This window comes from Centroberyx affinis, unplaced genomic scaffold (assembly GCF_046629955.1).
Source record: "Centroberyx affinis isolate AG114_WGS23_722 - 3 ecotype Tasmania unplaced genomic scaffold, CSIRO-AGI_Caff_v1 ptg004122l_1, whole genome shotgun sequence".
In the NCBI taxonomy this organism is placed as follows: domain Eukaryota; kingdom Metazoa; phylum Chordata; class Actinopteri; order Beryciformes; family Berycidae; genus Centroberyx; species Centroberyx affinis.
Window position 1 is genome coordinate 1 of NW_027281896.1, and position 62,500 is coordinate 62,500.

Below are 62,500 nucleotides of genomic sequence, written 5' to 3' on the forward strand. Positions count from 1 at the left end.
TATATATATATATATATATATATATATATATATATATATATATATATATATAATATATATATATATTATATATATATATATATATATATATAATATATATATATATATATATATATATATATATATATATATATATATATATATATATATATATATATAATATATATATATATATATATATATATATATATATATATATATATATATATATATATATATATATATATATATATATATATATATATATATATATATATATATATATATATATATATATATATATATATATTATTGATGATGTATATGGACTGATTCTGTGGCTGCTGGCTCCAACTCTGCTACGTAGTTTAAGAGGAATGTTAAGGAATAAGATACATTTGGAGTAAGGATTTTATCAAAATGTCACACTTAAATTTGCATATTTAAAAGTGTTACTAGTACTTCTACCAATACCAGGCTTAAACTGTATTGTTACACCTTAAATGAAACATTATTTTTGTTGTTTGCCTGATAGTCCTTGTCATTAGCAACATAATTGGGCCAGATGGGAAAAGCTGTCATTGACATAATCACACAGCATACAAAAACAACCTCAAAACAAGTTTTTTTTTTAAAATACAATTTTACTCTATATTATCTTCATACAACTGCCTTTATTTTGTTTTTAAATAGGATTTTCACTGTTGAGGGAAGTTAAAACTCAAAAGGCAGACTTCTCTCAGCATCGTACACATACTGGCAGTTAAAGTGAAAAATAAAAAATAAAAATAAAGGGAAGTTCAATATACAACATGTGTTAAAAAAAAAAGAACAATAACATGTCAAGCTCTATATTCCGGCATTCATTCATCAGCTCACTAGAAAATGATACATAACAGAGGGAAGAAAAATAATACTGGAGCCCTTTAGGCATTCTCAATCACAATGCTCCACTGACATTCTTTGTTTTGATTTTGGATTTGCTCAGCACCTATAAAATCTAATTCAAAATTCAACCTCAAAAGAGTTATTTTGATCCCTGGATAGCTCTCAGCCCAAAAAAAAAAAAAAATTCAAGAGAAGAATCCTGGATTTGCCCCTTGGACTTTTAGCTAAGAAGCATTTCAGGCGGCAGGAGAACTAACTTCTGAGACGCTCCGTTATTGTCCCGGATTAGTGTTGGTATCTGTGTTTTTGGGAAACCAAGACCTTGGATCAACTGAAATGGTGCAGGTAACCTCAATGAGTATAAGGTAGTGTTTGTTTTCTGTCTTCTACAAAGCATTGTACAGTCACATTATTTACATATTCAGTATATTACAGCGCACTCTTTTTACTCTCAGTAGCTTGTATGGTGCGATCGGTGCAGTGCTCTCTTTCTCTCTCCTTGGCTGGAGAGGGCCCCTTCCTGTCTCCCTGTGCTTCTGTGACTAACGTATCGACATCTGACGATTGGCATACGGCAGGTTATTTCCCAGGTATTTAACTGCGAGTTGGTGATTCTGAGGGAAAGGAGGGGCCTCAGTGGGAGTCAGTGAGTAAAGGTTATTTCATTATTTCATTTGGACACAGGGGTGTGATCGAGCCGAAAAACCGTGATTCTGCTCAAAAAAGGTGTAACACTCCAAAACGCTCGGATAGAAATGCATAGTGTTGAACTGCAACGAGTACAATGTATCTTCAGGAGAAGAGTTGGCTCTGTTTTTATGTGACAATACCATCCGCAGCGTTGTAAAATGTTTCACCCTCACTGAACACACCCCTGGCTGGAGGGAAGCTGTAGAGAAGGTTTGGTTGGTTGTTCTTTGTAGGCACATGGTTGATTTTTAAGGTTGCAGGTAGACACGGAGTGCATCGGAAGAAAAACAAGAAAATGGCTTTACATCACAGTCCATTTCTATCTGCAACAATGTGCAAGGTTTCCTACAGAACGCAGCTATGTGCCTAATACTGAATATCGCCCTTGCTACCACACCTCCCTGCTTTGGTAAAGGGGGGATTCAGCTTGTTAGGGGCAAGGTAAGTCTGGTTTAGTCTTTATGCACCTAACACTTGTGAAGATCTGGGCACCTATTCACACATATTCTGAGTAGGAGAGCTGATCTAGGATTATTGATCTGGTCCCCTTTTTTTTCGGTCTTATTGACTGTGAACAAAAACTGATTCTAGATTAGCACTTCTATTTGAAGCTTTGTGAATGTGGGCCTTAGGTGAACTGGATGTAAGCAATATGGCCACAGTTTCATTTAGCCAAGTTGTTGCAGCTAGTGTCACACTGCCTACAAAGGTCCAGTCAGATCTGCATTTGTGCACAGGATGCCAGGCTTAGCAGGCTGACCCAAGACCAACAATTTGACACTGACCTGGATAAGGCCCTGCGTGTTCTTGTGGGCTTAAAAGGCTATGATACATCGGCAATTTTTGAGGCAATGTTTTGCAGCATTTATTCCCATATCTTCTTACTGGAGCTTTGAGGTTCTAGCCTAGTACTGGGGATTTTGCTCACTGGGTAACTAACTAACTAACTAACTAACTAACTAACTGAGTCACAATACTGAAAATACTGTGAAAATCCCTGCAAATGCCTCTAGGTGGCAGCGTCATCACGGCAAAAGGACAAGGTGAAGGGTACAGCTGGACCAGGAGTCCAGGTCTTGTTTTTTTACATTCCAATCTAATACATTATATTTCCCCATTGGTCAAGGCTTGTTTTATGCAACATTTCCAAAGTCATCTACATTGCCTCAATGAACTGCATATGCATCAGGTTTGACAGACCGATGGCAATGGTCACTGGAGAGAGTCCAGCAGGGGGCAGGAGTGTGAGCGGATGTCGTTGTGTTTGTGGATGGCCTGGTCCAAGTCCAGAGACTGTCCGTTAACACTGACCTCCATACAGCCGCTGTAGGGTGCTGACACCAGAGTGGACACCAGGGGAACATCTGAGGGCAAAGATGACACGTGATCCAGCAGAGAACATGACAAACAGACTCTAGGTGTGTGGGCAGAAATGTAAATACCAGTGTTTCCCCCAAATGTTTATGGAGGAGCTGAATTCCCATGCGCCACCACTAACATCAGAAAAAATTAATGGCAATTTTCATTAAGGCAGCAACTAGCAATTTTGGGGAAAAGCATAAAAGTTTATTAACTTTTCTTTTCCAGTGGTCACTACAGCAGTGATCACTATAGATCACTACAGTGGCTGGCTGGCTCCCCCCTTCTGTCAGAACAGCCAAATCACTGCCCATCTTTCAGCGGAGACTAAAGATACATCTCTTCAGGTTACACCTGGACCCCTTTTGAACTAACCTATCTTTTTACCCTTCTTCTATATTTAAAAAAAAAGAATTCTACGAATGCTACTTATTCCTATTAAAAGGCTTAGCTGATGAAGACTGTGATGCACAGTTGGCTTCACTACTGCTGACAAAATGTACTTATTGTAAGTCGCTTTGGAGAAAAGCATCTGCTAAATGACGTAATGTAATGTAATGTAAAATGGAGCAGTGAGTTGAAAAACAAATATAAATGGTGACAATTTTGTATAAATCATTTCCCCCCCATCATTTGAATCAGGAAGAGAATGTACTGATCAAAGGGATGATTTGTAGACACACAGGCAGAGATTTAAGTGTGCTGTGGCTGAGAGAGCTTTCCTGGAGGTGCACTGCACTAATTATAGGAAGGATAACTTCAATCACCACATGAAGACCGAACATCATGAGGCTTGTGTTGGCTTGGCAATTTTACAATCTACAAGTATGTACTATTTGATTTAAGTGTCCCTGTACACCCTCTGGACCAGGCCATTCATTCATTCATTCATTCATTCATTCATTCACTAACTCAGAGTTAGCTGCACCCTAGTGGCCGTTAGGAGGCATGGCAATGTCTACAGACACACTGAACCAGGATCATTTACTCGCCTCCTCTCTGCAATACTGCTTAACTGTGTAGGCTGCTTCACATCTATGACACTGTGTCCATGTTCTTAATTGAGATGGGATAAGTGCAAATAGCAGGCAACAATTTGTGTGTGTGTGTATGTGTGTTAAATGATTACACTTCTGATATATTCAGTAGGAATTTCTTATTTTAGATGTGCCAATCCAGGACGCATTTGATCCGGCCATCCCCAATAAGTATGAGGCCATTACTGTGGCTTTAGATGCCTCTACTAGCTTATTAAATTGCAAAGCTCCTTGGTTGTGACTATTCATTATTCGCACTGCTACCACCACTAACGCCTCTCCTGGGGGGAAACCCTGTATACTTCGTGAATAAATGCATGTGCACTCACCGGGGAGGCCTCCTATGAAGGTGCTGGATTGCAACTGGAGGTCAACAGGATCTTGGTTGTCTTCACTACGTCCAGGTTGGCCATCCACCAGCAACAGGGTCTGGTTGCCTGCGATTACCACCTGGATCACATGACTCTCACCATCACACAGGGGGGCTGGAGAGCTGGCGATGATGACATCACCCACTGACACCAGAATAAACTGAAGACACAGAAGTTCAGTTCAGCACACAAACAAGCTGCATCAATCTTTTTTCTAACAACCACATATCATTCTCAAACTGGGCTCATCTGTCTTCTAACAAACTTGAACCACTCTTACACACAAACACAGGTTGATTGTGCTGTTGTAGTGTGCACAGAAACACATATAATGTACTCACATCTCGCCACTCATCAGTACCGGGGTGATAGTCAGCCAGAGCGATGGAGAGAGGGACGCTGTCCTGGTGAACGAGTGCAAACAGCACTCCAACAGCAGAAGTGGGACGCAGGGTCATCTGGACACTCAGGTTCTGGGACTCTGTGACATAAGGAGGACAGGAAAGAGTGGAGAGGATGAGAGGTCATGCACTTTATGGTAAAACAAAATTGAACCAAACTGTTGACAGAAATGTAGGCGATGACAGACTCAGATTCATCCAAATAAATAAACTGACCGATTACCTCTGTAACATTAACACTGCAGTTATGCAAGCCCCAGAAATGCTATCCATAACACACATACAGTATATATACACACACATATAGTATACATACACACACACTAGGACTGGGCGATATACTGAAAATTTACTAAAACCGACACTGGCACTCTCACCTACCAAATACATACATGTCGGCATGTTTGGTAAAAACATTAGTCAAGCAGCCAACGTTGCACAAACAGTTTTATTAGTGTTGCTTAAGTTAAAGTGAGTGTCGCGCTTCAAAGTAGCATAGCTAGTGTATGATCGGCTGCGCCTAGCCAGAGATGGACAGAATAAGACCGGAAGTAAAGTGGTTTTACCTTCAAAATAAAAGCATACTTTTTATATTTATGATGCTAAAGATGAATGTAGTGTTTCTGCACTGGGGTTAGAAAAACACATTACCGTTTCATTTATTATTTATGTATTTATTGTTATCGTGGTAAATGTGACAGTATATAGAGATATGAATCTCGTATCGCCCAGCCATAACACACACACACACACACACACACACACACACACCATAGCTGATGTTGAAGAGAGCGAAGCCTGAGCCAGGATAGTACGCCCCAGGGTCCTCGGCGCTGAAACACTGCATGTTGTCATTGGAGCGGATGGTTTCCTGTATGGAAGTATCTTCACCCGTCAACCAGCGCCACTCCTTCATACAGCCGTCCAGACGTGGGTTCACCTGCACAACAACCACCACAACACTGAAGAAAAACATACAGAACATCCCCCTTCCACACATATTCAAGAAAAAACAAATGCACAAATCCACCCACACACATACACACCTGATTGACGAGGCCGTCCTCTTTGAAAGGAACTCCTCCCACAGTTAGGTTGAGCTCGTGCATGCCCTTCTTCAGCGTGAACAGATCTCCATTTACTGCAATCTTCATCACTGCCTCCCTGTCGATCTTAATCACTAGGCTCCGCCCCTGCTCCTCCACCGAGATCTGGGAAGAAGACAAGACAGGATGTCTGAGAAGACGCTTTCAATCAAGATAACTGTGCTGTGAAGAGGCATTTCTGTAGATAATGTAGACAGTGTATTAGCGTATCGATCCCTAACAGAAACCGCCAACCTTTCTCCACTGGCCATCGTTGACAAGCGGTCCGCTGCTGGTGACCCTGCTGACGGTGCCGTACTTCAGTTGCAGCTCCAGCTTCCCATGGTGCATTGCCAGCACAATCCAGGAGCTGTTTAGGTGACCTCCAGCAAAGAAGATCACCCCCTCAGGATCATAGGTGCGGAAGTCAAACTCGGCTGAAAACCTAGAAGAGGAAGAAGTGGAGAGCAGTGGTGGTGGTGGAGGGGAGTATGTGTGTGTGTGTGTGTTTGAATTAGTCCGTGAGTGTGGGAAGAGTAAATGAGAATACATGTGAGAGAAAAGAGCGGGAGAGAAACAGGAAATTCCTTGTAGTGACCAAAAGAATTTTATCTAACATCAACTTGGCACTAAAACCAACTGGCTTGTATTTTCAAAAGCTGGTGCAGAAAGCTTCCTTACCTCATCTCTACTACAAAGAAGAATTATTTTTAGAATTCTTCTTTGTGAGTGCAACTTCATAAAGTGACTATGTATGGTAGAAAATGCTTTTCCCTTACAGACATCTAACCAATTCATTCTCAGGATTGGATTCACACTTTTAGGGACTCTTCAATCAGTTGTATTAGACTCCATTACACCACATTATACTCCATTAAACACAGAAACATGAGCAAGGATTTCAAACAGGAGTTGGCTGAAGCCGAGTTTTCTTACCCAGTCTGAATCCTCCTGCGGAAACGCAGCCTCACCACTGGCACACCGCTGAACATACGGCCCAGGTAGAGCGAGCGAGAGTTCCTCTTCAGGGACAGCGACATACAGGGAGTTACAGGCTGGAGGAAAACACACAGAGGAAAAACATGGAGATAATGCATGCTGCAACTTCATGAGAACCATGTTAGTATACAACAAACAACTTGACTGATTAAAAATGATTTATACAACAGTTAGTTTCGGTCGTGTAATTTGATTAGACAGGAGGCATTCTATGAGTGCTGATATACAGTATAACAGCACTGGGACGTTTTACTATGTATCACTCTGCTTTACAGGTGTTCTATTATAAACAGTTTATGTGTTGCTTGGCAACACTTGGTAGTGGAATCCTGAGGGACGAATAAAAGACAAAAATCATAACCTATTGTCTCAGATTACCATTACTTGATGAATAGCTTTGTTTATAGAACTGTTATATAAAAGCAATATCACACTCAATGTTGTGCTGTTATAGTGTATATCAGCACTACCTCTTGTGCGATATTGCTTAATTAAAAGGTCACAAATAGTGTTTATCTTTCACTTTTTACAGCAAAGACGGTAGCTGAACAAAGAAGCAGCTGGTTAATATTTGCTACAATGAATGTATTTCACCTTACAGCTCCTGAGGTCCTGGCCCAGCTTCATGCCCTGACGACCATCACAGAAGCAACGGAAACTCCCCGGTGTGTTCATACACTCCTCTGCACACACACCCTCCTCACACTCATCCACATCTGATAATTGACAGTGCACAGGGAATAAATTAATGGAGAAGGAATGATGACAAGGAGAGTAAAAAAGGGTTACAGAGAAACAGAAAGTTCATGAAATGAACATTCCCATCAGCTAAGGAATTTGTCAAAACATGAACTCAGAGATCTCAAAACATCAGCACCACAAGAATGCAAGAAAAAAAATCAGATGTCATTCCTATCAACAAATCAGGGAATGCAAACAACACTTGAGTTAAGTAGCCTTTGACGTTAGCTGGGTGGTATCGCCCCTCTCCATATAACCTTAAAAGGCTATAACTAGGTTGGCTATAATAAATGTTAATTCTTGGAAGAGGGAGAGCGAGGTTATGAATAGTTTAGTTTCCACTACAGAGCCAAACAGGGCACACCAGTGATTAATGACTATATCATTTAAGTCTGTGACTCTTTTTCCTTCTTGTGGCCAACAGATACGATGTTATCTGATCTTATCAAATACCAGGATAGTGCTGTTGATTAAATGTTATAAATAAATTCCATTGGCCTATCATTGACAAGGCTTTCCTACCTACTGTATAAAAGTGTCTGTTGAGCACTAGTACTACGCATCTTTAGAGGAAAACATATGGGAACAAACTTGTTTGACAAATAAAAGATCAGGTTTACATCTTGAGTTCCTAATTAAGTTTCTGGAGGTTCAAGGCCACTTGAGAGTTTGGCAGGGCCAACGCTGTGCAGATGGCCATCATGGTGTTTTCAAATCAGACCGCATGTTTAATGTGTAAATCAAAGCATGATTTGCTGTGCTTAGAGCTGTCTCTGGCAAGCAACATACACTGCTCTAAATTGTAAACCTATGTCACCGCTTCTGTGTTTGTGAATAGTGACGGCATTTTACCTTTTATCTAACATCACAGGAAACATTTCTCAACGGGGGCCTCGAGTGTACAATGATCTAAACTAAACAGCCAGAGTAAATGCCATGTCCGAATCCTGCAATTTTGTTGTTATTGGCCCATATCTGTTGTGACCGGGAAAAGTACTTCAAAACTCCCTCCGGCAATACCATTATGTACCAAACAAGAGTGGAGCACAGGGTCAGTCGCAGTATATTACCCCTGAGGTTAGCTGTTTACGGATAGAGCCTGATACTTGTGGAAGTTGACCTGTTACCTACTTTCAGAGAATTTCTTCAAATTTCTCTAGCATTCCATTCCTGACTCTGCAACACAGCTGCATCAAGTCCTGCTGAGGCTGAAGCTGCTCCTCAGTCCCTTCCCATGAAACTGTGTGTGTGTATTTGTGGGTGTGTGTGTGTGTGTGTGTCTATGTGCTTACCAATGCAGCTCTTGGTTTCGTTGTCGTAGACATAGCCAGTCTCACACAGACAATCATAGGTCCCCTCCTTGTTCACACACCGTGCAGTTCCACACACACTTGGGTCCTCACACTCATTCACATCTGAAACACACAAAACATGCTCAGCTAGACAGATCAAAGTGGTGGAATTTCAACACTGCCGCTGCTTGTAATGATCAGGAAAAATACAGAGAAAACTTTTATGTACGAAACAGAATAGAAACTATGGGTAGCCTATGACGCCATGTATTTCTCAACAGAACAGGACCATACTTAAAACAATGTCAGCAATAGACACCAGCACCTAAACCGGATAAATTTCATGACACAGTCATGAACCACCAATGTTTGTATTTGATACTGTTGGAGCAATACAGAAAATCCTGCTGTGGGATTCCTTTAGTACCTCAATATTTCACATGAGGTAAAAGAGAACCATGCACTTCCATGTTTTTTTTGGGCCTTGAAGTCTTTGATTACAATTTCACACAAATTCGTTTCAACAATTTTCAATGCCTCAATAATGATGGTCTGTTTTCATAGTTGATTTTCACTCCAGGTTCAACTGTGGTTCATAAATTCAAAGATGGGGTCAATTTTCTGATGCAAAGCCAGCTGGTGTTAACTGGTTTTGTCAAATGACTGTTCTTCTTTGCAGCTAGTGACTTGACTCTTCCGTTAGACATTTGCAAGCCATAAACAAAGTGCCTGCCATGTATGACACACAGTGCATGTAAGCATTTGGCTTGTTGCTTACCCTCACATATGTGGCGTGCTACCAACGTGTAGCCTTGGTGACAGGAACAGCGGTAACTGCCCATGGTGTTGTTGCACTCATGGTCACACCCTCCATTCCTCTTGCTACACTCGTTGACATCTGCAAATGAACGTAGGAAGAAATATCATCATGGGCTGTGTACAGTATTACGTTGTTCAGCTTGTGTTAAGGCTTCAGTTCCTAGAAATTCAGGATTAGCTTATGTTTAAATGTACCAACTGTATGAATTTTGAATAGGGGTACACAATGGAAAATGGCAGTTTGATACAGTTTGAAAACTGTAAACGCCCTTGTATGCAATGACTGTATGTTGGTGCGGCTGTGTGTTGCAGCTATGTGTTTAGGGGGAGTGCGGTTGTCAAGTGGAAAAGGCCCGATCTCAGGCCCAGTCAGACTGACTCTGTTTTGGTTTCCTCTCACAGTAAGGTGGCAGGATGAGTCACAGTGGAAACGTGTGGACGGCTGCGGCACAAGGCAGAGAAGCACGTTTCTCTCGCTCTCACAGTGTGTGTTTGTATATACAGTATGTGTGTTTTCCAGTTCCAGTTTATGAATTTATGTTTTTTCATTTCCCTTCTTCGAGTGGAATGCCTCACCAGATCCATTTCAAAAGTGGTGCACCCCTCCTCCCCTTTATCTATATACAGCAACTAGCTATGACCTCTAAAGAGACACATGGATTCCCGCTCTGGACTCTGTGACCGTGGTTCCCGTACATCTAGTCCATATTGACCTGATACATCACTCCATCATCAATAACAACCGCAGCAGCAGCATAATGCTTGCTAATTAAGTGGGCATGTAAACAATCAGTGTTGCAACTGGAAGATGAATAATGGGTTTTGTGAGGTGAAACTAATTTCAGTGTTATTAAGATATCATAAATTGATAAGAAACAATGAAGCTATATGACAAATATATGATGACCAATGATGGAAAGCTATGTTATTCATCAGCAGGAAGGAACAGGCAATGTCTGGCAAGGTCACAGTGACGAGGGAGACACCTGTCCACATGATGTGCTGACAAGAGAAACGCTAGATATGACACAGAGTGACGCTGCAAAAATTCAACCTCTACTGAGCTCCAACACACAGCGTCCAACTGTATCTCTCGCTCTCCCGTGAGGCGAGAGGGTTTCCATAGTGATGACGGTACCTTTCTCACACCTGGCTCCTGTCCAGCCTGTGAAACAGTGACAGAGGAAGTCACCCTTTTTGTCCTCGCAGCGCACTGTACCTCTGGGGTTACAGGGAGAAGGAGAGCACTGGTCTGGAATATCTGAATAAAAAATGTAAGAAAAACAGAGACAGAGATAGAGAGAGAGAGACAAACAAACACAGACAGAGGAGGCATTGTTGTTTTAAAACTGAATATAGGCATGCTGGATGCATACCATGAGTGTAACTGTATAGTGATACCAGACACAGGAAGGGCATCTCTTGAGCTCTGCATATCAGGAGTTCAATATAAATAGACTAATGCTGGCTAAGCTCCCCTGTCAGAGATGCCCTAATTCAGCCCTTCAGAGCATACCTGCCCTCTAGCTCACAAGAAACAGGATCAAATGCATATTCAAATGTCTGTTCATTTTCCGCTTGCCCTATTTTGCTCTTACATGTTTTCATTTCAGCCCTCTCTCCCACCCCTGTCCTGTGTTTGTTAAGCACATGTGTAATTCTTTACTCTCCCCCTACAGTTTCCTTTTCCCATGACAGTACCCCGACTGAGCTGAAGATCTTTTCACTGCTAGACAAGTCTGGGCATGTTAGCTGAGGGTTTAGAAAGAGAGGAAGAAAGAAGGACAGGGCCTGGAGAATGAGGGGAGCAGGGGAGAGATAAGCAAGTCGATGGAGGGCAAAGGAGTAGATAGACAAGATGGGATGAGTGAAGGAGATAGATAGAATATAGGGGTGGGTGGGTAATATGGTATTAATTTCATATCACACTATTTTCCATTATTCTGATGATAATGATATGATATCCAAACATATATATAAACAAAGTCTGTACGGAAGCGTAATGCATTCACTTGAGAAAAAAAAATTGCCCTGTTTTTCTGAATTAATGAGATAATTATCTCAGAATTCTGAGAAAAGTTTTCATGGAAAAAAAAATCTGTTCTGTTTTTCTGAATCAACGAGATAATTATCCGAGATAATTCTGAGAAAAGTTTTCACGGAATAGTCTGAACAACTGCAAAGTCCTGAGGTACCTGCACAAAGTCGACAAACTAATAACAATACCATCTATATTACTTAAAGACACGAGTATCTCCCAATGTTTCAAACCAAAAGCAAAATAAAACTGGATTAAACTAAACAGGCGGGACATGTTTGCTTCCATGAAATCGAGCTCTCAAGTAGGAATGAGAGCTTCTCTTGGGATTTTGAGATATCTCATTAATTCAGAAAAACAGAGCAGAATTATTTTTTTTCCATGAAAACTTTTCTCAGAATTCTGAGATAATTATCTCGTTCATTCAGAAAAACAGGGCAAATTTGTTTTTTCTCAAGAGAATGCATTACGCTTCCGTAGAAATTATAACTGATTATTTATCAGTTTATATTACCACAGTGTCACACACAGTAGTTTGCGAAAATTTAGACATTGCTATATTGACAATTAGGCTCACTATGACAACAAAAATACACATGGATGCAAGATGCAACAGTAAAATCAAATCAGTATCCATTATAAACTATTCAGATCCATGAAGCTAAATGTGAAGTGAAAATGTTTTGGTGCCTGTGGCTACTGACAACAAAATTCAAGGTTAGACGTCTCTGAGATTGACATATTGTGACAGACATTAGAGCTGCAACGATTAATCGATTAGTTGTCAACTATTAAATTAATCGCCAACTATTTTGATAATCGATTAATCGGTTTGAGTAATTTTTTTAAGAAAAATAAGTCAAAATTCTCTGATTCCAGCTTCTTAAATGTGAATATTTTCTGGTTTCTTTACTCCTCTATGACAGTAAACTGAATATCTTTGGGTTGCGGACAAAACAAGACATTTGAGGACGTCATCTTGGGCTTTGGGAAACACTGATCGACATTTTTCACCATTTTCTGACATTTTATAGCCCAAACAACTAATCGATTAATCGAGAAAATAATCGTCAGATTAATCGACACTAAAAATAATCGTTAGTTGCAGCCCTAACAGACATTGAGAAGAGATACTAACTGTAGACCTTCAATTATAAAATAGATAAAGGGCTCTATTAGTTATAGACTGTGATGTAGGACTGTCAACATTATTGAAGTTTCAGGGTATGGAATGTCAGTACCAGGCAAAGAGATTATCCCAGCGATTGAACCATTCTGACTCTGAGACAAGAAAAGTTCACAAAAAATTGAACAGCAAACTTAAGAGAACTGACTAAGTTCTGTGAGCTACTACCGTTTAAAATATACATTTATGGCGCATAATCATGTTAAACTGTTCTAAAGAAGTGCAGCCCTGCAATGAAACAGATCAACCTGGCCGAAGCTCCTGGTCAGTGGTCACCTGCATATAGTGATCTTTTAGGAAGCATGGCTAACCGCATGAGCCTCACTTGTTTTCTCTGCTTGGCATTTCACAAGTCGCTTGACAGCAGGTCAACCTTTAATTTCGTTTAAGCAAACCACAATGAAACCAGGGCACTGCATCGAGTATTCAGAGAAGCTTTCCAATGCTACTGTTATGGAAAATTCTGTTGCTGTTTACACAACAGCAACAACAGAAGTAGTATGTATGCTTAGTATGCCTATGTTTGGAAAGATTTGTTTTTAATAATTTACAAAGAACGTATTTCCACAGACTAATTTTCAAAGCACGCAATCCTGCTGACTGCAGACTTGGTTAATAGAAGAGAGTAGGAGAGTGGGAGACTGAGTGCTGTGTAATGTGCTTGCTGCCAATCCAGCACATTCTGGGAAAATGTGCACAAGTGGGAAAGTGTTGCAGAGAATCCAGAAATTAAACATTTTAATCAGCAAATAAGCTAGGTCAACTGATGCTTTTAGGGGCATTTTGGTATGTGGAAATATAGCCAACAGTACATCACAATATGCCAAAATTCCCATTTAGGCATGCCATGATCCGCTTTGATACTGGCACACCACCCAACACTAGTCTGCAATGAGATGAGAGAAAGATGTGGAGAGATTTACAGAAAGGGAGCGAGAGAGAGAGAGGACAGATGAATAAAACCGTAAAGAAAGAGAGCAGCCGTATCTTTAAGTGCCACAATGCTGCAGCTGAGTCACTGCAACCCCCCGGTTTCCTCAGCCAATTGGAGTAAAGCCGGGCTGGGCCGGGTCTCTTGTATCCTGATGCAGCAGAAATGTTGCGCTCCACTCACGTCAGGCTGCTCTTTCACGTCACTCCACCACTGAACCGGCTCATAGAAAGGCTGGTGCAGTCAGCCGGTGCGTGAGTGCGTATGTGACGATAAAAAGGGGTGTGTCACTCATCTGACGCACGGCATCACGGTAGCAAAGTACTGCAACGTTACTCATATACCTGGGCACTCACGCACATTCAGCACACCCACTCACAGATTGCTTCAAAGTCATGAAACCAGTTAGCTGTGTCACGCTGCAAAAGCTGACAGACTGACCTAGAGGTGCCAGAGAATGGATAATTGACTCATCCTCTTCCTTCTATACCTTTTTATCATCTTCCCTTCCTCTTCCTTTCCTCTCTACTTAGAGAGAGTGCATGACAGCCTGAGTGTGATGCAGAGATACTGCAGTGCAGCCCAGCCCCACGCTACAACTGGGTGCCCCCCCTCAGCAACTATTCACACACTACAGAGAGAGTGGTACTGAGGAAAGGAGGACAGAGAGGAGTGAGAGTGAGAGAGGGACAGTCTGGGAAGCACAAAGAATAAGAAGAGGCCAGTCCACAGTGCAACAAAGTCAAGTCGACAGACAGATAAGTGGGTATCATAACTTACTGTGGACACATGTGACCAGATCCTGTCTCTTCCTCTCCGAATCTCCAAACTTCTCCACACAGGCTGGATAGGAATGAGATGAGAGAATCACAACCTATAATCAGTAAACCCCCTCATTCACATTCATGTGTTATGATTAGAGATGAAGGGTTTTAGGATGAATGATAACTTACCTAAATACTTGGGATAGAAGTAGTCCTAAAAAACAGAGATGGAAAGAGAGAGGGATTAAATTACATACAGAGGTTTAGAACAGACTATCTCCTAAACAAGAACAAGATAATCTAAATAACTAACTTCAATCAGTAGGGGGATTTCCATTAACACATGATATAATCTAGGATTAGCCTTGTTTTATCCCTGTACTCTTGGGAGTGACTTTAATTTACTCAACAGAAAGCCAATCAAAAACTACCACCAATTTCAACTAAGGCATTGAGTCAGTGAAACTACAGTACATTTCAGCAAGATTTTGCAAAGAAACTTTTCCAACAGCATTAATCTTGAATGATGATTCAGTTTCTCAAAGTGCACTTGAAAGTTTATGAAGACTTGGTTCTCAGTTTCTGTGTGTGTGTGTGTGTGTGTGTGTGTGCGTGCGTGTTTAGGACGCAGATAGAGATTATGATATGATTATGCCACCATCTGTGTCTCTCTCTCCAGTGGGTGTGGCCCAGTAGCCAGGGGCTTCCTGAAAATTCTCTGCATTCCTGTTTCCTCAATAGCATCCCTCCTGCCTCCTGGCTGCAGTACTCTACATGTAGGTCAAAACCTGGGAGATCTACACATAGGCGGATTGAGTCTGGGATGACAGAGACTCTAGAGAGCCTCTGCTGCAGTAGGAGCCAGATGGAGCAGGGTGAATGGGGTGGATGAAGCCAGGAACACTCAAGTAGAAATAGACAATGTGTCACCTATCGAAGTTAGGCTAAAGAAAGTTAGGACAATTACTAAGCTTGATGCCAATGTTATGGATAGTTGTGACGCCATTTGCTATCTGTTGTATCCCTCTGGGCAGGACACCTAATAGATGGGGGGCCAGAAACGTAATAAGTGCGTGCATGTGTGTTGCCAGGAGCAACCACAGGTAACCGGGAACACCCTCCGCCTCCTCTCTCTCCCACTCTCTCCCTCTCTCTGCAGAGCCAAAAAGCTGCAGCAGAGGAAAATGCAGAGTCAGAGATGGGCACGTTCAGAATGAATAATGCATCTATGAATGAGACTGCAGTTCTGTGTCACGACACTGTGGAGACTACAGGCACGCAAATGCTCTTCTTCTGGTGCTGTGGGTCCGGGGGCATAACCCTGCACACACAAACTTTCTCAGTTAGAGGGACCTCACCCCACTTCACCTTTTCCCTTGAGCACTAGCTCAGCTTCTCCTTTTCCTACTCAATCCTCTTTCAATCTCTGTGTCTCTCCGCTTGGCTAAGCTTACTAGTCATCTCTGGGTCAGATTCTCCCCCATTCATTCTCAGGCACAAATCAGAAAGCCGAAACATTAAGAGATACAGTAATGGCTGGGGAGCTCAACATCATCAATACAAAACTAGCATTCCATCCCTTTAAATACAGTAGAAAACTTTGATTATCTGAATCTCAGACTTCCAAATCAAGCAGGCAAACAAATAGGCAACATGCAAGAAAATACTGAATTAATTGTGCACAATTATTGGCATTTACTTGCTGACAAGCAGTTACACTACAAATTAAACTGTACAGAGCATTTCAGAATGCTTGTGTATATATATATTCTATACATGGTCCTGTATTTCAATCTACTCGTTTCTTCCACGTGTTTTGTTTTCCCGACAACTTCTATTTCCGAGGGGTTTGTATACAGGAGGCTCTACCGTACCTGGCACAGACTATCACCTAGCTGACTGAGTAACACTCACACACACAAGCAACACAACACACACCAAGGTCTGTTAAGACATTGGTGTGTGTCGGGGCTTAAAAGTCTGCGTTCCCAGCCAATGACTGTGCCTCCCGGTCCTATAGCCAATGTTTCACGTCATAATAATCACGTTTTCCGACACATTGGGTTATTTATAGGTCCGGAACTCTGGAGCGCTGCTGGTTTTGCATATTCAGCAGGTGTAATACATATTCAATAGGCTTATGTATTCACATGGATGGAAAGGCTGATCTGCACATTCATGTCAGGCAGAACTGAAACTAATCTAAATATCCCTACAGGGATTCAGAACACAATGTGACACGTTTTTTTGTTGTTGTTTGTGCACGTCAGATGGAGAGAGAGAGAGACACGTATACACATTAGTAAAACAATGTGTGTGTGTGTGTGTGTGTGTGTGCCGTTCATTTGCATTGGAACAGTGTCCACACAAAGAATCCATAAAAACAGCAACATACTCTCAACCAGTGTTCACTCTCAAACAGCAACCAGCCAAACTCCCAAAGAGAGCAATCAGAATCAAGGGAGTCAATGTTTATTTGCATGATTCACATGCATTTGTATGTAAGTGGGATATATTTACATAACATGGGGATGGCAAACCCATGCTCATGTGAAAGGAGCGGGTCATTAGGGAAAGCTAAATGACAGACCAGGCGTGCATAGACATAACATACAGGGACACAGACTGATTCTCAGCAAAGATAAGTCAGAGAGAGAGAGAGAGACAGAGAGAGAGAAGAAAAGACATCCAGGTGTTTCCCATATTTGAAAGCGACCATATGTCTAAGCCAAGCAGGCCTCCAGTGGATAGGGCTACATTTTATCGAGCAGAAGATATATTTTATGCTGGAAGGTAGGAGAGACAGAGTGACTGCGAGTATGTGCACGTGTGTGTGTGTGTCTGTGTGTGTGTGTGTGTGTGTGTGTGGGGGGGGGGGTATAAGGAGGGGAGCGTCTTCAGTTAGACTATATTTCATAAACTAAGGCTTAGTCATACTGACTCAAGGTCTGTCACACGCACAGAAACAAAAACTTAAGTCCTTGACAAGGCAATTGTATGCGCTTTGACAGCTATCAGCACTCTGCAGTTACTGGAGCATGAACACCAGCCCAGACACTGAATCATTAGTCTAGTAGTTCACTACAGTCATCAATTTAGAGTCAATATGAACATGATGCAAGTAAACAACTGGCCTTGCAGCCTAGCGTTACCTCTGACAGTAGTTTTGGGTCAATAAAACAATAAAATCTCACCTGGTTGAATTAGTTAATAGACTTCACTACTACAGTGGTTCTCAACTGGGGTCCAGTGTTTTGTTTGGAAGGAAAACCTGCACTCTCTTTGGACTTGCATTGGCACTTGGATTGAAAACCACAACTCTGGTGGGATTTTGGGGGCTACTCACCGTTTCCGGGTCGTTTTCAAACACTTCTCTCGCCTCCTCTTTGGTGCACCTTTCCTCCACACACTCCCTCTCCAAGTGTCCTTGTTTCGTCTCCTCGAAAACTTGATATGCTCTCCTGTGTCTGCTCAGGAACTGGTTCGCCTCTTCCGCAGACAATGAAACTAAAGAGAAAAAAAAAACATTACACTCTTATTCATGCACCTACAAGAACAAGAGAAGGTCACTCCCTGGTTAACAGACATTTTTATGAATCAGTGTAACCATAATCCTGGAGTTGGGTAACGTTATGTGCCCGAGGAAGAAATATTCAGCAACAACACAGCTTGCGAAACATCTATGCTAGTATCCGTTAATGACGTTAATAACGTTGGCATGTATCATCACCCGCAAATGTCAAAACGGGGACTTCGCGAGCTAGTTAGCTAGCTACCTAGCATGTAATTGTTTACTTACTGCTGTCGGACCAGCAGACAAATAGCAGGATTAGCAAGGCTCCAGATGAAAAGGACTTTGTCGGGGTCAGCCGCATTGTTTGCCGCTGTGTGTCTGCGCCAAGCTTGAGAAACTTTCTCCCGTACTGTCTCGTAGTCTCTCTATCCTTCTCCCTCTCTCTCTCTCTCTCTCCCCGTATCTCAGTGTTGTTGCAGCAAGACCGATCCGAGGCTAGTGCGAAACACTGCAGGCATTCACCTCTCACCGGGGGGAAACGCGACCGTTGGCCGTAACGCTTTTGATTTTTAAACGGTACAAACGTCGCGAGCTAGGCTGTTGTATCTCCCCACATATCATTCACAACACAGCCGACGACCGTCCCGTTTCTCTGCGGTTCAGCTCGTCCCCATCGCGTTTTTGTGGACCCTCTTCTCTTTTAGCTCTCTAGTCCGATTTGAGACTACAGAGGAAGACTGCACGCTTCTTTCTGCTGCTGCTTCAGGAGGGGGAGTTGCTCAGAAAAGTACAGGCAGGAGTTTGCAATGATGCGGATACTGCTTTGCCCTCCACACACATCTCTCTCTCTCTCTCTCTCTCTCTCTCTCTCTCTCTCTCTCTCTCTCTCTCTCTCTCGGTGTGTCTCTCTCTCCCTGTCTCTCCCTCCCTTGCACTCGTGTGTGCACGCGCACTCAAGCACCTATTATCACATATAACACACTCAGTGAAGTAGGAAAAAATTAAAGGTCAATATTAAAGCCTTACCAGCCATATACTTGGCTACTTAATCATCACTAAAGCATCAAAATGTGCTTTGTACTGCAGTCTCATAAACAAGCATTGCTGGGATTTTTTTTTTATTTTCCTCATTGGGTTTTACTGAATCAACTGGAAAAAAGATCAACCTCTGCTCAACTTGTATCAACATCACACTGATACTCAATATCTCACCTCTCCCTTCACAGCAGTTCATTTTAAACCCACACATTCCTTTCACAAGTCCTTTTCCTTTCTGTTTTGTTTCCACAAAATCCCTCCTGTATAACTTGAAATCTGTTTTTAGTCTCATCTCCCATTGCCTGTTTTCATAATCTCACTTCCTCGCCCAATTCAGCCCACATCCCTCTTTTAACTGTTTTTGTCATTGACTTTTTTTTCCTGTGTGTTACTCTACATTCCTAACTCTCTATCTGGGTCATACTGCGTCAATTACATTTTAACAAACTGTGTTTCATCCTCATAACACTGTCAGTTCCCGGTACACAAACTAGTTAACTTTGTGCAAGAGAATCTGAATCTGATAAAGTTTAGAGAAATTGCACCCCAATAGGGTAGTGTATATGAAATTCATATCAATCATACTGATACTGTGATATGCCTGAAAGAATGGAATATTGGCTTTATTTTTTTAATTTGTGTTTATGGTACATGTAATCATTGCGTGAAGTAGTGAGGATGCATCAGAAGCATCTGGCAAACAGACACACTGAAGTGAAAGCCATCTGATATATTCCCAACTAATGTTTTAGAGTTAGTTCAAGTCTTAAAAAACAACCAAAAAAAAGGAATATATACATAAAACTTCTTTTCAAATTCTAAAAACTCTATTGCAAGTAATATTACAAGTGTAATGACTGTCACAATAATCATAATGACAGATATTTTGTCCATATCATCAAGCCTTACACCCAAATCAACATATTAAATCGACTATTTGTCCCAACCTGGGATTACAGCAGAGTCAAGATGAAAGTAGTCAAGATGATAGTGACTTAATTTGAAACTTCAGATTTTACTAGCATTTCACAAAACATACAGAAAACTCTTCATGACAAACCTGAACAAGAGATGGGACTCACATGAGGCAAAAGGAAAACAGACCTGGGTCAAACAGTATTTTGTAAATAAGCTTTATGGTTTGTTGTGTCCTCCTCAGGTGCCATGTGAGTGGGATTTTGTCACCAAGGGCATTACAATGTGATAGAAAGTTTAGACAGTCACAGGAAAGAATTTGGAAATGAGTATACTTTGTATACTTTTCTGTCGACCACATGTCTGACACTATCTGAATTATCCTGATGTGGCAATATAATGTTTTCTGTAATTCAGATCAACCTCCTGCCTTGAGCTACAACACAGAGAATGAGAGATTTGTGGACTCATGTTTTGTTTGTCTGAACTTTTAGATAAAAATAGACCTTGTCTATTTTAGTATGCTATACTATCAATTCCAAACCACAAAATGTGCAATTACTACCAGAAAATAAATTTGTCACAGTTATCCTTAATTTGCACTTCATTCTCTATGGAGAAATATACCTGTGTGCCCTTAAACATTAATAAGCAAGATAAATTATTCACTTTTATTTCTGGCTATGGCAGGCCAGTACAAATTAAACTATCCTAAGGCAAAATAATAACATATTTCAAAGATGAAATTCAACAGTATTCAATTTCAAAGATTAAAATAGACTTTTATTTTATTAAAACAAACATAAAACACTTAACCAAACACAACACTGGACAACTACATTTAAGTTATATATTAAAGAGGGCTTGTTTTTATATACAGGGTGAATTCTGAACACAGCCAGAGGACATTGGGAGGACCGTGAAGATAAGCACAGAAACAGAAAAAGTAGAAAATCATCGGTCTGAGAGAGAGGAAAGGTAGAGAGGTAGAAGAAGGAAAGAGAACGAGAGAGATCACAGATTTGACAACTGGAAAAAAAGATGTAGGTGGTCTCGCAAAGCCTGGTCAGCAGTGACCATTTGTTTATTTTTCTACACAAACATAACTTGCCATATGTTATGTGTGCTACAGAGCTCAGCTCTTTTTTCAGAGTTTCTAGGAAATAATATAATTCATTGCAACAAATTGCTACAACTACGTCATCCAGCTTCTGACTGGCAGCCAGCGTTCATCATGGCTCACTAAAGAAATTGAATGAAGTGCTTCCCAGGATGGGAACAATTGTTAGGTAATGTGGACGAAAGGAGTAACACAAAGCTAAAAATAAACCCATCAGAGAAAGTGGACAAAAATTACTATTTCAGTCTGCCACTATCTCCCCTTGCTGTCACTTCTTTCTTATCTTCTCCCCTCCTCTCATCGCCTCTCCTCCTTATCTCTCTTTCCAAAAAATAAAGAGGATCCCAAGACGAGGAAGCTGTGAGATGCCGCCTATTGTTAGGGCTTGAGGATAGGAATCTGGGTGTAACGGAGGTCACTTTCTGTGTGGCGGGGTGTGTGGGTGAGTCTCAGGGGCAGAGAAAGGAGGACAGGAATGGGACTTAATACTGTTGTGTTTGCTGAGTGCCTCGTCAAAGTCTAGCTGCTGGCCGTTGATGGTGACGTCCATACAGCCGTTGTAGAAGGCCGTCACAGGGGTGGCAGGTAATGGGACCTCATCTGAGAGAGAGAGAGAGGCAGAGAGAGAGAGACAGAGAGAGAGTAGGACAGGGACAGGAATGGTCAGTGGGAGTGGTGATAGCAGGAGATGATGGGAAGATAGGTTGGGGAGAAACAGAAAAGAGAGAGAAAGAGTAGAAGAAGGGGAAGGGGAGAAGGAAAGAAATAGTAAAAAATCATGTACTTTGTCCTTACAGTCTTCATAGTCAGAATAAATATCACATTTGGTAAGCAAACTTAATGCATCACTCGGTCTGGACCATATTTCCCCATCTTTTTCTATCATACCAATTGACTGCTCGCTCTGTACTGAGACATTTTTTTCCCCCAAATTATCTGGAGTAATGCCTTTCTTGTAAAGTTTTGGTGCAACCTTGGCCCTCCTTGTTTACTCTATTCTGTCTGGCTGCAGCTTGTGTCACTGTGTAAACTAGTACAAAATAAAAAAGTTTTCAGGTCATGGATACACTGAAAATTGAACATGTACTATGTGTCTCATTGCAGAGTGAGCGTCAATATGCTGAAAAAGACAAGCCTTGGGTGCTTTTGGGGTTGATTCTTTTGAGTATCAAGAGACAAGTAGCTCTTCAGTGAAGCAATCGATGATATTTTGGTCAGAATCGATCAGTATGATGGAAAATGATGGGAAAATAGGGTCCAGGTCCAAAATGTCCGGAGTTACGCTTCAACTAACCTGGTATCCCACCAATATAGGTGCTGACGGGCTTCTGCATGGTGGTGTTGAGGCGATCCAGCGCCTCTTGCAGGGCATCGAGCTTTATGTAGTCAACAGTGGAGGAGTTGGCTGAGATGCGGATTTCTGTGGGAGTGACAGTGAGCTCCACCGCCAGACGGTCGGGGTAACACAGCATCAGTGACTCTAGGGTCGCCACGGAAACGCCATCCAAGAACACCTGCAAGTTCTGGCGCAGTGAGGGTGATAAGGGTGCAGGGTTAGTGTGTGTGTGTGTATTTGTGCTTGTGTGAGTTCCTGAATTTCCCCAAGGGGATCAATAAAGTGCAGTATTATCTTATCTTATTTTGTGTACTTATCTCCGACAAAAGCGTGAATGAACTCACCGCATCTTCTTCTCCCTGCGTGACCACAGAGACCGACAGAGGGACTGTGTTGTTGTAGACGAGAGCGAAGAGGACACCTGTACTGCTGGATGGACGAATGTTCAACCTCACATCTACTTTCCAGCTCCCAGACTCACCTTGACACACACGCACACACACACACACACAAACATATTGCTGTTGTCAGGGTGAAAACTACGGAAGCGTATTGCATTCACCTGCAAAAATTCAGCCCATTTTTTTCTGTTTAATGACATCTTTTCTCATAATTCTGAGAAAAGATCTCATATGACACAGGTATTTAATTTAATCCAGTTTTATGTCTATCTTGGTTTGAGACACTGGGAGATACAGCTGTCTTTGAGTAATATAGATGGCACTATGATTAGTTTGTTGACTATGCACAGGCAGCTTGGGACTTTAGGGTTGCACAGGTGGAAAGTCAACTCTGATCTGCTTGACAGTAGATGCGTTACACTGCCCAGAATAACCAGAAAATAAGACTTTGAGTTTGGGCATTCAGCCTTCAAAATAAGAGTGTAGAAATTGAATTTCATCATTACAACCAATAACCAAGCACACTGATGTATATTGTAAGTCATAATAATCATGAGAAATACCATAATATGTGGCATTTTTTTAAACTATAAAGGCTGCATGTATTACACTGTGCAGCAGGCATACTGAATACTGACTAAATTAGACACTGCACAGGGCATCTTTCATTGCTAAAGCACAAGATCTATGTCAAAACACTCCTACCACTTGGGCCTACATGTTAGTGTGTTGTTAGGAGTGTTTTGACATATATCTTATGCAGTAGCAATGAAAGGTGACCTGTGTAATGTTTAATGTGTGTAGTCTATGTAGTCCAAAAATGGCAAACCTCTGTTAAAATGTTGAGGGGAACTTTCAACAAAATGATTAGAAGAATTATTCTCATAGAAAAACATTGCATGGCTGCATGTACAGTATATACGCCTTTTTTGTGTTCATCCCTTCCTCACATACGATTTTGTTCATTTGTGCACTTATATGTAGTAAAACACTTTTTGCAGTTAAGGTACTTACTATCTGTTTTTGATTTACTGATTGTATAGCTGTATTTTTTGTGCGCAAAATCAAGTTTTTTCATCAACATTTGAGTGCATTAAACATTAAGTTTATTTCTAGAAACAATGCTTTTATACTGAAAAAGATCGGACCAGAAGTCTTTTTCAAGTTCATGACATTGCGTTATCTCCAGGATCAGTTGAGCCAATATGGCATAATTCACAGATATAAGGTTATGCTTCTGAAATGTATTCAAGCTGGCTGTGTGGTGACTCAAGACACTCAAGACAGTCAGGCAATTGTCACACAGCTGAACTTAAATCATACACGTTCTTTAAATGCCCTTCAGACTCTCATAATCCACCAGTGTGCTTGTGAAATACACTGCAACAAGCACACATCATCTCTGCCAAATTGATCAGGATCATTATCTCAGAATTATGAGATAATTATGTCAGAATAATTAACTGATTATATTATTATGTCAGACATAATTATCTCAGAATTTTAGATCTTTCCTCAGAATTACAGTATAAGATCTTTTCTCAGAATGATGAGGTCTTTTCTCAGAATTTGAGATCTTTTCTCAGAATTACAGTATAAGATCTTTTCTCAGAATTACAGTGTAAGATCTTTTCTCAGAATGATGAGATCTTTTCTCAGAAATGTGAGATAATTATGTCAGAATTACGAAATCATTTTCTTGGAATTCTGAGAAAAGATGACCGCTGGGCTTATGCAACCCTTTCAAAAAACCTTTGAGTAATTTCGAAAATGCATGGTCATCAGTTTAAAATAAGCCCCTGTTTCTCAATTGCTGAAAAGTTGAAATTGTGTCGCTAACGTTTTCACTTCACACCAGTGATATGGAATATATGGAACATATGGAGAGTTACCTAGTTTATATCTAGCTTCTATCCATGCTGGTCTACATTACTCACTGTAGTCGATGTTGAAGTGTGCCAGTCCTTCCCCAGTGAAGTACGACCCTCGCTCCACATACACAAAGCAGTGTTTACTCTTCTTCTCCTGGATGACCTCCTTGACCCCAGAAGCCCCCTGGTTCATCAGGTTCCAGCCCCGGATACAGCCATCCAGCCGAGGGTTAATCTAAGACAGACACACACACACACACATACACACTGACAACACCACTATGGCTTTTCTGTCTTTACTACATCTTTACTATTTTAGTTCACTAAAGCAAATTCCTGTACATTCATGGTACTCTGTTACTAAAGTCAGGGTTCCCACATCTTTTCACTGATGAAATTCCCAAATTTTGATGACTTCTCCACGACCCCTTCTCAAATTATCATGACCAAATTTTAATGAGACTGAATTAAAAAGTAACAATCAACTGCACTAACTTTAAGCATCAGTTTGTTTTTCACTTAAAAATCAAGGATTATGATATTTTAACACAGTCAACAACCAACAATAATTTCCTCCAACAGCGAGGTCTAGACTTTTTTGGAGCCAGCCACAGCTTTTCATACATTTGACAGTATTAAAAAAAAAAAGATTCAATTTTCAATTCAATTCAATTCAAATTTCATGACTTTTATAATTTTTCATAATTTCTCCAGGCCTGGAAAACATAATTTTAAAATCCCATGACTTTTCCAGGTTTTCCAGGAGTGTGGGAACCCTGTAAAGTAATTTACAGACGTAATTAAATTCCATCACGACTGCTGGTTGGTTGCTATGTACATATGCCTTTGGGACAGCCTGCTTACAGGTTTGATGATGTTGTCGGTGCGGTTGGGCAGACCGGCGATGTAGACCTTGGTCTCCAGTTTGCCGTTAACGGAGGTGAAGAGATTCTCGGGGCTGTTGATGCTCATTACTGCCTCCTTGCTGATCTTCACACTGATGCTGCTCTCCAGCTCGTCCACAGAGATCTACATGATACACAACATAGTACTATTATCTGTACTTTTACTTAAGGGTTATACTACATACTTCTTATATATCTACACCTGTACAGCATGTCTGAATGTCTGTGTGTACTGAAATGTTGGTGTCTTGTGTTGTCTTTGTTTTGCTTGTAAATATTGAAAACTGTAAATAAACTTAAAAAAAGAAGAAGTGTTTATCTACTTGCACTCCAGCTCATCCGCAGCCACTATCTCAGACATGAGGGACAGATTTGCAAGTATGTAGAGAAAGCTCTTTCTTACCACATGCCACTGTCCGTCATTGATGGCTTTGCCTCCACTGGTGACCTTGAATGTGTGCTGGTTCTTGAACTGGACTTCGATGCGACCGCCCCTAAGCCCCAACATGAACCACGAGTCCTGGGAAGACTCGGCGTACAGAACCACTCCCTCCGGGTCAAATGTACGGAAGTCAAACTCTGCAGCGAACCTAACAGCCACAAGGGACAGAGAAGTGAGTTTGCAGAGTTATCTAGCCGGGGTGCATTAAGAAAGGAAGTACAAGACTACTTTCAGGACTACTTTTTCAATGTGTGTGTGTGTGTGTGTGTGTGTGTGTGTGTGTGTGAACCTCACTTTGTGTTCTCTGGCAGTCGGAAGCGCAGATAAATGACAGGAAGACCAGCGAACTGCTCCCCCAGGTAAAGCATCTCGGGGTGTTTGTAGTCGTATAGCTCCACACACACCGGGATTTTCTCACAGTAGCGTTCATCCTCCGCCAGGCGGAGACCCTGCCGGCCATCACAGTGGCACACGTAGCTGCCCACTGTGTTTATACACGTGCCGTCACACGCACTCAGCTCGCACTCGTCCACATCTGTGACAACACCAACAATAAAATCTGTGATCTTTGATTCCTTTTCTATCATGCTAGTCTTATTTAATGGGAGATGTAAGCAGGGTTGGGGCCGTTCATGAATTCAATTGAGAATGCATGGTATATTCCAATTCAATTCCTGGAGTTGGAGTTGGAGTTGCACCCAGCTTTAAGGAAACAGAACTGGAATTGAATTGGAATGACATGAAACAGAAGTGAATTCCATGAAATTCAACTCCATGAAATTCAACACCTAAGAGAGGTTGTCTTGACTTGCTAAGCATCAAACATTATGGATCAAATGAAAGACAGTTAAACAAATCAAATTCAATCAATCATAATGTATGTATTACAATTACATGTTATGCATCAAATACCACCTGAAAGGTACCTTTAACATTTTATGATATTAAGCATTGATAATCTATAACACTACATGTAGTCAGATAAGTGAAAGAAAAAAAACAAAAAAAACAATAGTATAGAAAGTCCAGTTCAATTCCAATTCTGTCTCCTGTAGGTTTTTCAAATGAATAAAAAATTCCAATTTCAATTCCTCAGTTAAATTGGAATTGGTGAGTTCATTCATGAATTGACCCCAACCTTAAATGTAGTATTATCTGTGTACTATCCAAGGGATTCCAACAAGCAAATAACTGTCTCGCTGTACTCCTGTTCTGTGACCTGTTGGGAGTTTTGTGAGTGAGATTATGTGACTCCATGGTGCTCCCTGTGGTGAGAAAGCTGCAGTACTTTCAGGTCTCACCATTGCAGATTCTGGATGTGAAGTTATATTTGAATCCCGGGGGACACTGGCACTCATACATGCCGGGGGTGTTGACACACTTAGCCGGCTCTTCACAGATACTGGGGTACATTATGCACTCGTTGATATCTGGAAACAGTAAACAGAGAGTGACAATGACTAACAATGTTTAGGAGCCCTTGCAGTATGAACTACCAGAGAGCAGATACATATAAAATAGAAAACAGCAAATAAACTGTATGGAACTGAATGCCACTAAAACATTAGCAGATGGAGGAAATGAAGAAATGTGACTAAAATTACATTCTAAGTCTTCACAACCCATCAAAAAAAATCTGAGGAGAACAAATTTGTCAAACTGACTCATTCCATGTTTGTGAAGACTTTGTACTTAACAAGCACTCAACACACTCAAAGACAAACATTGAACTGCCCGCAAAAGTAGGGCAGATAGAAAAATGTGCAAATGAGACGAGAAGAATACAAATTATAAGCAGGTGTTAATAGCCCAGGGGTCCCAGGAGGCTGATGGTGTGTTTACAGCAACAAGGATGAACCATATTTTCAGAGGTTGGTGAACCCGGGGCTTTCACATTCAATTACATAAGAGTTCAGCTCAGGTCAACTATCTTCCCCCATTAGAAATAACAAATCGCTCTGGGAATGAGGAAGGCAACAGCTGGGAGAACAGAGCTTTTGTTCTGAAGTGCATAGGGTTCCACCATCTATATGCATAAATAACAAAAAAGGGGGTAATCAAGTAGAATAATACACTGTCTAGAAATATGTGTGTGTTTGCTCAGCTGCTAAGCAACACTCTATAGGAGCTGCGTTTTCCCCACAGGCTTAAATTGCAGCATAACTAAAACAGCCGGTTGCCTCTATACATGCCGCATAAACCAGATTCACACGCACACATAAAGCAACTCCTTTCTCTCAGTGAAATCAATTCACCCTTGAATGATTAATAACATTATTGCACTGTTTACATCATTAGCAGTTACAGAAATTGGAAGTGAACTGAACTGAGTCTTACCTATGCAGGTGATTCTGTCATTCATGAAGTAGCCGTCGTCACACATGCAGCGGAAACTTCCAGGGAAGTTGTAACACTTTTGGTTGCATCCTGCTACATCTGAACACTCGTCGATGTCTGCCAAGTCAACAAGTCATTGCACAGTATGTATAAACATTCTGCTACATCATTTCGAAAAGCTAAAATAATCAGTTTCAAAGTGAATGACTGAGTCTGATTTGACTTGAACAGCTCTTTGTAAATAAGGGTGAATTTTGAACTCTTGGGTGCAAAGTAAGTAGATACAAAATTAAAAGTAATAGGAATTCTACAGCATGTTTGCAGATTAAGTGTGCATCATTTCAAATTACTTGCTGTGTGTTTATTTGGCCATTGGAAGATGAGACTTGACATCAGGGCTGGGCAATAATTCAATATTATCATTTATCGTCTTTCAGTGGAATCATATTATGATGATATGAAGATAGTTTGATATCGTGACACACAATTCCACACAATTCTGCAAGCAAATTTTATTTTAAAACTCTGACAAAATGAGGTATGAAACATTTCAAGGAATATTATTTGAAAGTTTCCCTGTTTTGTTTGACATCAAATTACCATGCAGTTCAATGCATACAATGCAATTGATTTCAACTACACTACCAGTCAAAGGTTTGGACACACCACATTTTTCTTCATCTTTCTTATTTTTACTATTTTAAAACTATCTTATATGTTAGATTCTTTACAGTAGCCACCCTTTGCCTTGATGGAAAGGCAAAGGCTTTGGAAAGAAATTCACACATCAGGCATCAACTTCACTATTTATATTTGTCTAAAAAACTAATTTCAAGCATTTAAGCATAAGCCCTTAGATCAAAATGGCTTTAAGATAATGAAAAACATAGTACATTCATTCAGGTGTGTCCAAACCTTTGACTGGTACTGTATATCGCCCAGCCCTACATGACATAGAGCAATAGAGACAGAAAATCCAGTCTCACATCATTCTTCATCAGCACTCACCATCCTCACAGCGCGGCCCCGTCCAGCCAGGCTTACACACACAGGTGAAGGAGCCCTGGCCGTCCACACAGCGCTCTGCACCCTCCTTGTAGCATGGAAACGGCAAGCACTGGTTACTGATCTCTGCCACGCAAAACAAAGAGTTTGGACACACACACACACACACACACACACACACACAGGATGTAATCAAAACATACACTCGCCAGTCAGTGTTTATGGTACGAACAAAAGCATGAGGGATAAAGGTTCAACAAAAAAGGAGTAACCGTCAGAGGCAAATCACCTGGAAATGTAAGTTTAGCGAGTCACAATTTGAATTGCGTGAGAATTGACTTGACTTGGGTTCCCTGGTGACTTGGGACTTGACTTTGCACTTTGATGACATGAAAAGGTTTCTAAAGTTTTGACAAAAGATCTTGTGTTTGTGTGAATGACGATTTAGATTTGTTCCACCAGACTACTGAATTTAAATTCTGTTTTGTGAATTTGCATTGAATAGTTGAATTTATTGAAATTGAAAATGATTATAGAAACTCATGATGCACTTACTTAAAAGTTTTTATTCTATTAAAACGATATTGCATTGAAAAGTCCTAGATATTTTGTTTTCTTTAAGTTCTACAGTTAGACTTGGGACTTGATTTGAAACTTGTGCCTCAAGACTTGAAACTTACTTGGACTAACAGAGACTGACAGAACAATATGAGGAAAGCAATTTATGACTTTTTATACTTTTTTCCTTATTATTGCACAATGCATAAGATGAAAACCGTGTAATAGAAGTGCAAACACTTTCCACTGAAAGGATGCATACGGCCCCTCACCTTTCACACAGGTGCGCAGGTCCGATGGGATGCTGCCAGAGTTCTGGTTGTTGATGCCGACACGATGCGAACCCAGACACACTGCAACAAAGAAGCTTTATTTGTAATAGCGTGCCTGAAAAAGGCAGAACAATAATGACACCACAAATTTAACGTGAACAAGAATGCGGCAGAATAAATGAGAACACATCAGTGAATTCTGGAAACTTACCAACATATTTGGGGTAGAAATATTCCTGAAAAAAATATCAACAAAGCATGAGTATCAAGTAGTTTGAGTATCATCAAACTAAAGCCTTTCACTGTGTATTTCTTTTATAAGATTTTTAGAGTTCTACACTTGACAATAGGGTCAAGAAACAGAGTTAAAGGGAAGATGAGAGAGTGTGAGTCAAGAGAGAAAACAGAGCCAGCTGTGCTCAGATCCGATCCAAAACAGAAACCTTAACAAAACATCTGAATGAGTCGACACTCAAAGGTCACGATGCGTGTTTCTTTTTGTTTTCATTTTATTGGACAGAAATCAAATGTTTTAGCACTGCAGTGTTATTGCTGTCCTAGTTACTGTCTTACCTGATGAGACATGCACAGCACACACACACCAGCCCCTCACCCACCCACCCACCCACACACACACACACACACACACTAACTGTTATCACTAGATACACAAGAGATGGTTCAGTGACTGTCTGATCGCTCGCTTGCATTTTCTCTCTTTGTCTATGCTCTCTTTCTGACTTTTTTACTGTTTCTTGCCCACATCCTCCCCCCATCCTTCCCTTTAATAAGCATGTGACTTGGTGACATGAAACGTCAGCGTTCCTCACCGTCTCCGGCTGGTTCTCAAAGATCTCCCTGGCCTCCTCCTTGTTGCACAGCTCCTCGATGCACTCTCTCTCCAGGTTGCCCTTCTTGCTCTCCTCAAACAGAGAGTTGGCTCTCCTGTGCCTGGTCAGGAACTGGGAGGCTGTGTTCTGGCTCAGGACTGGGAGAGCAGAGTGCACACACACACACACACACACACACACACACACACACACACACACACATAGTATAACAGTGACTGTAGCAGCACATGAAAAGATCAGTCATCGCTATCACACCATTACCAATGTTGTTGTCTGTATTTAGGACTGCTATAACACACTGTTATAATACACTGTATTAACGCGCAGTTATAATGCACTGTTAACACCATGCTATATCAAAACTGATCAAAATAGAGATAGATCTGTTGCCTAAATTCTGTAAGTAATGTTTGTATGACAGTGGCACTTTCTACTTTTTGATTAATACAGGTGGAAAAATAAATCGTATCCCACACACAGCTACATTATAGTGGCACATGATTGATCCCAGAAGTGAAATTCCTGTGTTTACTCATGACTGGACAGATGGCCGATGTGTGGCTGCAGGACAAAGTGGACTAACTCTCCTGTGAATTGGCCTAAAAGGATCATTGCGAAACCGTTATTTTTCCCAGAAATGACCTCTGGTTGTTGTAACACGCCGGTCATGTTCATGTCCAAGCGATTGTTTCACGGCGTCTTTATTAATGGAGAAAAGAGTCATGAACTATATTTGAACTGAGTTATAAGTTACAATCCTAAAAGTCTGGGGGAAACTCTCTGCTGTTTGACACCCAGAAATCTCCATCAGACTTAAACCTGGTTCGTTTTTAAAGCGGAACACTAAAACCCCGTAATGAATAAAAACAGGCTATAACAGGCGCGTGAACAGTATTTTACCGTGTGATATCCCTAAACTAAACATTCCGGTATACTTACATCGATAGGCATCGATGAGCGACACAAGAAATACGAGACAAGCCAAGGATTCCCCAAGTGCCCGTTTCTTTCTCCACATAGTCGAGCCGTTCAGCTGCTAGGCCACGGTTTGGCTCGGAGAGGAGTTCAGGTTCTGCGCGAGGGGGGGAAAAAAACTTTATTCTTCCCGAAAGTGTTTTCGCCTGCTGGGGAGAGAGACCGGAGAGCGCTGGGCCGCGGCCAGGAGTGAAGAGAGAGAGAGGGGAGGCAGCTAGGGAGCGCTGCAGACACACACACACAGACACACACACACACACACACACACACACACACACACTGACACGCACACTGCGCATACATGCTGCTGTATGTAGCAGCGCATGGTGACGGAGTTTGGTTGAGCTCATGCAGAAAATAGGTTTACAATACACACGAGGCCTCGCGCACAAAGGAGTTCTGGAAATAGCAGTATACTCTCTCTCTCTCTCTCTCTCTCTCTCTCTCTCTCTCACACACACACACACACACACACATATACACTTTCTCTCTCACTCTCTCTCTCTGTCACACACTCTCTTTCTCTCTCACACACAAAGTAGGCTACACATGTACACACACACCCACACAACACATCTGGACACATACATTCACACACACACACACAGACACACACCCGACACACATACACAGTAGACTGGACACACACACACACACACACACATACACACCACAAGACAGAAACTGGACAGATGCACTTGCATGTACACACACACACCAGAGACATACACAGTGTAGACACACAAAAACATACGCATGGACGCATGCACACACATACAAGACACGGTGGAGACACACACACACACACTTACAGGAGACACAAATGTAGCAGCACTCTCACATCACACACACATACACTCAGGTTTTAGAGGCTGTCACAAAGTCCCAGCGCTATTAATAAAAACAAATCTCTTCATATCAAAATCTGAGATATTAGCTTTGCTTGCCAAATGTGTTTGTCATTGAGCAAACATGCAAAAAGACCCAAATCCCTTTGTAAATCCTTAATGTGAAAATCAGAACAAATCGAAGCTCTTGAGGTGAGACCCACTTCTTTAACAAAACACACAGACACCACATTTGCATTAATATTGTTTTCATTTAGTTATTCAGGAAAAAACACATCACATTTTCGCCATTCATCCAACTGTTTTATGTACACATATAACAGGCTTATTTTAATACTTTTAAAATATTTATACAAAATACACTGTTCTCCCTTCATAAGTGTGTGTTTATCTGAGGAGGAATTTCACTGCAAAAGGTCAGCAGATATATTATTTTGTGAAAATTTGACTGGTTTATGTGAGGAGGGTGTTAATATTATTGCATGCTGAAACGCCATTATTGCATAAGTCACACATTTGTGGGTTTCAGGACAGATGAGTTGTCTTTAATCTACCAACTCAACAGATATTTCCAGGAAGGTCATATTGAAAATGATAATAAATATGATTACCAATTTAGGGGATGAGTAACAGAATAATTTTGTGATTCATGTTTTTTTTACCCATGTGTCCCTCAGTCTTGGCAACAAAACATGCAGTGCTTCATTTCAAAACCCTGAGGAGAGTTAGTAACTGGTGGAAACAAACACTCACCAAAGTTCAGAGGTTAAAGCAACGCTGCTGTCTTTATGTTTCATCGATGATACTACTGTGTTATATACATGAAAGGTTTTGGAATATATTGACAAGGGTTCCTTCAAATGGAACGGTGACTCTATACAAGAGGAAAGGGGAGACACAACGTATCAGGGCAGAGTAGAGGTCGGTCCACTGTAACAGTGTATCCACAATCCTACTACAGTCTTTAGTATAATAGGCAGTGTGTGTTTTTTTCTTTTACAACAATTGAGACTCTGCCTTTCCTGTAACACTGGATTAATTCAATTGGCAATACAACCCGTCAAAGTTTTTGTTTCAAACCTACACAAACTTATGTCACTCATGCACATACTGAGAAACACACACTCACAAACACACACACACACACACACACACACACAATTCATTCAGGACACAACTCATTCATTCAGTTCAGATACACAGAGAGATTCCTGTATGACAAGACAAAGATAGAAAACACCGTCTATATGTTGAGAACGCTCCATATAGTTCGTGGAACAACATATTTGACGGAGAAAAAAAAAAAGATGTGTCATTGGAATAACTGCTCATCTGTTTTTAAAACAGTATTGGTTCTGAGATATATATATATAAAAAAAAACATATCTAAACAATGAATATAATTTTTGTTTTTGTGTGTTTTTTCCAAAAAAGAGAAAAGAGAAATCCTAGAAAAGTGATGACTGGCACTGTTTGGGATCCTGTTACCACGGGAACACCCATGAGGCTACATAACTGATAGACACCCAGGTACTTGTTTTTGGAAATACAAAATTAGTTGTTTATCTATGGTTTGTCGTCACCTGGTCATGTGGAAGTCATTGTTTCGGCTTCCATCGCTGACCACGACTATACTATACATGCACTGATTTGGCGAGGGTGAGTGCCAGTGAGAGTGAGTGCCATTGAGAACCACGGAGCAACGCAATGGGTTAACAACAATAAATCTTGTACCTTCAATAGACTCTGAGGGTGCTGACCAATATGATTCACAGCAGGCAATTTCTCTGAGGAATGCATACAAAAGGGTTTTAAGCTACTGGGAGCATTTTCCAAAGTAAGAAAGAGCTGACTCACAAAGCAGGACAGCTACATTATCAGGCAGCCAAGAGGGGTGAAACAACCAGCAATACACGGTCCAGTTCACTAACTTGAGAAGCCTGGTTAAAATATTAGTATACGGATTAATCAGAAATAAAGCTAGTAACCGTCCTTCTGTGTGAACTGGCAGGGCGGCTGAGCTAACACATAGTTCCTGCTTTGTGATATTTAAACAAGGACACATGATACTCCAAACACAACAGAACAAGGCTCCGAATCAAAAGCTAAAACTCGAACCGATACGTCTGTTAGCACACGGATGATAGGGATTTGCGAATGAGCGATACAGTTATCACTGGAGTGATTTTGATAGCTAACATCAAGCTGCTATGGGCTACGGTTGGTCCCGACAATCCCTTCTTGTGCCCTCTTCCTTCACAGCCTTCCTGAGGAGGTTGGGGACAAAAACTCAAACAGATGCATGGGGCCGACAACACCCGGCGGGAAATACAGTCTTTCCATCTAGAGTTTGGTCTGTGAGACTTGAAATACAAAGGAACATTTCAACAACCATTAAAACCAATACAAAATCAAAACGGATAAAATAAGCTTTTTAAAAGTGTGCTGCGAGGCTTGTTCATCCATAGATCTGGAGGCAATTAAAGTGCGTGGTCACTGTCAAAACTGTCCAGTGAAAACTTTTTTTGTTCTCTCAGCACATCACAGAAAGGAGACCCAAACAGATGCTTGGTGTGATTCTTTCTTCATTCGTATCCCTCCTCCCATCCACAATTGTTCCTCTTTCTCTCTCGCTGATCTGAGGTCTGTGTCTCCAACATTTGGAGTGATGCACCTTGGGAACACTGCAAAAAATGTCCATCTATACAACTCATTTGGTCTGGTATTGAGTCTTTAAATCTTGTCTTCCTTCAAACAAGTGGACAAATCTGCCAATCAAGTGAGCTAATTACTTGTTTCCAATTCGGTATCACCTGTTTCCAAAATGTATTCAAATTGACAATATCTTGAAATAAGGTGGATCACTCCACTAAGTTGACCTAACTTGATTCAAGAAAATTATTGAAACAAGTTGAGTTTCACTGGAAATAAGTGAAATTATCACACCCAATTGGCAATTATTTTCACTTGTTTTAAGAAAAATAAGATTTTAAGAGTCAATGCTAGACACAAAGACGTCTTAAGATGGATGTTTTTTGCAGTCAAGTAAAATATGCTGGTTCTGGGCATCATGGAAACAGTATAGAGAGCCGGGGCTAGATGGAGTAGGTGGAGCTCTCAGACTGCTGGCGGATATAGCACTGAAAACTCTTGTCTCCGATCGGATGCTCCCTGGGAAAAAAGAAAAAAGAAAAGAAATCAGATGGGTGTTCCTGTCTTGCACGTGTTCATTACTTGCATTCCTTAACAAGACTAGGTCTGCCTAGTCCTGGCTGGTCTACTCTGGGTCTAGTATGGGCTAAGGAATTTTTGCCCATGTTTATTGTTTTTCTAGCATGGCACAATTTGCTGTATTCACATGTCAGCCATATTTGATTTATGTCATACTCAGGGTGGGAAACAATGGCAGACTCAACTGGCCTTTGGACAAAAAATTGAACATGTACACCTAAATTGTTGGTCCAAATCAAAGGCTACAGCAACAGCATTGAAGGGGAAAATGTTCAAGATCTGAGCTAAATGCATTCATAAACAACAAACCACGTACTGGCTGCCTATCTTTGTCTTCTTGAACTTGTCACGCTTGTACTTGGTGTGCTGCTGCTCCAAGGTCTGCACAGCCGAAACAATCAGCTTCAGGATTTTGTAGGTCTCCTGGGGGTCGTCAATGACGAAGCTGGAGTACTCCTCTTGCTCAGGCCCGTCGTACACAGACTTACTGCCACAGGCCTCTGCAGGATCAGACAGACAGACAGACAGCGTGAGAGACAGACCAAAACCCACACTCCACAGCCAAACAGGGAAAACAGGATGCGCACAAACACGCACACACAAACACTTCTGTCGGTGTCTGACCTTGCATCTTGACCAGTTTGGTCATGTATGTGCTGAACAGGGAATAGATCCTCTCAGTCTCTCTGTCTCCATCCACGTCCAGCTGGATGTTGGCTGGGAGGCCACTGAAAATACACACATACAGGAGAATGAGAGAGGGGAAACACAAGGCCAAAAGGACAGGAACAGAGGGTAAAGAATCTGCATTTGAGTTTATTTATTTGCACAGTGAAACAATCATTCTACAAGACAGAAAACACATATGAAGAAAAGATAAAAAAAACAAAACCCTAGAGGCTTGTGAGGGGGATCTCACCTAAACAAGACAGTCAAAAGAAACTAATAATAAAGCAGTTTGCATCAATAAAATAAACAAAGACATACTAAGTAATGGGGCTGGGCGATATGGACAAAATCAAATATCACAATATTTTTGACCAAATACCTCGATGTCGATATTGCAAGAATATCGTAGGGATGACTATTGGTGCTTTCACAAAATATTTACACAATGAGATTTTTGATAAATAATCATCAGTAATGTGGATATAATGACTAAGTGGGTAAAGGCAAATAACAGAACAGCTAGAACAGTCTGGTAAGTTCAGAAAATGACATCACTTTACTGTAATGCAGCCTTTAAAACCAGGAAAAGACGCTTAACACTTATGCCATATCACGATATTACGATATCCAAAATCTAAGACGATATCTAGTCTCATATCACGATATCGATATAATATCGATATATTGGCCAGCCCTACCAAGTAAAACAAAATGATAGAATCTAAAGAATCTAATGTTAGGCTGATTTCCCCCAGCTGGCCTCACCCAGTGCAGGGCGTGCAGCCCGGGGCGGCGTCTGCAGACATCTTGCAGCACAGCCAGTGGCCGTTGAGGTAGGCTGACGGATGGTAGGTGCTCAGGCGCTTGCGGTTGCACTGGCTGACTTTGGTCAGGATGTCGATCCAGTCGCGTGCCTCGACACAGTTGTTGGCCTGGATGTACAGCGCTCTCTCCGGCTGAATGACCTGGAACATCTGAAAGAGGGCGAAGACAAAGCAGGTGAGGACACACAGATTGACCAGAGCAGTGATTTTGGGGGGGTCGTGGAATTATTTATGGGATAGAAACAAAATAAATTCTACTATACAAATTTATTACCATATCTACACTACCAGTCAAAAGTTTGGACACAGGCATTTATCTTTATTTTTACTATTTTTCACATTTTAGAATAATAGTAAAAATAACACAAATGGAATTATGCAGTGACCAAAAAAGTGTTAAACAAATCAAAACGATCTTATAGTTTAGATTCTTTAAAGTAGACACCCTTTGCCGCCTTGATGGAAAGGCAAAGGCTTTGGAAAGAAATTCATACATCAGTCATGAAATTCACTATTTACATTTGTCTAAGGTACACATTTAAAGTATTTAAGCATAAGACTTTAGATCAAAATGGCTTTAAGATAATGAAAAACATAGTACATTCAATCAGGTGTGTTCAAACCTTTGACTGGTAGTGTATTTTTTCTCTAATTTTTGCTTTTTTCTTGTGAAACACTTAATACTTTTCAGCCTCTGTGCCTCCTCTGTTAATTGAAATAAGCTGAAAAATAATACTTTATATAATTGTGCCAGTAGGCATCGAGACGTTATAAGCGGTCACAAGCCAAAAGAGAACCGCTGGAATAGAGGGGCAGTGGATTTCAAAAGGTGAGCAGGAGGTTTTCATCACAGGTAAAGGTGAATTCTGTGGGAATCTAAATACTTGTAGTGGGGGAGTTGGGGCAAAAGATTTCAAAAGTGAATTTGAGAGGGTTTTTTTTAATTTGAGGTTCTTACATTTTTCATCTTGAAGGACTCCTCCTCCAGCCTCTCCACAGCCAGAATGTTCTCTATAGGAATGCTGCACAGAGCGCCCTCACCTGGAGGGAAAAGGAAATACATCAGATGTGGGAAAAGACAAGGAAGGTGTGGAGGAATGTGGAGGAATGAGGAAAATGATTACTAGACTGAAGTAAAAGACAATGCATGTAATGGAGATAATGTTAGTCTGTGTTGTTTTACGAACTGTGTGTACATGAGTGTGTGTGTGTGTGTGTGTGTGTGTGTGTGTGTGTGTTAGTAGTAGAGTATTGTGTTTCGGGGTGAGCTTGTTTTGTTGCAGCACAAATTTATTGCCTGCTCAGAAACTTAATCTCTAACACGTGTGTGTTGGAAGCACTCTGTGTGCAGACTGAATGACTGACAAAAAACAACTCTCTTTCCGTTTTGCTGTTTCCCTCCCTCCTTCTCTCCCTCCCTCTGATTCATACAAACACACACACACACACACACACACACACACACACATAGAGAGAACGACGTAAACAGACAAGGAAACACTCCAACGTAACTGTAAGAAGATCCTAACAAACCTTTGGCGTTACCTTTCGTTTTGTGGTAGGTAAACTCATGGTTGGTGAGGCGGAACCATCTCTTCTTGAAGTTCTTCATACCAAACCGGTTTCTCCCCTGCGCTCTCTTTATCATAAATCTAAAAAAGAGAATTGGGCGAGAGAGACGCTGCTTAAAGATCTTCACAGATTAGTTAACGCTGCACAGAAATATATTTAAAATATATTCCAATATTGATATTTTTATGGCAAAATGTAATTCCCCATATTATTCTGTCTAATGTGGTATCACATCATGTTTTTTTTTATTTCAGTGAAAACAGTGCAGTACTGTAAGGTACCAGGAGTATAAATTCATTACTTTCTACATCTTATTTGACATAAAACCTACTACATGTCAGTATTGTATTCCAGCTAGGACAATCCAAAAATATAGACATTTACTCTAATATTACCATTCCATCTACATGCTCATAGTTCCTTGTATTCATTGCTCCTCTACATATGAAAGAACATTAGCAGTACAACACTTCCCAAAGTTAATTTGGAGCTCACTCCAAAGAGGAGATACAGCAGTACAAGATCAAAGGTCAAAAGGTTAAGAGACGGAAAACACCAGGAAGTTTTTGTTTTACATTTTCACAGTTTGAGGGCCAGAGGAAACACAGAATACGAGGTACTAGGCTTAAACACACCAATTTTACGTCTTTCCTAGAGGGAGACTTGTACCCTTTTCACACTACTGAGCCAAGGGCGTGCTGGTTGCACATCTACCAAAATGCCTGGGACTGTGCTGGAAAGTCCAATGTGTACGGTGGAGGATGGTCACAGTCTGGACAAAGGGTATCAAGGGTCGGGATGCGGGCAGGTGTGACATCCCAGAAATGTTTGTACAGTAACCAAGCCCTGCTGTCACTGTCATACCAAGCATGTCTGGCATGGCGAGGATAGGAAAAGGACTATTAGCGCTAGCAACGCCTCTGAGGTAAGCAGGCTAAAGGTAACACTTTACTTTATACTGTTATAATCATTTTACACATCATTCTGCCATTTGCCATGTGAATACAATATGACAAATATCCATCACACATTGTCACACAGTGTAACAGTCACTTGGCAGGTTAATGAAAGATTGCTACAATTTACTGACATGAGTCGTTTCACACTAACAAGCCAGATATAAAGTAAAGTGCAGCAGCATCTACAGTGGTGCATGATGTTGGTGGGAGAGAGGATGGTTGGCTCGGGGGGGAGGGGTTACAGTGTTCACAGTGGGGGGGGGGGTCACAAGGGCAAAGCCGTTACGTAGTGCAGCTCTTACCTGCCCTTCGTGCCTTTTGACCCCTTCCCATCAACCCTCTTTATAGTGAGTTTAACACTCCTGCGCCCGGTGGCAGAAACAAAAGAGGATGAGGATGCTGATGAGCCAGGTGATAGTACAATCTACTGTCAGCTGGAGACCCTCCTTTCATTTACAGCCTCATTACAAATATTATTAAAAACCATTCAATCGGGTGAATCAACAGCCCATGTGTCATTAGTAAGGGCCACTCTCAACTCACAACCTCAAATTTATTTCTACCTGTTCACATTCTGATGTCTGCCTACAAAATTAATCGGACTACCAGGTTACAAATTTAAAGTTATGCTGTTTCTCTGAGTTTGGACAGTTCAGCCTTAATTAGTCAACATAACATTAAGACAAACAGTAAGTATGATCTAAAGCTAGAAACAGGAACCAAGACAGTCTTGATAATGTCATCTAGAGACAAATCTTGGAGCTGCTCCCTTAACAATGAATAGGAAACTGACTTTGTGGATCCAGCCACAGACAGTTTTAATAAGATATGGGCACACTTTGCATGAAAGCTCATTTGGATGTAAATTCTCAAACTAGCTTTCTCTGAGTCTTCAAAGTTAGTCTGATATCACATATTTGAGCCTTCCTAGGAATGTCGTTGAGAGACAGTTGTTCATGCTCACAAATATTGATTGGTTGATTGGTCATAGGAATGACGTGAATTCTGATTTAGGGTGGGTTTTTTTGCTTTAATATTAATATTACAACGGGTTGGTTCCTTACCCCTCCTTCAGCATGATGGGCGTCTCAATACTCTTCTGATCCCACTTCCCAGAGGAGGAGATCAGGTCCAGGAACTGTGGAGGGAAACAAAGCATGTTATATATCAACATATTTAATCTGGTGCTCGTGCCTCGTACCACATCTCTATTCTCATCAAAAACACATTTTATCATCCTTTTTTATCTGATCCATATATATCATTAAACATCTGATAAGACAAATGGAAATCTTTAATCTAGTGTCTACAAATGGGGAAAGATGTCTGTAAAAAGGAAAGAAACCGAACACTCACATTCTTCACAGCGTCCGCATATTTCTGCTCATTGAAGTAGTCATAAAATGCAGCCATGTAAGACTCTTTGAAATTGGCCTTGAAATGGACAAAGAGAGGGATACAGAGAGAGACAGAGTGACAGAGAGAGAGAGAGAGAGAGAGAGAGAAAGAGAAAGAGGAAGTTGTGTTTGAATTAATTTGTGAAGACTGCAAGGCAAACAAAGGCTAGTTAAGGCACTAGTATGAAAATATTCAAAGCATACTTTGATCTGAGAAACTCACAGATTTAGACTTGGCTAGACTTCCCAGGGTCTGGATGGTCTTGGAGATGAGGGTGAGGGTTCGTGAGGTGGATGGGTCCTAAAAACAAAAAAACAAAGATCAACTATCCCACTCGACGCCACTATATCAGCATGAATTTGAGTGTAATATGAAATAAATAGCCTTAACACGATTAGGCCAACTGAACAAAAGTAACAACAACTTTTAATTATTTTCAGTAGAATCACTTCAGCAGTACTTCATTATTTTCAGTGGAATATATTGAACAAATTCAACAACATTGAATTATTATCAAGGACTTAAAGTGTGTGTGTGTGTGCATGCATGTGTGTGTGTGCCCATGTATGTATGCTGTATATTGTGTGTGGTTTTTTTTTTTATAAAACTCACTGGATGGTGTGGCCTTAGCTGGAACAGATTCGGGGAGAGAATGGCTGGAGCGAAGAAACGCAGGAAGATAAAACTGCTCACTGCGGTGTATCGGACATCTTGGTCCACTGGAGAGTAAACAACGACAACAACAGATATTTAACACACACACTTCACATGCTTAAATGACATACACATACCAGTCAAAAGTTTGGACACACCTGACTGCATGCACTATGTTTTTCATTATCTTAAAGCCATTTTGATCTAAAGGCTTATGCTTAAATGCTTGAAATTTAGACAAATATAAATTGTGAAGTTGATGCCTATGTATGAATTTCTTTCCAAAGCCTTTGCCTTTCCATCAAGGCAAAGGGTGGCTACTTTAAAGAATCTAAAATACATGATAGTTTTGATTTGTTTAACACGTTTTTGGTCACTGCATAATTCCATTTGTTATTTGTTATTTCATAGTTTTGATGTCTAAAATGTGAAAAATAGTCAAAATAAATAAAAATGTTTGTGTCCAAACTTTTGACTGGTAGTGTAAACCTGTACCTCTAAGACATTATTACTGTATATATACAGTATCTTTCAATCTCGCATAACAGCTTGTTACTCCTGTGACTGCAGTTCTCTGTGTTGGCCTACAGGAGGCAGCACAGTATGACACTGGAAATACATAAACACGTATAACCACAATTAATTTGTTGGAGGTTTAAGTGGCTTCAGGTTTGACACAAATGACAGAACACATAAAGCCTTTTTCCTGAACAAATTGAAAAGTATCCTTGGACCTCTTGTACATCCTGTTCTTTATTCTCTGCTTCCTGTCCTTTATCATCCGCTCGTTTTCTTTCTTTCCTTCCTGATACTGGTAAGTCGTGCAGGAGGTTAGTTACCTTGGAAACGGGTGGCGGCGGATTCTCTTAGAGAGAAGAAGATATCGCACATGACGGTGGGGCAGCGAACGCCAGAGGTGGTGATAACGTTGAAGATACGGTCTACATACTGGCGAAGGTTTTCCTGAGGATGAGAAGCAGGTCAGATTTGTCAGATGACAAACACACACACATGCACAGGCACACTCAAAAAAACACACACACTCGCACTTCTTACCCTATTGGTCTCCAGGTTTTCTGACTCTTTGAGCTTGACCGGGTCAATTTCACACGGTTTGTGTTCTGTGCAGATCTGTAAACATTTAGAAAAAGCATTGAAATATCCATTCATCATTGATTTCGCACTGATTTTGCAAAATATCCACAGAGAAAGAAACGTGGTAAAGAGATGAAAAGATAGAGACTGGCACTCCAAGAGACAGAAGTAAATGAAAGAGACATGGGAGTGGAGTAGCACCATACCTCATCTATGATTGGTTTGAGTGTGACTTGCAGGTAGTGCATCCCTGCCAGCTTCATGGTCTCATCAATGCACTTGGAAGTCAGAGAGTTCCCCCGGAAAATGGTGTTAGGATCCCTAACAGAGGGAGGCAGGGTGTGTTTTAGCACGAACAAAACCACCGTTTATGTCCAAGTGAGCACTAATAGACAGTAATACATAAACAATATGCCTTCAGGGAGTCATTTAATATACAAAGTGAATTATATTACTGTGGTTGCATACATTTTAACAAAATAAAAGCCCTAACAGTGTTGTTGTCAACACCATGCACACTCAACAGGATGGCCATACTTCTACTGTCACTCGAATTAATAGTGTTACTGTTACTTATTTAGCTAATTTATTAGTTAAACATCAGTTCCAAACCCCAAATATATAACATTTAGTTGGCTCAAGGTGAAGATATTCACAAATATTACTGATACTAATGACAGCGCTTTCTATCTGCTAAAGAAACGACTTGGTAATTTCTTAAATACTTTGTAAGTTATCCAACATCTCAAACCTGCATCTTCCTCTGCTGTGATAAAAGTGCTTCGTGGGATGCAAACATCACAACAAATCACTAACCCTAACCCTAACCCTAACCATCTCTCACTGATGCCGCACTCAAAAGTATAACACAATCACAACAAGGTATTGGCTGACAACCAACGGCTCCTGGCATTAACTACAAGGGATGCTAGCAGGAACAGACGCGACAAGACACTCACTGTGTGCGGTTGACTTCGGCGTGAGCGATGGCGCTGAGGAAAGGCACAATCTTGCCATAGTGAAGAAAGAGGCGCACGAGGGGAATGGCCGCCTCCTGCTTCTCTCGACACACCTCCCCCAGAATATGAGCTGTGGACGCCGATACAGGCTGCACAGAGAAGACGGAGGGTAAACATATAGTACATACACACACACACACACACACACACACTTTCAGAAATGGGTGCTGCTGTCTGGACAAACGTGTGCTAATTAATCATTAAAGTGAAAAGAATAACCACTAGCAAGCACTTTACAGTTCACAGGAACTGCTTGATGCCAACATACATAACACATGAGTAAGCATGTACAAAATACTGTATATGATACGCAAGCACATAGGGAAGTCATCACAGACAGTGGAGTCGTCTGCTATAAACTAGTGACACACTCACACACCTCTACGTTAGCAGAGTGTAACAGCAGATCTCGGAGGGGGGTGTAGTGCTCGGAGGGGAACACATGGTCCTCGGTGTAAACGATGTTCAGACGCAGGGAGCCGAGCTCTTCTACCTTCACTGACTTCCCTCCATTCTCCCTTGGCTGGAGGAAGTACCTGAAGAAGGAAGAAGGGGGGTGGAGTAAGAGACACAGTTATAAAGGGAAAAGAGATGAGTTACGGCAGTGTTTTTGCTTCAGTTTTTGTAAAATTATAAGAACTCAACAAAGGGAAACGAAGGGAGACAAATATGCTTATTTTTTTTATTCCTATTCAGGGTTATGGGTGGAGGCTGGACATTTGGATAGTGTTGCTGCTGTAGCTTGTGTGGTTGGTGTGTTTTGGGTTTGGCCCCGGTCCATCCGTCCGTCACACACAATGTCTCAGACAACACTGATTGGATCTTGACAAAACTTTGGGTAATGATGCGTGTCATTGCTCTGTTCCGGCATTTTCAAAATTACACTGATTGGCCAAAGGGGGGTGCTACAATGTGAAGTTAATTGCATGTCACACACAAAATCTTAGATGCTGCTGATCGGATTTTAACTAAACTCATTTGGCCCAAGGGGAGCCAATCAGTAACAAAACGACGTTTACTTTTTCAAAAAAAAGATACAATCCCAGACAAAATACAAAAAAGACTCCAGTGGGTCAGCCATGTCTGTTGTTGATGTTGACACTGGTTGTTATGGCTCTGCTGTTGCTATAGTTACTCATGTGCATTCTGGACAGCATCCCATAAAAATGGAAAAGCAAAGGGTAAAGATCCTGTGCCATACAGTGTCAAACCTTACCCAGGCCCAGCACAGGTACAGCACAGTACTTGTGCAGTCAAAAAACTCTAAAAACAGATGCAAAATGACAGACAGATAGGAGGAGAGATCCTCAAACGGAGAAGCAGAAGCAGTGACGTTCCTCTTACCATGCGTCATGGACCCCCGCCTGGCCCAGGACCCTGAGAGGAACCCGCACGCCTCCCAGGAACTCATCTCCAAACTTCAGGTTGCTGGCATTCCACAGGTCCACCCTGAACACAACACACACACACACACACACACCGCGTGTGAATGGGTCAGAATGGGCGGTCAGAATGGGGAAGATGTTGAAAATGAAACCCAAGTTCAGGACTGAAACTACAGTCACACACACCGGCAGAGACAGCGGATCCGTGAATCATCAGCTTACCTCAGTGCCAGTTTGTCAACATCCTCTTCTTCAACATCAAACTGCCGCTTAGTGTAACTTAAAGGCCGTGTCACCTACAGACAGAAACACAGACAACATTTAGGATTAAGTCCAAACTTCATCCTGAGTGAGCTGCAGCCATTTCTAACTGCTAATTTCAAAATCATAATAATACAAGTGATTCATCAAGAAATTACCATTTATACACAAAATACCAGAGCATGGATGGGAGGCTCGCTTACAGCTCACTGAACAGTAAAAAAGGAACCGTGTCTTTGTTTCAGTAATCTGAACCTTGACCCAAATCACACTCTAAAGCTCACTATCTGGCAGGGCTCCACTCCATTCCTGATTTGGACCCAAATTGGGGACCCATCAGAGACCACAATGTGGCAAGGTCCACCGAGGCTTGGTGGAGAACAATGAGAGCCGTTTCTCGCAAAAAACAAAAAAAGAAATCCCCACTGCCCCATGACAGAAGCATGATAGATGGCTTGTCCGTGTGTGGAAGAGGATCTATGTGTGTGTCACACAGAGGGGGGCTGCGGGGAGTCGGCACCACAGGGTATGCAGCGTCTTGTTTATGTGGTGGGGGGAGAAAATGAGAGGGTCTTGTCAGATAGAAATCAATGGGGCAGATTGTTTGGTGGTTTGTCTGAATCAATCATACTCTTGTCCTGCTGTCTTCTGGCGGTGCGGAGGGGAGGAGGGGGGGGAGGAGCAGAATGTTCGGCCTAATGTGCCGCTGGTGAGCGAGGGTTAACAGGGGCAGCGTGCGAGAGAGTGTGTGTGTCTGTATGTGTCACGCATGTGTGTGTGTATATATGTATGTATATGTGTGTGTGCAAGTGTGGAAGTAACTAATTACGTTTACCCACGTTACTGTAATTGAGTAGCATGTCTGTGTACTTTTTTAAATTTTACTTTTACTTGCATATGTTTTTGCTGAAGTATTGCACCTAGCCACATTTTAAACCACATCCATTACAGAGTACAGAGAATGTGGTTCTCCATAAGCATCAGTGAGAAGAGTAATCTGGCTTTACTTGTTTGTGCACTTTATTTTGTAATTTCCAAACTTCTAACAACATTCTCTTTTCTAAAAAGTAACCCAGTAACTTTTACTCCAAGTACATTTTAAATGAGCTATTTTTTTTACTTTTACTTAAGTACAGTAGATTTGTACACTAGCACTTTTACTTCTACATAAGTAAAATATCAGCAAAGAGTCAGCAAACAGTACTTCTACTTGAGTAGGACATTCTAGTACTCTTACCATCACTGTGTTTGTGAACAAATATGTGTGCGTGTGTGCGGTGCATATTTACATGCATACATACATAAACACACACATACAAATTCTGAAACCTGGAATTTTTCATTCTAATAGCTGCTCAGAGAGTGGCTTGGCGTGTGGTATTTTGGGATGTACTGCCGTTTAGTCGACTTATATGTAACGACCTACTTGCTGGTTGGCTGTATATAGTGTCAAAATGATCAATCAAATTACATATTAGTTGTGTTATGGATAACTCTTTGATGGATTTCCATTAATAACCTTGTAAGACTGTAAAATCTGTAAAGCCTGACATCACTATCTCATTAGCTGTACTTTTCTGGTGGATTTTAATATTAATAGTGTCTTGAATAATAATTTCAATTATAAATTTAATTTAAATGTAAATATAAATTTGATTAGAATTTCTTTGATTAGAATTGTGAGGTTATGTGAACTGTTTGTGAGTGAAGAAATAAAATGAATTATAGATTGGTTGTAGGTGCTTGACTGTAGTAGCATTTATTTCTAAAGTTTTATTACATAAATCTCAACAGTTGTAAAGGTTTTTTTGGATGCCCCATTATTGCCTGAATAGACCTGAGGAATCACTTATGATTTCAAGAACCACATGAAAAAGGTCGGTTGTGGAACCGATTGGTTTCAGAAAGAACCAGTGAAAAAGGCTTTTTAGAGAAACTTTTGGTTGCAACTGGTACATTTTTTTGTTAATAGTGTGGTTTCATTAGTACATATTAGTGTTTTAACTCTAAGAAAAAAGCCAATACATTTACACAATGTAATACAACATAAAAACTTAAACTGATGCCAGCAGCATCCTGAGCATGAACGGACATCGGTACACCCACAGACAAACAGGTTCATCTTTAAAGCATTTCACATACAGAAGCCTCTTACCTCAAAGTAGAAAACCTCGTCAAACTGGGGATTGTTGGTTTTCCTCTTCACCTTAGTCTTCTTCGCTTCCGACCTGAGGGAGGCAGAAAGGTAGAAACCAAGAAGAAGAAGACGTCAAGCAAACGCTACGGATGGTGACTGATAGATTAATGTAATTATGTCCTTTGCACCCCAGCAAAAGTATGGAGTGTGTGTGTCTGTGTTTTGTGTGTGTGTGTGTGTGTGTGTGTGTGTGTGTGCTCTCACCTGGAAGGTCCTAGGAGGGAGACAGCAGCGTAGGGATCACATTGGCCATTGACGATTGGAAGTCCTTGGCACTCCAACACTCTGTAAATACACACACACACACACACACACACAAGGCATTCATAAACATGCACCTGTACTGGATTTTTATACACACCAACACCCATATCCATACACACCTGTACACAAGGGTGTGTTGAAAAAACGACATAACTGTATGCTTATTTTAAAGGAATAGTTCACCCAAATTTAAACTTTTTGGACCCACTGTGCAATCGTTTGGCTTCAGAACCCTTGGATCATGCTGTTTGGAGTAATTTTATGGTCTTTTTGAAACTCTAAAGAAACGGTCTCCATTCACTCTAGGTGGTTTGGAGAAGGCTGAAATGAAGCTGCACCAGCTCACTGTGTGTTATATTGACATACAAATTCCAGTATTTCAGTACCAGTATTTCAGCTGACATGAGGGTGAGTAGATAATGACATTTTCATTTTTGGGTGAACTATTCCTTTAATGCATGCATGCGTTCTTTCAGTATACACTATTGACAAACAGTAGAGGTGAGTTTAACTTTCCTCGACCACTGTCTCATCCTTCTCTCTCCATCATATCTCTACCCTGACCGCCCTGTCCTGTCCGCTCCGCTGTCCTGGCCAGCGCCAGGTGTGTGTGTACGTAGGTAAGAGAGGAATAGACAGAGAGAGATGGAAAGAGCTAGAAGGGAAGTAATTCCCTTTGAGCTGCTGGCAAAAGGGTTGTGCCAGTTTTAAATCCTGCCTGATCCAACGACAACATGCAAACACAAATGCACACATGGCACAAAGAACCCTTGAAACAACAAAATGAAAAGCAGAAGGAGAATGGGCAGTCCGGTCACTCTTAGTATTTTCAGATTTTTCAGTGAGACAGTGGGAAAGTAGAGAGGTGAGATGGAGTATAGGGGAGACGCAGGAGAGACTGATCCTCGACCAGTGGGGGAACACATGTGGATCCAGAGGGGGACTGAACCACTCAACTGTCTCTGGTCACAGAGGGGGAAAAAAAAGCAATAAAAAAGTAAAAGTAAAACCTTGATATTTTACTTCCCGTTAGTGCATAACTTCCTTTGTTTTCACAGATCCCCTTGACACACACATACACACACACAACGCACACACACACACACACACACACACACACAACGATATATACACGGAGCACTGAGTCCCATGCTGGGCAGCTTAACAGAGCAGTTTCATTCATACACATACCAAAACGAGATATCCAACATTTAAATAAAATGACACCCACTCTCCAATATTGACTGCTGGCAGGAAAGTATTATGGCTTAGTAATGAAATTAGGAGTCATCTTAGGACATTTGCTTATGAAACAGATTGTTTGAGGACAGAATCATTTGTGTTTTTCAAATATTGGCTGTTGAATTTCAGGTATCAACATTTTTTGCGAATGAAACCATTCATTTGTATTTTTATGTTGTTTTGGGAGTTGTAACTTTGAAACATTTTGACCATTGAAAGTAAGCTTGATAGTAGATGAAAGTAGAGTGCCTGCTATCTATCTATCTATCTATCTATCTATCTATCTATCTATCTATCTATCTGTCTATCTATCTATCTGTCTATCTATCTGTCTGTCTGTCTGTCTGTCTATCTATCTCTCTCTCTATCTCTCTCTGGGTTTATACCCTCGGCCTGTCTGCCCGCGCCTGTTCTGGTTGCAGATGACATCATGGTGTAAAGGGGATTAGCACCCGGACGGGACGGGACGCCCAGCGGGACGAATCACTTCCTGTGTGTCACGGTGATGTAAGGTTAGTCACTCTTCATGATGAACTGCACAGCGAATCGCAGACGCTGCCGACAACCGACACACATGCTACAGCCTGGCTCCATCCTGCTGACACACACGCTTACACAAACATACACATGCCCACACACACACACACACACACAGGTTAATAATAAGGAATAAGGAGTGGGCTGGGTTAAGCGTCACTAATGCCAGTACGCTTCCTGTCCAATAAGCTTGTTTATGTAACCCCTGCTTGGCCTACTATCCCCCCCCACCCCCCCTCTCTCTCTCTCTCCCTCTCCCTCTCTCTCCCTCTCTCCCTCTCCCTCTCTGTCTTTCTCTCTCTCTCTGTCTCTCTTTCTCTCCCTCTCTCTCTCTCTCTCTCTCCCCCCATCACTACTCTGAGCAACGACATGCCAGACAGTGATGAAGTAGACTTATTTGTTTTTGATTTGACATTTGATTTGTCAACATTACTCCTGCTCTTTCTTCTCTGTGACTCCGCTCCCCTGCGCTTTATCAAATAAGCCTGAGTAGAACCCCTGTCAAAGTGAATTTGACTCAAATAACAGGGAAATGAATTACATCACGCTCAAAACAGGGATGAGATTATGAGTCACTGTCACTGATGTACGTACTATTTCAAGTGAATGAAATGAAACATTCAATTACTGAAATGAACTGAGTGCCCCGGCCCGAGAATCTCCCTAAAGTAATCCATTTGGATATTTTAGGGCTGACGCTTGTTAGCCTCTCATGTCATTCATGGTATTGAACCCACAACTCCATTTGCTGCCCGTCAGCGTTTACTAATCTCTTCTCTTCTACTCAGTGAGTTACGTAAACGCTGTCAAACTCTCCTGTGAAGCAGGTGCCCGCAACCGGATGCAGCGCGGGGTTTCCTCGTTTTCCAAGCCGCTCAGTCGGAGTCGGAATAAAATCCACGCTGAGGTTACATGTGATGCATTAGTAATCTGACACACTGGCGTTTGCACCAATCCAGCTTCCATTTAGTTCAAACATCTATTCACTCAATGGTTGCGAAGATGTGTGAATAAAGGGAATTCTTTATGCTGGCCCTTTAAGTAAGGAGGCACAAAGCTAATAATTCCTTCCTGGTTAAATTGACCTGTAGATCTGAATGGACAGATCTCTCTCTCTCTCTCTTTCTCTCTCTCTCCCTCTCTCTTTCTCTCTCTCTCTCTCGTACACGTGTCTTTCTAGAGAAATCTGACTGTGCGACCTCTTCCTCTCTGCTCTAAGCTCCTTACCCTCAATGTACTGTGGGAACCGAGCCACACCAGCTCATCATCATACTTTACTGCTGTATGTTACAGAATGAGAAGTGGAAAGCAAACACACACACACACACACACACAAATCCACCCAGAAGCATATCATTCATCCTCAGCAAACACTGAGGCTCACACATGCGTGTACAATCACATCATATTACACACACACCAACACACACACTTCCGTAACCGACCCCCCCCATATTATAAAGACAGATTCACAAGTTCAAACCCCTGCTTTCCACTCAACTACACACACACACACACACACACACACACACGTCAATGCATTTATTCACAGCCCATTGAGAAGTGAGTCATTCTGGGTCGAAGCAAACCCTAAACACAAACCTCCTCCCCCGAGCATCTAGCTGCCAATCAAAAGCTGTTGCTGGGCAACAAGCCATGCACCTTGGAACTGAAATAAAGCTACACAGTGAGACTTTATACCAAGGTCTGCTCATAAGCATGAGCGGTAAAACTTATCAGAGACAAGCGGATATCCCTGACAATAAGTAGCAGACAATAAATGTCACAAAAGATTTTAAGATTTGTTCTATCAGTGTCCAATCACCCGCTTGTGGTCCTAAACCCACGCCACTTTGCTGATTTGAAGATATTTTCTCACTGTTGAAAAACTAAGAGGAAATGGCTGACAGGATGTGACAGTCAGACTTGACTTGAATATTAAATGTATTATGAAGCTGTGAATTATGGAGTGACAGAGGGATCGGAAAGTTGTGAAGAAATTTTCCTTCCATCATCAAGTCACACAGCACATAATTGTACTCCAAAACATCCTGGTTTATATGTAAATGAGATAATAAGACCTTTATTTATAGAGACCTTTATTTATAGAGCATTTATCAGAGCAGTGTTACAAAGTGCTTTAGAAGATTAAAAAATTTTAAATGTAAGATAAAACGTAAGCAATAAATAAAATAACGCATGCGAAATTAAGCCGACAAAGACAAAGGTGTGTGTGTGCGTGTGTGTTCGTGTGTGTGCATGTGTGTGTGAGTCTCACCGTGTGGCTAGTTTATGGCAGACGGCTCCACTGTCTGTGATGACTTCACTCAGACGCAGCTCCAGGTGCACTTTTCCCTGCAGGACACGCACACACACACACACACATAATTGAAATACTTTATTCACTTATTCACATCAACAGCACAGGAATCAAAAGTTTCAAGGCTCTACAGTTGTGGACACAAAAGGTCCATTCACATCAAAAACGATAACTATAAAGATAACTATAACTATAAAAAGATTTCAATCGTCCTAAGTAAATACAATGTCTGTGTTCCCACTACAACAATAACTATGAAACATCCAAACTGATAACTGTTACCTGGAGTTTCTGTGATGCAGAGACAACAATAAAACATCTTCAACCAATTAAATTAAAGTTCTACGTAAGGGGGCGGGACAGATCTGTAGCTCACTGCAGTGAAGGCTCGTTTGCTGAGGAACTGATAACATATTAGCGGTAAAACAATTAGTCGATCGACAGAAAATTAATCGATTATAATTTTGATAATCGATTCGTCAAGTCATTTATCAAGTAAAAATACCAAACATTTGCTGGTTCTTCATTTCATATCATTATAAAATTAATACTTTGGGGGTTTTTTTGGTGGTCAGACTAAGTAAGCTAATTTAATAATCACTTTGGGCTCTGGGAACTCATGACCAGCATTTGTCATTATTTTTGACAATTTATAGACCAAATGAGTAATCAATCTGAAAAATGATTGATAGATTAATCGATAAGGAAAATAATAGTTAGTTGCAGCCCTGTAACAGATATCATTGTAGTGTGAACGCTTGAGCAACAATGTTTATAGTTATCCTTATAGGTATTGTTCTAGATGTTGAATGGGCCTTTAAGGGTCCAGGTGCCGCCTCCTCCTCCACACAGCCAGGCTACCAGCGACAGCCGAGGTACAGCAAGATCTGGCCAGCTGCTCAGCTCTTCCTCCTGGCAGACCTGCACTCCTCAAGCCTCTGACAGACAGCTAATCAACACGTCCAAGGCTGCCAAAAATCAAAACCAGGGGTCTATGGGAGCAAGTCCACATGTGAGTCCACATGTAGGTGAAGCTAACGGCTGATACAACAGTTTTTCCCAAAACGGCCTGATCCATATTTAGGTCAAAGACGCACACACACACTAATAATTTAGTTCTCTGATACAAGCCGTGTGCAAACGGAAAAATACACACAAACATGAAAAAGCCCCATTCCTCCACTAACAGAGGCTCAGTATGAAAATAGCTGTAAGCCTGAACGTCATGCTGAAGTTATTTTCACTCTGAAGTGATTGGATTAATGACATAATGACAGTGTAGCGCTGCAGCTGTCTAGTAAAGCTCCATTAATTAACAGCATCAGTATGCAAACTCACAAGCATCGCTCTTTCTAACTGATTCAAGTAAAAGGGAACAAACACAAGCACATACACATGTGCGCACACAGCAAACAATGTGTCCTCTATTGAAAAGGAGAAGAGAGACACTCTATCTTCCTACTTCATTTGATCCATCTCTCTCTCTCTCTTTCTTTCTCTCTTTTCTCTCATTCTCTCACACATCCTTCCTCTCCCCGGCTTCTCGGATGAATGTGTCTCTGTTTCTGCGCCCTGCTCCAGGGCTACACACACCCATCTGTCTGCAGATGTTACTGTTCACTGTGTGTGTCTGTGTGTGTGCCTCTGTGCATATCTATGTGTCTGCGTGCATACATGAGAGTGTCAGCCTGGGTGTGTGCGTGCCTGTCTGTGTGTGCATGCGTGTATGCAACCATGCGTGTGGGTGAGTAGGACTGCTGAATACTGAATAGTACAAAATATTACACAAGCATTGGGTAAGCATGTAGGACAAGAGCACACGCAACAACTTCCACACTACATCATTTCAACTTGATCGCTTGAAAGCTTCAGAACTCACAGATGAGCCACTGGGAACAAAATCTCCACCACCACCACGAGCAACCAGACAAGAAAATATCACCTAATCACCTAGCAGCTCTGTAGCTACGGATTCAGCACTGATTACCAAGATGCTCTTTAGTATTCTGCAAACCTGGATCAAATATAAGCATTTGTTAGCTTGTGGTTAAGTTGCTCTGAGTACCAGATGGGTGGGGAAATATTAATTCAATTTAGGTTCAGATACTCCCTTTAATTCGCTAAATTGTCTGGTGCTCATTGCATTGTCCTCAGTAGCAACAGACAGAAAAACAAGGCCAGCACACGGTATGGGTACGTATTGTTTAGGGATCAAGGCACTCTGCTGGACAAGTGACTTTGTTTTCCAGCATTTGATTTGGCCACAACATATCTGAATATGTTCCTAATTTTTTAACTAATATTTGAAGGTGAACTTGATCTGCCTGGACAGAGACTTCAACAGTAGGTTAAGCTAAACTGAGTGCCATGTTGCCCAAAAAATGAAAACAAAATCCACTGGACTTAAAATTGAAGAGTTGAAGACATTTCGCCACTGATCTGGGAGGCTTCATCAGTTCATTTATTTGTTTTTTTTGGACATCTTAAAAGACTGAAAAGACTGAAATCTGCACAGACATATGAGTGCCATGTTGTTTTTCTCTCAATACTCCCTTAAAATAATGGGACTGATTTGATATCTAGTCTACGTTTCATCCCCAGTAAATCATTCTTCATTACCTGCTGTGGTCCTTTGTTATGGTCAACAGCAGATCAAAACGACAACTATCTCTAACCATCTATCATCACAAGCTATGATTCATTCAAATCAATTGAGGATGTTGATGATTTCACTGATGATGAATGCAGAATGTGCAAAAAAAACTGTCTTTTGCAATAAATGCAGTGTGTTCACTCTTAGCTGGCATGATCGCATAATGATCCGTGATGGAGGGAGTTGAGATCCACAGGACACACGGAGAGCCAGGTGACTTTGACCCTGCAGGCTCCGTGTTTGAGGTGCACACACTCTGTGTTTGTTTGGGTTCAGTTCTGCTTCAAACGCTAACAAGCATACACACACACACACACACACACACACACACACACACACACACACACACATATATATATATATATATATATATATATATATATATGTATATGGTTACATGTATATATATATATATATATATATGTACATACATGTAACCATTCATGCAGACTAAGAATCATGTGATTTCTGATTGAGAGGGAGGAGAAGTGGAGGAGGAAAGCAAGTGGAGATACTGCGAGACAAAGACAAGAAAGGATAAAGCTAAACAAGGGTGTGTTCTCAAAACGTGTGTGTGTGTGTGTGTGTGTGTTTTCACTCTGTACTGACCTGCACCTCTGAGTCAGCGCTGACAGGTTGTAGCTGGAACCAGGTGTCTTTCCCATGGTATTTCTGCAGGTCCTCTTTCTTCACTGCAACCTTGCCTGCACACACACACACACACACACACACACACATTCACACACAAAGACAAGTGATCATTTTACACTTGAAAATCCTGAAGAGTATTTAGATGCAAACTGCAACAATCGGCAGACAAACACCCACACGCGTTCACATGCCTGCTCACGTAAATGCATGCTCAAGCACAGGCATAAACTCATTCAAACACACACCTGGGGCTAAAGTAGCAGAGAAATCCTCATCAGTGCATTGTCAGTGACCTGGAAATGACCCTGTCAAACCCTGAAACTGCTATAGCTACATTTTTGTTTCTGACACCCACACCCACACCCACAACCCCCTCCCCATCCATACACAAGCAGGTGTGATAGTGTCACTGATACAGTTGACGCACTAACGAAGATTTTTCAGTTTGCGGTCAGATTTGTTAAACCGCACAACACACACACCCATCCATGCAGATTCACACACCCACTACCACAAATAAACACATGCACATACACACACACCTGCACTCATTAATACGACAGGGATAAAAGAGGAGAAACAAAAGAGTGACACTACTTTGTGCAAAACTATACTGTAAAACTGCTTTGTTGGTTGCCAGCAGCCGGCACACTGCAAAAATAGTAAATAGTCCAAACATTTGACCCAGATATCGCTGTCAAGTGAAATCCTCGTAACTCCAGTTTTGGGGATTTTCATGTTTTCACTTCAACTGAAGGATTCCATGGTCCTCTATGGGTTGAGAAGAGTTTGACATCCTTGTGCTTATCAAAACCCTTTCAAACCTGATTGGATGACTGCAAAAACATATGGTGGTCAGGCTAAAAGCGAGGCTGCTTCTATTCGCTCCTGAGAGGCTGACACTTTGCAGATAGGAGGTTTTCACCTGACAGCGACGATGTGCAGGAAAACTGCAGTACAGACACGCAGAAGTAAGCAGTCATACTGTATTTGTTTGGTTGCTAAACAAAAGAGTGAAAACACATTCCTCCTGAAACACCACTGACTCAGCATGTTGGCATGGAGACAGAGAGAGCCTGACAGCCAATCGCTGCCTCTCAGAGTGTAAACATCTGGGGCTCATCAACAGCAACAGCCAATCAGAGCACAGGGACAGATGCATGGTTGGAACACATGCAGTCCTGTGTCTAATTATTATTATACAAAGGATCGTTCTGGTCCTCAGTTCTGATTGGCTGAGTCATGTAATCATTTCTGACAAACACACACCTGTGACCGTATAACAGTTCAATTAAATATTAATGCACTAACCAAAAACCACAGCTACTGTTGCTTAGCAACCACATTGTTTAGCCACTGTAAAAAAAATTATATTGCTTTGGCGGAAGAATTAATTACATTTAATTATTTTATTATTTAGTTGCTAGTGAGCTTGGAATTATATTGTTCTATCTATCAGTTATCCACATATTCATGATTTGAATGTTTTTATGCTTGTGTGGTGTTATTTCTTTTAACCTTCTGGGGTTAAAAAAAAATTGAAAGTACATAATAGTTTTGCCAGATAAAATCTTTAATGCTCAATTTTTCAGAACCCAGAAAGAATCTTAATTCCCAACTCATATATTATAGATTAAAAATAAGATTTATTGAACATTTGCATTCTTTATTTAATACAACGGTGTGTTACTGCCGTTTCATAAAAAAGTAATAAGCCATTTGATGCAGTGCTTTAGTGCTCTTAGCTGTTCTAAAATCACAGTAAATCACAGCCTCCTGCAGCTTATTGCTTATTTTTAACACTCATCGTGAATCGAGCCAGTTTGGATTTGGCTTGCTTAGCCAGAGGTGAATTTACAACAGAAGGAGCGGCTGTTTACCCACCGATGCTGGAGTCCCTCCTGAAGACGTCCCTGTCGAAGATGTAGAAGGAGAGGTGTCTGAAGCTGCGTGGGATCTCACAGTAGAAGTCCTCCCCGTAGAACGGACTGGAGGAGAGAGGAGACACAAGGAGCTGATTCAAACCAAGCTGGGTGATAAGTGGGAGAGAACTTTCTTTCTCTGGTCTGATAGAAAAAATATGGTTGAAAATACACAGCTGTCAGAAGATGAGGGGTAGAGGGGAGGTGAGGAGGAAAAAAAGAGAGGGTAAATGCAGAATCTCCCATAGAAATGAACTGGAGGATTGTGTCCAAAAAAAACAACAACGCAATTTTGAAGAAAAAAAAGAATCCTTTGAAATCTCATCTGTTTCGCTAGTTCTCTGTCACCTATTGTTGGGCAGGTTGAGAGACTACAGCAGTGTAAAGATTTAAAATGCAGTGTTGTACGCTGTTGTATACTGTATGTCCCACACTACTCAAGGGGCACTAGGCTTGACTGGGCATCTCTGTGTTAAAAAGCAGACTGTGAAGTCACCAAAGCAATGAGAATCTCATGAGCCAAGCCCCCAGGCCTGATATTAACAATTACTGACTGCATTCCTCCCCTCCGTCCCCCAGCAGGGCCAAACAGACAGACATGACTGCATTGACGAACACGCGCACAAATACAGACTCCTTAAATGCCATTAATTCAATTTTGTCAATTACAACTCTGTATGCGGAAATGTTTTCACTCGTTTCCTCATCAGCCCGGCCAACCGAGAACTCATCAGGCTTTGAAATCGGCGTGGGAGGAAATCACAATCTACTTGGCCATCTATAATCTTTGAGTAATGGCGCAGTAAAAATATCTATGTGAGTCTCCTAACCGATGAAGTAGTGCAGTATGGGATAACTCATAGAAAACTGTGTAACTTGACAGTCGACTCCACTTTTCTTTGTTTTGGTTGAATCTCAAATGTTAAAAACCCAGCTGTAGCTATATCCTCTATATACTAAATCAATGTCATACATCTTTATCTAATCCTAACACTTTTCCTTGAGGTTTGGCTGAATATATAGGTGGTATTTCCACTAAATATATTCCACTACATTTGTATTTGACAGTCTTCGAAAAGTGCTAATGTACCTTAAAACAGGGTTCTCCCTTGGACAATAAATTCATAGGATTTAATAAAAGTATCAAGAATCTTTAAGATATCTTTAAGAAAAGGCTAAAGACCCAGCTCTTTAATGAACACCTTCTCACCTGATGGATTGTGTAATCCAAAAAAAAAAAAATCTTTATCTGCCTCTATGCACTGCCTCGTAGCACTTATGTCCTCCTGGACCAGAACTTAGCTTTATGGCACTTAATCTCGTTGTTCTCTTCTGAATAGATCCTTGCTTGTGTTGTATAAAAATCTCATATGTACGTCACTTTGGATAAAAGTGTCTGCCAAATGGGAAACTGTAAATTGTAATTATATCAAAAACACTTTCTTAGAGAGGGATCAGACTAATAATAGAAAAAATGCCATTCGGGAGAACAATGACCCACTGAGACTTGCAGGCCAGACTGTGACAAATGTTCAAGATATATCTGTTTGTTAGCTGTTGTCATGCCATTCCCTTCTCCCTTTTCTAGCCACATGTAGTGAAATCAGAAGTGTTGAATGTTTTTGGAGAATGGTTTGGATTTTGAATGGATCAAAACCTGGAGAATGAGACTTTAAAAGCTTCCATGCAAAAAAGCAACAACTTACACAAAAAACACATTTCCATTCTTATACCATTTCAGCTTTGCCCATTAAGTTTTAACCTATGACACAATGTGTAGGACTTTACTTCTATATAGAGATTCCACCTTTCTATATAGACAGACTGAGGAGGGGAAAAGGAAAGTTGTTCAGAGGCAGACAGAGAAAGGAAGGAGGGGTGGAATGCTTGGTGTACCAAAGGGACTTCTCGATGATCTTGGTCCTGAAGACCTCTTCTTGGTCCAGGTTGACAGTACAGTAACAGTCCCTCATCCTGTTCGGTCCTGGGTACGGAGGGATGTTTTTTGCTTCACCTGCACAGAGGGAAGGGCAAGGGGAGATTGAGTGATTACTATTTATGAACATTGTTGTAAGCGATTACAATGTGTTTATTTAGGTACAATGCTATACATGATTCGTATTTATTTATTCAGGAATATTGGAAACATTCAAAGTATTTAATAACAAAAAAACACAGGGTTATGTAAGTTCACATTTCCGTTTCCGTTTGTGAGAGGGCTCAGAGTGCTGGGATGTTTCTGCTCAGCTGCCAGGGTGTATCACTCTTTAACATCCACACTTTCGCTAACATTACATCACCAAATCCGACAGCACATATAATGAGCTTAGCTCTGCGAGGGTAGCTACTTTTACACCGGGCACATAAATATCAAGCCACGCTCTTAGAAACACACACACACAGGCACAAACACAAACACACACAAATACAAATTTGCAAAGTCAAAATGAAACATGAAAACAGTTTTCTTGTGTCCTTGCATACACTATCTCATTCTGTGTGTGTGTGTGTGTGTGTGGGTGTGTGTGTGTGTGTGTTGTTAGATCTGTGAATGAAAGAATCTGCGTGGGACATTTCCTCTGAGTCCTGCTGGAGCTCAATCTGTTCATCAAACATGTGTGACAGATAGCACTCCCTTTCACAAGAATGTTGTCCAACCACCCACCAAGACAGACAGACTCACACACACACACACACACACACACACACGCACACACACACACACACACACACACATACACACAAACCACAGTTCCAGTCCCTAGGGACCAATACAACCTCTTCTATGGAGCCATGGATCCATGTTAGTCGCTGCACTGTTCCTTCCTGTGTTTCCCGCAGCCCTGGGGACTCTCACACTCTGTAGTCTATAGTTACAAGCGTGTTCGCCCAACGCTGTCATTGTCTGCTCCGATCGCACTCCATTATCTGCTTGGGAATCTGATGCTGTCACTCAGCAGCAAAGCTCAGCTACGGCAAATCACTCACTGTCATGTTGTGGCTGCAGGAGAGTAACTTCTTCACAATGCCAGGATGAGTCCATGGTGCAGAGTCATGTTTACCCCATGGCTGGGTATATACCATTACGCTTTCTACTTAAAATATAGTATAAATCTACTACATTGTAAGTTCTGGTGATCCTTTGGTTAGAGGTGCACTGATTGATCGGGCGCAATCATAAACCTTCTAAACAGGTCATCAGTTAGCATCCAATCATCGTTTCAACTGTCTGATCAAAAAAAAAAGATTCAATTACCAGATCAGAAAATCAGTGGAAGATCCAATTTGTGGCAGGCAGCAGAACGTTAGTAGTGTATAGGCATGTAGTTTATCCAGCATTCATTTCTGACGTTGTGTTTTGAATTTCACAGCCTATGATCACAGATTAGAACCAATTTAATATACTGGACAGAAGGCAGAGCCTGTGCTGCTGCGGTGAAAACATTTCATGAGCTACCAGTGGCGTAAGCACCTCAGTCATCAAGCACACACTGGCATGTAATTACTATGTTTGGATAAAACCAATGATTTATTTACACATGGATAGGCCAGCTATGTCATGCAGCCATAAGAACAACCTGTTAAACACAGTGCTGTATTGGAATTATACTATTTATGGCTGCTGTGTACTGTGTTTGCATGACCTGTCATTGTTAGTAGAAACTCTGGGTAAACTGCATTTTTTCAATCAGTGATCAGCCAACCACAATTTTTAAAAATAAGCAACCGGAATCAGCCCGAGAAAACCTCCTCCGTGTGTCCCTACTTTTGGTCCATAATGTTACATAGAGGACAAATATAGAGTCATACTAAGACAAAATATGTGCCATTAGTGTGTTTACAATGCAACACAATTTTATGGCTGCCAGCCCGCCGGCACACTGTAACTGCTCCGGAGGCTGATTCACAGCACCACGCTCATTCACAAAATAACAACATCCATTCACAAATGAACAAGACACCTTAGTCGCGGACCGTGGCTAGGGAAGCACACGCCTTGGTTTGTTTTCATTGAACGCAACTCTGTGTTTATGTGTGAGTAGAGCGTTGACGTCAATCCCCTGCGGATCAGGGGTTGGCAACAGCAGGTCGGTAAGGATCTGGAAGTCTCTCTCGTCTCTCTCTCTCTCTCTATCCCACCACTTCCCTCTGTTATTACACCTCCCTCCTGTCTCCCACATGCCTCTCTTCTGCCTTCACCCTCATTTGCCTCCTTCCCATTAGCCCGGTGCTCTCCCGCTCTCTCCAATCTCTGTTTTCCTCCGACCCTCATTCATGATCTGCAAGGTCTCTTGATTGGATTGCAGCGTCCAGGTCGCCCTCGTAAACCAAAACATCATGGGATTATCACAGCTATCTCAGCTCTGTGTGTGTGTAGTGAGTTGACTCTGTTGACACCAAATCTCTGTACCAATAGGAGAGCTAATGGAGAGCCACAAACCGCTCCAAAAAAGGGCTTCATACACAATTTATTAACATGTCTAAAGGCAACCGCCTACCACCACCACCACACACACACACACAGACACCAGAAAACAAATGCAAACTTTCTACAGGAAAACATCAAAACAGGAAATGCCCTGCATCCCTCGTCCTTCCACACCATCGCTGTGGTTTGAGTGTAAAGTGGACCCAGTTGGACGGTACACAAATTTGTCCTGTGCCTATACAAGACTACA

General features: G+C 41.3%; 3 protein-coding genes across 6 annotated transcripts in view; all 3 read right to left on the minus strand.

Annotated features, from left to right (window-relative positions):
• Positions 1 to 311: 311 nt before the first annotated feature.
• On the minus strand, positions 312 to 18,859 carry gas6 (growth arrest-specific 6). Its single transcript, XM_071542529.1, has 15 exons — positions 18,380 to 18,859; positions 17,927 to 18,087; positions 14,770 to 14,794; positions 14,597 to 14,659; positions 10,800 to 10,922; positions 9,621 to 9,740; positions 8,843 to 8,965; positions 7,404 to 7,525; positions 6,747 to 6,865; positions 6,066 to 6,255; positions 5,772 to 5,936; positions 5,497 to 5,665; positions 4,666 to 4,805; positions 4,283 to 4,484; positions 312 to 2,921 (listed from the first exon to the last, which is right to left on the minus strand). The coding sequence occupies exons 1-15, from the start codon at positions 18,453 to 18,455 to the stop codon at positions 2,770 to 2,772; spliced, it is 1,950 nt and encodes a 649-aa protein (XP_071398630.1). The 5' UTR covers positions 18,456 to 18,859; the 3' UTR covers positions 312 to 2,769.
• Positions 18,860 to 20,188: 1,329 nt separating this feature from the next.
• pros1 (protein S) lies at positions 20,189 to 32,220 on the minus strand. Its single transcript, XM_071542539.1, has 14 exons — positions 32,085 to 32,220; positions 31,125 to 31,282; positions 30,506 to 30,530; positions 30,295 to 30,375; positions 29,468 to 29,590; positions 28,460 to 28,576; positions 27,424 to 27,552; positions 26,417 to 26,657; positions 26,084 to 26,270; positions 25,640 to 25,804; positions 24,842 to 25,010; positions 22,848 to 22,984; positions 22,462 to 22,690; positions 20,189 to 21,767 (listed from the first exon to the last, which is right to left on the minus strand). Exons 1-14 carry the CDS (start codon positions 32,161 to 32,163, stop codon positions 21,583 to 21,585), a joined length of 2,025 nt encoding a protein of 674 aa, XP_071398640.1. The 5' UTR covers positions 32,164 to 32,220; the 3' UTR covers positions 20,189 to 21,582.
• A 999-nt stretch (positions 32,221 to 33,219) lies between these two features.
• rasa3 (RAS p21 protein activator 3) overlaps positions 33,220 to 62,500 on the minus strand; it is a 37,033-nt gene continuing 7,752 nt past the window's right edge. Inside the window, exons 2-25 of one of the 4 annotated variants that reach the window (XM_071542533.1) lie at positions 59,718 to 59,835; positions 57,784 to 57,887; positions 55,858 to 55,952; positions 52,554 to 52,630; positions 48,437 to 48,517; positions 48,191 to 48,263; positions 45,997 to 46,070; positions 45,734 to 45,838; positions 44,769 to 44,925; positions 44,330 to 44,478; positions 43,577 to 43,691; positions 43,332 to 43,406; positions 43,115 to 43,238; positions 42,234 to 42,340; positions 41,844 to 41,921; positions 41,580 to 41,657; positions 41,288 to 41,361; positions 40,526 to 40,585; positions 39,238 to 39,344; positions 38,651 to 38,733; positions 37,634 to 37,842; positions 36,824 to 36,927; positions 36,516 to 36,699; positions 33,220 to 36,139 (exon numbers count right to left, since the gene is read on the minus strand). In XM_071542533.1, the coding sequence (XP_071398634.1) occupies positions 36,064 to 36,139; positions 36,516 to 36,699; positions 36,824 to 36,927; positions 37,634 to 37,842; positions 38,651 to 38,733; positions 39,238 to 39,344; positions 40,526 to 40,585; positions 41,288 to 41,361; positions 41,580 to 41,657; positions 41,844 to 41,921; positions 42,234 to 42,340; positions 43,115 to 43,238; positions 43,332 to 43,406; positions 43,577 to 43,691; positions 44,330 to 44,478; positions 44,769 to 44,925; positions 45,734 to 45,838; positions 45,997 to 46,070; positions 48,191 to 48,263; positions 48,437 to 48,517; positions 52,554 to 52,630; positions 55,858 to 55,952; positions 57,784 to 57,887; positions 59,718 to 59,835 (2,507 nt within the window). In that variant the 3' untranslated portion in view covers positions 33,220 to 36,063. Of the gene's footprint in view, positions 36,140 to 36,515; positions 36,700 to 36,823; positions 36,928 to 37,633; positions 37,843 to 38,650; positions 38,734 to 39,225; positions 39,345 to 40,525; positions 40,586 to 41,287; positions 41,362 to 41,579; positions 41,658 to 41,843; positions 41,922 to 42,233; positions 42,341 to 43,114; positions 43,239 to 43,331; positions 43,407 to 43,576; positions 43,692 to 44,329; positions 44,479 to 44,768; positions 44,926 to 45,733; positions 45,839 to 45,996; positions 46,071 to 48,190; positions 48,264 to 48,436; positions 48,518 to 52,553; positions 52,631 to 55,857; positions 55,953 to 57,783; positions 57,888 to 59,717; positions 59,836 to 62,500 lie in introns of all 4 variants that reach the window. The other 3 variants (XM_071542532.1, XM_071542535.1, XM_071542534.1) reach the window with 3 other exon arrangements.

Coding starts and splice junctions, on each gene's coding strand:
- gas6 (XM_071542529.1), bottom strand. CDS start 18,455: ATGCGGCTGACCCCGACAAAGTCCTTTTCATCTGGAGCCTTGCTAATC. Junction 8,966..9,620: donor AGCACGCCACATATGTGAGG/GTAAGCAACAAG, acceptor TGTGTGTTTCAG/ATGTGAATGAGTGTGAGGAC. Junction 6,866..7,403: donor AGGACCTCAGGAGCTGTAAG/GTGAAATACATT, acceptor GTTTTCCTCCAG/CCTGTAACTCCCTGTATGTC.
- pros1 (XM_071542539.1), bottom strand. CDS start 32,163: ATGTGGAGAAAGAAACGGGCACTTGGGGAATCCTTGGCTTGTCTCGTA. Junction 26,658..27,423: donor CACATCCAGAATCTGCAATG/GTGAGACCTGAA, acceptor GTGTTGTCACAG/ATGTGGACGAGTGCGAGCTG. Junction 25,011..25,639: donor CCGACAACATCATCAAACCT/GTAAGCAGGCTG, acceptor TGTCTGTCTTAG/ATTAACCCTCGGCTGGATGG.